This window comes from Mus musculus, chromosome 1, assembly GCF_000001635.26.
Source record: "Mus musculus strain C57BL/6J chromosome 1, GRCm38.p6 C57BL/6J".
Taxonomy (NCBI): domain Eukaryota; kingdom Metazoa; phylum Chordata; class Mammalia; order Rodentia; family Muridae; genus Mus; species Mus musculus.
The window spans coordinates 137,349,391-137,421,479 of NC_000067.6; the positions used below are offsets into that span (position 1 = coordinate 137,349,391).

General features: G+C 40.0%; 1 long non-coding RNA gene and 1 pseudogene across 1 annotated transcript, besides 1 other annotated feature; one reads left to right on the plus strand and one right to left on the minus strand.

Annotated features, from left to right (window-relative positions):
- Window positions 1–4,162: 4,162 nt before the first annotated feature.
- Gm34244 lies at window positions 4,163–8,542 on the plus strand. The gene is made up of 3 exons (XR_387445.3): window positions 4,163–4,227; window positions 6,685–6,777; window positions 7,166–8,542. It is a non-coding gene; the product is annotated as a predicted gene, 34244 (long non-coding RNA).
- Window positions 8,543–17,760: 9,218 nt separating this feature from the next.
- Window positions 17,761–17,864, minus strand: Gm23534 (annotated as a pseudogene).
- Window positions 28,763–30,092: an enhancer, noted in NCBI's record as "VISTA enhancer mm1732". NCBI's record gives its function as "enhancer in: forebrain[4/4]" and the evidence as "EXISTENCE:transgenic organism evidence [ECO:0001131][PMID:17130149]".

Consider the following 72,089-nt stretch of genomic DNA (forward strand, 5'->3'; position numbering starts at 1 on the left):
CAGTGTTGCCTCACTTTGAGTTTTCTTTATTGTTTCTACTTCCCTTTTTAGGTCTAGTATGGTTTTGTTCATTTCCATCACCTGTTTGTATGTTTTTTCCTCTTTTTCTGTAAGGACTTCTACCTGTTTGATTGTGTTTTCCTGTTTTTCTTTAAGGACTTGTAACTCTTTAGCAGTGTTCTCCTGTATTTCTTTAAGTGATTTATTAAAGTCCTTCTTGATGTCCTCTACCATCATCATGAGATATGCTTTTAAATCTAGGTCTAGGTTTTCGGGTGTGTTGGGGTGCCCTGGACTGGGCGAAGTGGGAGTGCTGGGTTCTGATGATGGTGAGTGGTCTTGGTTCCTGTTAGTAGGATTCCTACGTTTACCTTTCGCCATCTGGTAATCTCTGGAGTTAGTAGTTATAGTTGACTCTGTTTAGAGATTGTTCTTCTGGTGATTCTGTTACCGTCTCTCAGCAGACCTGGGAGACAGATTCTCTCCTCTGAGTTTCAGTGCTCAGAGCACTCTCTGCTGGCAAGCTCTCTTACAGGGAAGGTGCGCAGATATCTTGTTTTTGGACCTCCTCCTAGTCGAAGAAGAAGGCCCAAAACAGGGCCTCTCTCAGAAGCTGTGTTGCTTTGGCAGTTCCCAGAAGCTGTCAGCTTCTGTGGTGCAGACTCTCACCTGTGCAGACTAAAATCCTAAGTTCCAGGGAGTCCTGGAACCAAGATGGTGACTGCTGCTCCTGAGGCTGAGGCCGTCTCCCGAGCCAGGCGGACACCTGTCCTCTGGTCCGGATGGTGGCCGGTTGTCTGCGGCCCGCCCAGGCTGCTGCCTCAGCGGCTCTGTGCTTCCACCTGTCCCAGAAGCTGTCCGGTTCTCTGGCACACCCTCTAACCTGTTCAGACTAATTTCCTAAGTTCTGCTGAGTCCCGGAACCAAGATGGCGACCGCTGCTGCTGTGGCTTAGGCCGCCTCCCAAGCCAGGCGGACACCTGTCCTCTGGTCCGGATGGTGGCCGGTTGTCTGCGGCCCGCCCAGGCTGCTGCCTAAGCGGCTCTGTGCTTCCGCCCGTCCCAGAAGCTGTCCGGTTCTCTGGCGCACCCTCTAACCTGTTCAGACTAATTTCCTAGGTCCCGCGGAGTCCCGGAACCCAGATGGCGACCACTGCTGCTGAGGCTGAGGCCGCCTCCCAACGTCTTTTTTTTTTTTTTTAAGATTTCTTACAGTTTTTGTTACAGGGTAACACTTTGCTCTCAGAATGAATGGGAAATAGTTCTTACTCTTTAGATTTCTAAGAGGGTTTGTGTAAGATTGCATTGTTCCATCCTTAAATATTTTGTAGGTTTTGTCTCCATATCTCAACACCTTCTGTTGTGAATTAAATTTTTTAGATACTTCATCCATTTTAAATTAGGTTTTCATTTTTATAGTTCTTTCTATATTTGAGACAAAATTCTATTGTTAGATGTTCTGGTTATTATTACATTAATGGTTTGGGTTTTTTTTTTTTGCCATCCTTCATGCTTTTTGAAAAGGTAAAGATTTTAAGTTTGGATGATTTCCAAACTTATTGATCTCTTCTCTTACACATCATGATTTTCATGCTAAGAGCTCTCCTTGAAGTCAAGGGCAACCCATTTTTACTCATTTTCTTACAAACTATTTCTATCATGTAGTTTTACATGAATATCTGTAATAAATTTGTAGTTAATTATAGTATAGGCCATTAGTAAGGGTGGATGATCAATTTTTAGTGTGTATTCCTAGTTGGTTCTAGATCGTTTATCAGAAAGCTCTCACATCTTCTTGGTTTGCCTTTAAGCTTTTGACAAAATTAGTTGGCTAGATTTGTGTGGCTTCTGTATTGTTTGGATTCCATATTCTACTCCAAAGGTGAAGCTGTTTATTTTATCAAAGTTACACTGTCTTGAATAATGTAGATTTGTAAAAGTCAAGTGGCTTTTATGGAGGATTGTGTTATATCTCCCAAAGAGATATGAATGAGACCATATTACCAAAGAAACACGTTTTAAGTTTTCTCACATTGTGGGTCTGCTTAAGACACAATCATTCATATTTTTATTCTTCCCTTTTTATTTTATGGTTTTGTCTCTGGGTGTAGAATTCTAGATTGACAATTATTTTTCTTCAATATCTTAAAAATATTACTTGCCTGCTTTGTGTAGCTGTTTCTGATGTGAAACCTGCAATCATCTACCCTTTAATTCTTAAATAATTATCCTTTTTCTTTTCTGGCTACTTTAAGGCTTTCTCTTTCATCATATGGCAATTTAGGAAATTCGATTTAAACTGACTTTGCTCTACTTGCTTTACATAGTTATGTTTGTGTTTGCTTGGGTTGGTTTATCTTTGTAATAACTGGGTTTAAAAACTTCAACAAATATAGATAATATACTTCCTCAGAATATACTTCTAAACATAACATGGGAAAAGAAGAAATTTATTTGAAAATGGGCTATGCTTTTAAGCAAATTTAAGTTAAAACACATAATATCCAAATTAATAGGACCCATTAAAGAAGTCCTAAGTGAGAAATTATACTATTTAATGCCCTCTGGAAAAGAAAATGGCTCAAATTAGTGTCCCAAGATTTTATTTTTAAAAATTAAAAATACACACAAATTATTCACAAAGTAAACAAAGTGAAGGATATGATAAATTATCCAACTAGAAAGCGATGAGGTTTTCATTGAATAAAGATAACTGGATATCTTAAAAATAGTTTTTATTTATTCACTGAAAATGTCATAATAGGTATTTTAATTGTATTCACTCCTCTCCCCCAATTCCCAGATTCCTTCCCACCTCTCTACCACCCAGCTTCATGACCCTAAAATAACAGTGGAGTCCAATGGAGACCAGTTTCTGTTGGTCATGCACACATAGTTAGTAATAGAATTAATTAAATGACTAAAATTAAAAAAATAAACATATCACTGGTTCTAGTTTGAAGGACTGTTAATGTTTGAGAATCTTATCATGAAAATTAATTTTGATTTACACCAGTAATATTTGGAGCTTAGATATTAATCAAACCCATCTAAAGAGGTTTGTACATGAATTATTTTCCATATTAAGCAATGTGTCGTTGTTGAGCATTTTCAGTGTTGCATCCAGTCTTTAGTTGGTTCCCTCCTGGTAATCAGGGTGGAACAACTCCTGCTTCTACTCTGTGGGCCGAGCTCACAGTATTTTATAAGAGGGGTTGCCAAACTATGGCCCAGAGGTCAAATCTGTTTGCCTAACTATTTTATTTATAGCCTGAAAGCTAAGAATAATTTAATCTTTTTTATGGCTGTACTTCAAATGTTTATATAAGTACATACACATCTTCACTAACACTTCTGTGCTTGTAAAGCTAAAACATGTTTATTATTTTATTCCTTAAAAAGTGTGCTATGTTCTGGTTTACAGTTACACACAGTTCTAGAAAGGTCCAGTGTGGTGCATGCGATGGAGGTTTTGTGGAACGCCTTTCACCCCCTCTCCTCTAATGTTGCATTCCAATGCAGCACCAGTTTAACAACAGGACCATCTCTTGCTAGGGCCTGCCTACTTTCCATTCACCATCAGAGAAAGAAATGCATCTTTGCATTTCTTTCTGTAAGTAGTGAATAATCTAGGTTCGAATACAACCATCATGCATTGAGTTCTCTATAGAAGGTTCTGAGGCAGTGTGGGCTGCAAGCGATTTGTGAGGATCTACACTCTTAAGTAGAAGGAAATCAAAGTTCCTTCAGCAGAGAAAGACGTGAACTGTGTAACAAAGCTTCAAGCATATGATGTGGAATTCTGAAGTGGTGCCCATTAGTGTTATTATGCTTTGGGCCAAAGAGGCAGAGCCCTATACTTTCAAGTAATTTGTGCAAAATGTATGGTTTACTGTGGGAAGACTGTGATGTCGAATGGGTAGTTTCTGTTGGTCATTGGCCCTCAAAGGCTATCATTCCAGGGTTTGCCAAAGCAATAGGCAAAACCATGGTGGTGCAGGGAAGTTTGACACAGGCAGGCGATTCTGAATATCTCTATGGTGCTACAGCCCAGACGATTGGTACAGTTAAAGGCAAGGAGCTTGAAACCAAGATTATTATTTGTTTCTTACTGAGCGATTTCTACACACTCTGTATTTCATTTGCATTTTCTCATCTATTCCCAAGATTTCCAAGGAATTATTACTGGCAAGCCACGTGACAGAAACCAGTGTGAGGAGTACTCAAGGTCAGACATTTCCTATACGAAAATCCAGGATTTAACTTTTTTACATTTAAGTCCTATTATGCAGTGAAAATACATTTATTAACTTAGTAGAAAGTGTGGGTTTTCACACTGGCCCAGTAATTCAATATGGAAAAATCTGGAACTGGATTCAGGTACTGACTGGAAGGAGACTACTACAGAATCCCAGGGGAGAAATGCTAGCCGGTCTGTGCTGTGCCAAGGCCTTGAAGGTGAGGCTGGAGAAAATGTAGAAAGCCAAACAATTAGGTAGTTAAGAAGAGATGATGGAAAGAAGAGGTTCCGGTGAGTGCCGCATAACTGGACACATTTGTGAGTGGTCAGGTTGCTAAGAGCAACTACACTGTTACAAAGGATTATTAGTGTATATGTGTATCTTCTCCATCTGAGTGTGGGCAGCCAGGATTGATTACTTCTTGATCTTGGCATGGAGCACTGTTATTTGTTTAGATCAATTAGAAAATTGGAATGGACTTTACTAATAGTAATCTAATTATCACTATGATAACATGAACTTATTAGATAAATCAATATTATTAAAGAATAATGAGCTTCTTATAGCATATAAAAATTATAGGGAATTAGCCTAATTTTCATTTTGAAAGAATATCATTTCTCTTTATTGATATTCCAATATTTGTCTTTCCTCCTAGAATATCCAACTTAAATTTATTTGAAAAGTAAAGACCATTTTAGGAAGAAATTATTTTCAAAGTTAGGACACACAACCTGAATTTGTCTGGTGGGAATTCCCCTTGAGGTATCAACTAGGCCATGGACTAAGTTAACGTGGGAGGAAGATTTTGACACATTTATGCAGCAGAGTCTTAATTTAATAGGCTTTCAGGACCTATCCCTGTCAGTGCTTTCTAAATAAAACAACTTTTAACTAGATTCTTTTAAAATTTCAGTTGCTAAAAACCCTCAAGCTCCATCTGTCATAAAAAATTATGCCCTTTAGAGAGATGTTAATATGTTTGTATTAGCCAAGTACCCAACTCTCTAATGTGATTTAATTAGAATAGACAGTCCTTGACTGACCATGGCTTGATTTATTCATTTTTAATTTTACCTTTGTGCAAATGAGATCCACTTAGTAGAAATTGTACTTCAGATTTTGAATTTTGATCTTTGCAGAGCTGTGGGTATGTGTCTCTCAGTATTGAGCAACACCAGTCAGCTACTCAATGTTCCTCATCAATGTAGGATATTATTGAGGTCTCATCTTATTTTAAGTCTAGTGTCATCTGAGCATTCAACAAACACTTATACTTATTATAATGAGGAATTTAAAATGATCAGAAAACATTGTTCATTCTTTTTTTGCTCAGTCTCATGCATGGAAATTAAAATAATTTTGAGTGAGAAACTAAGTAAGATCCCATTCAGTTGGAGTAAAATCCAATTTGAATCTCACTTCTGTGTTAGAATGGTCTAAGTGTTTGCACTGTCTTTTACTCAAATTTATATGCTGAGGTCTACTCCCCCATTTGCTGGTATGAGGGAGTGTAAATTTAGAAAAATAACAGCAGGCTCCTTATGAAAGGAATTAGTGCCTTTAAAGGATAGGTATAAGGGATTTTTCTGTCTCTTAGGAATACATAGGTCCTCCCAGACACAGACTATGCCAATGACTTACTCCTGGACTTTCCAGAACTGTGAGAAATAAACCTGCTTACAAGTCAACAAGGCATTTTTCTATAGCAGCCTAAGTAGAGTGAGATATTTGCTGTTGGATACTATAAGGTCAGATACATAGCTTTCATGAGCCTCAATTTCTTGTTCATAAAAAGGAGATAATATTATTGCATAATATATAATTAAATAAGATAATATTAATTGTATTATTTATAATTAATTACAAATAAGATACTACTATAATTAATAATTATTAATAATGTAATCACAGAATTACTTCCAGTATGTATTTGGTATGCCAACAGTGCCTAGCAATGGGAAATTTTGTAGTTGTTGTTATTATTATTGCTAGTTATCACCATCAATCTCAAGTCAGCCTCTAGGCTTAGGGTCACATATGCCCTGAAGGTGTTTTTTGTTTTTTTTTTTTTAACAATTATTTCTCAGCTCTGTCTACTACTGGATGTGAATCATATTCTAATTCTAGTCTAGGTGTAGTTGTAGTAGTAAATCCAATGTGTTGACCAAGGGGTAATAGGAATATATCCATGTTAACTTCAGACAATCTAAAATCTACCCCGACTTGCTCAGGATTTCCCCAAAGAAGTAAGAGAGAAGTCTTGTGGTGTAAATGTCTTTTGTGTTTTTACTTGCTGAAACCTCATGGAAACTGGCCTGGTGGGGATTGCTGGAATCAGGATGCCTTCCATTAGCACAGAGAGGTGAAGTTGATTGCAATTAGCTGTAATTAGCCACTGATCTTTTAGGACAACCAGAAAATCTGTTCTTTCTTCCCTGAAGACACTACAAGGGTGCTTGGATAGGACAGAACTTTTTCAGCAGCTAATCTTGGATCACGGAGTCCTTCAAAGGCAGCTGTTTCACTGCGGTCAGGTCTGTATCTATTTTTGGCATATTTATTAAGATGTCTTATTGTCTCATGGGGGAGGAAAGGAACAAAGCATGAAGGAATTTTGCCAGTGATCATCATACTGCACTGTGTGTAAAACAATGAAGCTAATTGAACTGAATGGCTTTGAGCCCTGGACGGCACAAAGTGACAAGGTTTGCTTGACAGCTAGTGAGCGATTATTTCCCATCCCACTGATTAATTTGGTCAATTAGTGGCAAATAGGAATGTCACAAGTGGAAAGGGTAATGGGAGTCATAAATGTAAGAGTAAAATTGAGGGCAGCCTTGTCACATAAAGGGTCAGCTGTGGCTAGCTCAGGCACTGATGGGGCCTTCAAGCTAATTCCCCATTCTGCGTTTTCTTCCCTAGAGACTGAATCTTAAGTCAACCAGACCTTTTGATGAAATCCAAATGGACTTCTGGGCACATTTTCTAAGGAAACTACAGGAAGAAAGTTAGTGTGGCATTTGAAACATCCATTTCTAATTGAAACATTGAATCATATCATGCAAGTCAGACAAACTCAATTCTGAACACCACAAATATGGAGCATGCACACCGACAATGCTCAACTGAGAAGTGCTCATTCAAACGCTGGTCCAAGCTCTTTACACTTGATTCATGTGACTGCTGCAGGAAATTGCTTCAAAGCGGTTGGTTTAAGACAACAGAAACTGATGATTTCATTGCCAGGTGGCACTGAACTTAAATCAGTGCTTAAGTAGGATTGGGTCCTTCTGCAGACTCTGAGCAAGAGAATGTCCCATATCCCTCTCTGGGTTTCTGTTGGTGGCCCTCAACCCTTGGCACTCATTGGTTTGTTGGTGCCTCACACTAACTGCATTCATCTTCTCCTGGTGTCTAGTTTGTGGGTCTTCTCTCCTCTTTTCCATTTGGAAGACCATTTGCATTGCATTGGGTGCCCATCTGAGCCCAGAATGAGCTTGTCTGGGTACCACTCTTCAAAGAAGATCAAAATCATGGTATCTGTATGGCAGATAGTTTAATTATTAGTTTTTAAACATTTATTGGATTTATTCTGGGATAATTTCACGAGTATAAAGTGTGTTCTGATTACTTGAATCCCCCACTCTTTCTTGACTTCCATCCTAATCCCCCCACAATTCAATTCCCTTTCAAAGATTTTTTTTCCAGACCAATTGAATCTAAGCAAGTTCTGTATGACCATGGGTGTGGAACTATCCATTAGAGGTCAGTGAATCATTAGTTGGTGTACAACTAAAGATAATGACTGCTACATCAGAATTTATCAGTATCAAATACATCAGCAGAGAGAGTTAGGGCCCCAGGGGCTCCTCCACAATCTGCAACAGACTATTACTAGGCCCAGACTTGTATAAGCCCATTGCAGAGTTGTTGTGAAGTCATGATTGAGTTGGGTGTGCCATGCACAGAAGATGGAATTTTATACATCTTTGTTTCCTATCTTCTGGTTTAAGAAATATTTTGATTAATTCTTTGAGAATTTGCACAACCTGTTTTGACCATATTTATTCCCTGACTCAACTCTTCCAAGATCCTTCCTTTCCCTCCCTTATTTCCTTTTCCTCCCTTATTCATCCAACTTTGTGTGTTCTTCCTTTCTCTCTCCTCTCTATAGCCATTATATACCCATATATATCTACATCTATCTATCTATCTATCTATCTATCTATCTATCTATCTATCTATCTATCTATATATGTGGGTATATATATATATATATACACACACACACATACCCATACACATGCACACACACACACATAATATATATACTAGACATTAAGTCCAATTTGTGCTGCCCATATATTCTTAGATGTACAGTCATCCCCTGGAGCATGATCAACTTACCAGTGGCAATACTGTTGAAGAATATTGATTCTCCCTCTCCCAGAAACTACCAGATTCAAGTGCTCCTTAGCTAGGAGTGAGAATTTGTGCCCACCTTCCTTCTCCATGCTGGGATTTGGTCGGGCTTGAGCTTGCACAGGCTTTGTGCATGCTATTGATATTGCCATAAGTTTATATGTAGAACTGCCCTGCTCTGTCTGGAAGATTGTGTTTCTTTGTGATCATTTACCACCCTTGATTTTATAGTTTGCTCTCTCTTCCAGAAGCTTGCTCCCTTATAGAACCCAAGACTACCAGCCCAGGTATGGCACCACCCACAATGGGCCCTCCCCCTTGATTGCCAATTAAGAAAAAGCCTTATAGCTGGATCTCATGGAGGCATTTCCTCACTTGAAGCTCCTTTCTCTGTAATAACTCCATCCTGTGTCAAGTTGACACCCAAAACCAGCCAGTACAATCCCTGAGACTTGGGAAGGATTGTGTTATAAATGCCCCATTTAGAGGTGAGAATTCTGCAATCTGTTATTTTCTATACCTTGAGTAGTTGTGGGTCTTGTGTTAACCACCATCTACTGCAAATAGAAGCTTCTCTAAGGGTCAAGGTACATATTATTCTATGGCTATAATGATATCTCATGAAGAGTCAGTTTAATACTTCATATCTCTGGCAGAATAATAGTATTTGATTCTCCTCTATGGTCTATGGCCTGTTTATCTACCAGTTCTTGGCTTGCAATCTTGTCAAGTATGGGTTTCATTCCATGGAAAGGACTTAAATCTGACCAGAATGGTTGCTCATTTCCATGTTAGTTAGAGTATTACTGTACAAGTCGGTATGCCTTGCCAGGCCAGTTGTTGTTATAACTCCCAGGGTTCATAATTGGATAAGTATCATCAATGATTTTTCTCCCTCAGACAGTGAGCATGACACCTTTCAGCACTACGAAAGCTAGCTGGCAGGGATGCAGCTTCCAGGTCAGTACCAGCTTTACATCTCCATGCTATGTTACTTAAATATGTGGTGTCTTCAGCAATAGGGATTTACTGTCATATTCTAGAGGGTAGCCAAGAGTAATGGCAGTAGCTTGTAATGTTCGCACATTTAGAGACCTCACTGGCTGAAGAAACTTTACCTTTCTCAATATTTTATTTAATAGCCTATGGTATTTACTGGGGTGATTTTCATCCTGATATAGATGAAAATATTTTACCATATATACCTTTAACATGTGCATGTGTGTATATGTACACACACATACAAACACACACACACACACCCACACACACAAAGAGACATTTCTACAGTAGTAGATAGTTTTCTATATGGCTTTTAAGACAGATCTTTAGTGTTCTTTATCCCTCCTGATTTCTTTCTTCTACCCTGTCCTCATCCTAGCTTCCAGCCCAATTCAATGCCATTCTTTTATTTCCCCTTTAAGCCTGTATAGTAACACATTCTATCTCCCCTCCCTTGAAAGACCTGCCCTATCCTCAGATGCTCAGTAATTTCCTGACCTCTATGGGTATTCCAAATGAAACACAATGGTTTCAAAGCTAGCATCCACAACTGAGAGAAGGCATGTGGTGTCTGTCTTTCTGAGACTGGGCTACCTCTCCCTGAATGATTAGTTCAGCTCCATCTGTTTATGGATATATTTTATAAGTGGATTTTTTTCCTTAGTAAATTGAATAACTTCCCTGTCTGTAAATATATCACATCCTCATTACCCACTGACCAGCTGATGCATGTCTTGACTGTACTCATTGCTTGACTATTTTAAATAAAGCATCGATAAACATGGATGATCAGGTATCTCTATAGTGGAGTCCTTTGGGTGTCTTCCCATGAGTGGAGTAGCTGAATGGTGCAATACATCTATTTCTAGTTTTTTGATTCATCTTCTTACTGATTCCCACAGCAGTGGTACCTGTCTGCTATCCCACCTGGCTTTAAGTCCTGGCTTTCCCCCCACCCCCAGCGTTTATCATTATTTTATTAATGTCCGTGTTTGAATGGCTTGCTGTGTCTTCCACTTTGGACTCTCAAATAAATCTTTCAAGAAGCATTGCGTATATCTTTCCTTCTCCCATATCTTCTCGCACTTGTGGGGACAGAGGTATATTTTCCCCACTTAGCACTAGATTTATGCTTACATTATATGGACTGTGAGGCTGGATTAATACTTTATGAGTGACCAGTTCTCTGAAGATGTGACTTGAGATACTGTACTGCAGGAACTATACACTGTAAGGTTTTAGATATATCTACAACCGTTTTTGCTCATTGAACACCATGGGGGGGAGGGGAAGGTGGATTATGTTTTTCTCATGTCTAACTGGTGACTAAGAGATCTAGTCAATACTTGAGTAGGTGAAGGTATAAATACACAAGCAGATGAAGAGATGGGTTGGTATTGAGAATTATTTTGAGACATTTAGATACTACATTAGTGACTATCTTGATATGTGGTTCTTTTTATTCAATGACAAAACTTATTCAATATTTTAACATAGAACTAATCCAGTATCCTAATGTAAGTCATATGTTAGAATCATAACTAAATGGTTGAGAAAATATTTATGAAGGGCCAACTCATGGCATCTCGTCAGAAGTGATAAGTTTTTACCTTCAGAGAATCTGAAGATCAATATCTTTCTGAACATCTCTCAAAAGAAAGAAAGAAAAAAAAGCCCTGCTTCTGGGAAGAATGTTGTTTAAGCCCTTCAGTGTTTTCTGACTCAGCAGCATGACACAGTTTGTATATTACATCAGTGTGCCTTACTGTCAACTTCCAAGATTTCTGCTCTGTCCTTGAGCACTGTTGTAGATGGAACGAAGCCCAGCCTGGAAGTGTGGACTGAGGTGACGCACTCTGTATTTGGTGATAAATGCAAGGGCACTGAAGACATGCCTCGGGTTGACATGCAATACCTAATTCAGGGTTTCATTATCATTAAAATAAAACAGGCAGGAGGTAGTGAATAGGAAAAGGAAAAGTGATTCGTGCACAGATGGTGTCCTAGGCTTTCATAGGCCCTGCTTCATGCAGCAAGGCCAGCTTCGACTGCAGCATCCTTCATGGCTGCACACACTGACTGACATTTCACTATGATGGATGCGTGGCCAGTGCGAGAGACTGTACCCTTTTCCGTCTATTTGGCTGAAGCAAATAGTCGGATTTCCATTTTTATGTTCCATACTTTATTAAGAGTATCTCTGCAGATGCCCATTTACAGAGGAAATTAGCTGAATAGGAAAGAAATCGGTTTTCACTCATGCGAAGCAATGAAATCATAATCTCGGAAATCTAAGACACATGGCCTACATTGCTCTCATCAAGAAGCTAACGGCCTTCTGAAATATGACGTGGTGCATGCGCTGTTCTCAGAGTCCTCCAATTACATACCTGGAAATACTTATGACTGAAATTATGCTATGTATTAAAGGCAGATGAAGTTCCCCCTATCGTGTAATGCACATTTTAAAACATTTGTATTCTAAAACATTTAAAAAGATTTCTTTGTTTTTATCTTATGATTGTTTGCCTGCTTGTAAGTGCACCACATGTAAGCAGTACCCTCAGAGGTCAGAAGAGGGCGTCACATCCCCCCAGAGCTGTGTTTACATAATGTTGTAAGCCACTATGTGGATTCTGGAAACTGAATCCTGGTTCTTTCAAAGGTAGATAGTGTTCTTAACCACTGATCCATCTTTCCATCCATTAAACATTAATTCTCTTAAAAAATAATTTTGCTTTTTACCCTTCTTTCTCTTTCTTCTGTATGAAAATAACTGTAAGGATATCTGAGTAAGCCATAAGGAATTATATTACTAACAATTTATTCAAAAAAACCTATAATACATATAATTCTGTGTTTAAATATACATGTAGAGTTTAAATGATTTTTTTTCCAATCTGGGTTGACAGTGCTTCCTTCAAAAGCCAAAGATGGCCTAACAAAAACTCCAATATAAGAAACCCTTTCCCTAGTTGTTGGTCGGGGCTGTTCAAGAGACTTCTAGAACATTTACAGGCTGTTGCTTGTATTGGGATTGAAAAAAAAACATAGAAATGTCAAGGGAATGTGTTTTTATTTTAATCCCAGGTGTGGAATATGGGGCTGCTTCAGGTTATGATTTTGCTAACTGCAGATAGTTTTTGCAAGTGTGTGATGTTTGGAATTCTGGGGACACATGAGATGGTATATAAATGCTAGAGCCCTGAGAGGGATGCATGGCTGCTGTTCCTCCTCCTGCTGCTGCTGGTGGTTGCTGGTTGCTGGTTGCTGGTTGCTGGTTGCTGGTTGCTGGTTGCTGGTTGCTGGTTGCTGGTTGCTGGTTGCTGGTTGCTGGTTGCTGGTTGCTGGTTGCTGGTTGCTGGTTGCTGCTATCCTGGCAAAGATGATCAAGATTGCCCAAAGGAATTTAATCAGCAGGAAGTAGTCAAATGATATCAAAGCCCTGTTTCCCCTCTAGCCTTCTTTCTCTCCTGCCTAGTATTGGAGGGTTGGGAGGGATAAGGCTGGAGAAGGATAGTAGAAATAGGAACCCACAAAGTAGCCAAAAGCATAACTACAATTGCTTCTGTCCATGGTTCCTCCCCAGAGGTGGAAGGTGAGCCCCTGTTGCTGAAGACATCATGCACTTTAGACGCCTGGCCCAGAGGCCAGTGAACTGGAATTGATCTGAATGCCTCCTTCCTGAGGACAGCTTTCATGGTGTGGGAGAACACTATGTACACACCCAAAGGAGGGAAGCAACCAATCCTCTTACCTAGCCACGAACGAAACAGCACATGAACCACAATAATGCCCAGCATGGCACGGTAAGCTCAAGGGTACAGTAGTCATACCTGGGAGGTAACCACTCCTCCTTAATTAATTAGGCTTAAAACCCACTCAGCAAGAGGGAAACACTATCTTGTACTTGAAACCCAGCCAGCATCGCAGCAAAAGCAAACTCAGATCTTGGAAGAGAACATTCAACTGCGACTTTATACTAAGCCAGCATAACTTCTAACTATATCCTAAACATCTGGCTCTATACCCATAGAGAAAAAATATCTCTTTGCAACAATTGATGGAGATCAATGAAGAAAGTTATAATTATTCAAAATATAAAGAACAATCCTGTGGTGACCAGCCCCAACTGATACAACTCCTGCACCGGAGACTTAGGGAGCCAAAGAGGGAGTGGAGGGATTGTGAGCATTTATTCCTAATTAACAGTTTTGTATGTTCTAAAAACAAGATTTAAAACACTGGATAACATACATAAAAGGCAAATGAATCACAAGATGGCTGTTGTTCATGTGTCAGGTCCATGATCTCCAGGCAAAGTATTTGCTTTGTCTTCGGGTGTCATCCCTAAGACTGTAGTGACAACTCATTACCCACCCTAGCTCTCCCTGGCACTGTCCTATGTTATATTCATATACCTCATGGAATGCTCACAGAAGACCTATAGAATATTGTCTTTTATGGATTATTATTTTAGTACTTAAGAAATGGAGGCCACAGCAAGAGCAGTAACTTACCCAACATCAGACAGCTGGTCACAGCACAGAAGTGTGAACTGGAGTACTCTGGCCTTAGGGTTGGTATTTCTAAGGACTATCCTAAACTTCTTCCAGCAAGCTAGTGACTATGTTTTCACTGTTGAGTAAGGAAGAGAAGTGGTATCTGGAGACTAGCAGACCATTTTGTATGAAATTTCTTTTCTTGCCCAGAATCTGTGGGAGGTGTTCATTCACACACCAAGCCAGGATGCATCTGTTTATAAAAGCCTTTTGTGGAACACGTTCTTGAAATTCTCATGAATCAGCACAACTCAAAGGACAAAAAGTGAACTGAGTAGCTGATCCTGTCTCTGTAGACCAGACTGACCTCTAACTCAGAGATACTCCTGCCTCTGCCTCCTGAGTGCTGGGATTAAAGGCACTCATTTATTCACCACCATCACCACCACCCCAATTTCCATCTCTTAATGCTTTGGGGATGATTTGATCACAACAGCTATTATCTAGGGACACAAATTCTGTATCTTATAGAAAGTGTGTGATATCTGGAAGCTTTGACATGGCAGCAGCACCTGCACAGGCACAGATGGTGCAATGGCAGCATGCATTTGACTATGGACAGAGCGGGATTTGGTCTGGCACTGGAAGAATTATGCAGCTGTCTACTGGTGATGACACTCCGGTGTTGGATGAAAATGTGGTTACTGGGAAAACATTAAAATGGCAGATAAGAAACTCTCCCCCAGGGGCTGGAGAGATGGCTTGGCAGTTAAGAGCACTGCCTGCCCTTCCAGAAGTCTTGAGTTCAATTCCCAGCAACCGCATGGTGGCTCACAACCATCTGTAATGGGATCTGATGTCCTCTTCTGGTGTGGCTGAAGACAGCAACAGTGTACTCATATACAAAAAAAAAGTACATCTTAAAAAACAAAACAAAACAAAAAACTATCCCCTAGTAACAATTTCACAAGGAGTAGTGATTCAGAGGATAAGTTTGTGGTATTTGGATTCCAAGAACAGAGCTTGAATCTGCAATCCATCATTCTATTGTCTTTTGACCTTGGGACAACATTTCCTGTCTTGCCTAAAAATTGTGTCTAGTAGTAGCTTATCTTAAAGGAATGCTGGTGATTAGTGTATATTTTGTGTCCTTTAGGCATAATTGTTACTGTCATGAAGAAATTATCAGCTATGTACTATTTATGAGTATCTAGTTCTTCCTGGTCTAGTTTCCAACTTCACACTCACTGTTTTTTTTTTTTTTTTAATTGCTACAGCTAAAAGTTTAAGGTGCTATTTTCTTGATTTTTAATATTCTAATCAGAGATATGGTTTTAACAAACAACATATGCCCATGCAGAAGACAGAATGAGATGAAGCTACCAGGGAAAGGATAATAGAAACAAGCCTCTGAGGTATTAGAATGTAATAATCATGGTAGGTATTCGCAGCCACAGGAGCCTGTGAGATTCTGCTGTGCTTTGGTACTTATTACTCAGCTCCTATAGATTGCTACTGTAACATTCTAGTCATACAAAAAGGGGGGCTTTGTGGGCTAGCCTTGGCTAGTTATTTTATCTCCCCCTCTAGGCGGATTCATCAACATTTAAAGGAAAATGCTTTGTCTCGGAAGAGAGAAAATGGAAATCTCAGGGCCATTGTGGCTTCACTGACCTCCATGAAGAAGAAGAAGAGCAATGGTAACAGGAGAGCATGGGTCAAGCTCACAGAGAGAGAGAGCTGGCTGAAGTAATGCAGGGAGTCCTGGCAGGTAGCCGGGTGCTGTTTGTGTAGCAGGCTCTTCCCAAGGCTGGGTTTTCCTCTAATTGTCTGCATTCAACAAGGTAATGTAGGTTCACCTAACAATGGAGTGCCAGCATTTGAGTAACAAGGCAGCATTTGAGGCTTTTAGGATTCAACATATTTAAAAATCCTTGCCTCCTGCAGTTTATTATCATCACTCTTTAATGGATATGTATTTTTGAAGGATATGTCAGGGGCAAATATGGTGGGTCTGGATGACGAGGGGCTGTGCATCTACTGTGAAATTTTGTGTGTGTGTGTGTGTGTGTGTATGTGTGTGTGTGTGTGTGTGTGTGTGTGTTTGAGGAGCCACTATTGGGTTCTGGGCACCATACTGAAATGATCTGACTTATATATTTAAGGAAGTTGTTGGAAAATCAAGGAGGTGGATAGTCATTGATGTGGAAAAGCTAGTGTTGACACTATTTTTTATCCAGGAGTTGGACATAGGTGAGAGAAGTGATTAGGTCATGGATCTGAATCAGGGTCAACAGAATTTCCAGAGACACTGGCTGGCACTTTTTGTGAAAGAGAAAAATCCTGGATGGCCTTAAGTGTTTTGCTCTGAACAACTAGAAAATGGGGTTTCTATTAGACAAGATGGGGAATGGCTCAGGTAAACAGGAGTTCAGAGCGGCATATCTGGAGTTAAAGTGGGTCTGTAGTATCTGAGATAATTAGGAACTGAGTCGGGAGCTGAAGAGATCTACAACATACATAAACTTGGATTTAATAGCAAAGCTGTTTAGTGATTTGAGAGTGGATGAGCTTTCCAAAGGAAGAGATGACATGAAACTGTCCTTTGGGCTGTCCTCCATGCAGGGGCCACACGCTGAAGCGAAGTCTACTGAGAAGTGAGGTGTGACATGGGGCGGGGCACCATCTGGTATCTGGAGAGGCAAGTGAAGAACAATGAGACTCTCCTCTCTAATGTCGTGTGTCTATAGGGTTTATAATCTGTGACTCTAAATTGGAAGCCTGCATGTCTCCCCACCTTAATCCTAGTGCTTGATACCAAACCTAGGCCCTTGTACATACTCCATCCTTACATAATTAATATAATTAATCATTATAATAATGCATAATGTAATTAATAAATATAATGATGTAAGAATATTTACCATCCATATATCTACCATTCATTAAGCAGCTATCATATTGTGAGTTCTGGCCATGTGGTAGCTCTAGTCCTGCCAGTGTGTGGGAGTGACAATCATCCTCAGAAATGAAGAAGCAGCAATAACAAGCTGGTAGAGAAACAGTTTGTGGTCACATGGCAGCTAGTGAAAAGTTAGGTCTAGATTCTCATACAAGAGGGTGTTTCATGGTTTTTAATTTTAAAATTTATTATGATTTTTATGTGTGTTTGTATATGTGTGTTGTGTGTGTGTGTGAGAGAGAGAGAGAGAGAGAGGGGGGGGAAGAGGAAAGGGGGAGGGGAAGAGGGAGAGGGAGAGGGAGGGGAAGAGAGAGAGGGAGGGGAGAGAGGGGGAGAGGGGGAGAGGGGGAGAGGGAGGGGGAGAGGGAGAGGGAGGGGAAGGGGGAGCGGGAGAGGGAGAGGGGGAGAGAAGAGAGAGAGAGAGGGAGAGGGAGAGGGAGAGGGAGAGGGAGAGGGAGAGGGAGAGGGAGAGGACCTATGCCAAGTGGGTTGCCTGTCAGGGACTCACTCCCACTTGGGACCCCTGGCCCCAGATAGGGTTCTCCTAGTCTCTGCCCTGGGAGCCCTTCCTGGATTTCGAGGTACTAGACTGGTGGTCATCTCAGGATCACTTTTTTTTTTTTTCAGGGAATGTTAGGTTACTAAACATTCAGATGTTCACATGTCAGAACACTGAGCATAGAACCTACCACTGCACAAATGACACAGCAGCCACACATACAAAGACATTAGGGGCAGATGAAATAGTTCTTAAAGAAGTTACTGTCACCCACATTTTATGTCACCTACACTTTATATATGAGGAAAATAGGAGGGGAACAAAAACACAGTCACCTGCTTGACAATATACAGAGAGTGAGAGACTTGGAACATGCAACCCCAAATGGGTTGTCTCCATTAAATCCCTCCCTCAGGGACTCAGGGAACTCTGCAGAAGAGGAGGGAGAGAGAATGTAAGAGCCAGAAGGAGTGGAGGATACCAAGGAAACCAGGCCTTCTAAACCCAGCAGGGCCATTGCAAGTGTGAGCTCACAGAGACTGTGACAGCATGCACAGGGCCTGCACAGGTCTAAGCCCGATGGGGTCTCAGCACTGACAGGGGAAGTGGACACATGCCCCCATTCCTAACCCATAAGCTATCTCCAATCATTATCCTCTGGCAAAGGAAAATTAGTTTTCTCCAATGAGTCTTGCTGGGTATACAAACCATACTTAATGGCAGACCCCACTCCCAGAGGTAGACAGCCAACACAAAAAGAACTCAAGAGTAGTTTTGGAAGTGTTTTTGTTTCATGATACTTTGTCTGGACATATGTTTACATCACAAGTCTTTTCCTTACATATGTTGTTCTGATTTTGTGGTTTTAGGGGTTTTCTGTGTGTGCAAATGTGTGTGACTCTGCTTTGGAAACTTCATTTTTGTTTATATTGCTCTATTCTAGTTTGTTTTTATTTTATCTTGTTTTATTTATTATTTAGATGCCTGTGTGTTTTCCAGTGGGTGTGTGTGTGTGGATTTGGGTATGGGAAGGGATGGGCAGGATCCGTGGGGAGTTGGGAGAGTGAAAACTATAATATATATTATATCATATATATGATATACTATATCAGAATATATTATATGGAAAATATCTATTTTCAATAAAAAGGGGGAAAGTGCACATAGCTTCATGGTGATAAGAGATGGCTGGATTGAATCCACATTGACATTCTGCCATACTTTTTTGTAGCAATAAACAGGTTATTATTTTTAAATGATTCATTTTATTTTTATTTTATGTATATATGTAGGGTTTTTTTTTTGCATGAATATCTGTGTACTGCCATGGAGGGAGGACAGAAAAGGGATTCGGATCATGTGAAACTTGAGTTATGGATGGTTGTGATCTTCTATATGGGTGCTGGGAATTGAACCCACATCCTCTAAAAGAGCAGCCAGTGCTCTGAACCATATCTTCAGCACCCCTCCCCAGAGAATTATTGTGAAGGCATATAATTGAACATAATTTACAAAACATTTTTTTATAACTAACCACCATGCACCTAGCAAGTTGCAAGCTAAGTAAAAGCAATGATATTCTAAGCAAAGGTGTTTTTCAGTGAACTTTAGTTGAAAGGATAAATTGGACAATTTAGACTTTAATATTATTCCCATTTTTCTTTAGAATGGAAATGCACAGTGATGCCAAGTTTAACTTTTGTGTGCCATAGGTGGTGATATAAAAATGTTAACTTTGTTAACACCAATGGTTTTAAATTCAACCTTTACTTGAGGACAACAAAACTCTGGTTTGGAAGTCTTCATTATGCTAATCCCCAGAGGTCCTTAATTGCAGTGGCTGTGCCACCTGCCTGCTGGAAAAGCTTCCTGTCGGTGCTAAGTGTTTACTTCGCGGTATGGAATGCCATCTGACTGGAAGTCCAGGCCTAGCATGCTGGATGTACGGAAACCCGGGAGGATATTGGCTCGATACCTACAAATGGTATTGCCAGGTCATACAACAGGGATTTGGGATAAAGTGCATATGCAAAATAGTTCTCTAAGGTGTTTTCCTTCCCCCAGGAGAAAATGAAAGTGGTCATATTCATGCACATGGTTGGTCTTGTCGTCTAGACTTTGGTCTTCTGATCCGTATGAAATAACTTCCATCTTGTTGTGGAAGTGTTTCCCACTTTGATATGTTATTATTGACTCTGAATATCTTACTTATGAAGTGTTCACTGCTGGGTTTACCTGCCTATTTTCTGTAGGATTTTGAAGTTATTCTTTTTTTTATTAGATATTTTCTTCACTTACATATCAAATGCTATCCTGAAAGTCCCCTATACCCTCTCCTTGCCCTGCTTCCCAACCCACACACTCCCACCTCCTGCTCTAGCATTCCCCTGTACTAGGGCCTATAATCTTCATAAGACCAAGGGCCTCTCCTCCCAATGATGGTTGACTAGGCCATCTTCTGCTACATATGCAGCTAGAGACATGAGCTCTGGGGGTACTGGTTAGTTCATATTGTTGTTCCTCCTACAGGATTGCAGACCCTAAGACCCAGCTCCTTGGGTACTTTCTCTAGCTCCTCCATTGGGGGCCCTGTGTTCCATCCAATAGATGACTGTGAGCATCCACTTCTGTATTTGCCAGGCACTGGCCTAGCCTTACGTGAGACAGCTATATCTGGGTCCTGTCAGCAAAATCTTGCTGGCATATGCGATGGTGTCTGGGTTTAGTGGTTGAAGTTATTCTTTACTTAGAATTATTTATGTATCTTGGAAAGGGCTTTCTTTGCCAGATAATACACTGACAATATTGTTCCCCCACAATCTGTGGCTCATGGATTAGTAAAAACCATACGATATGTCTATATACATACATACATACATACATACATAATACACATACACACACATATATATATCCCCAGCTTAATTTTGTTATTGGTGTTATTAATATATTTGGGTTAGCATATATAATAATAGGTTTCATTTGGCATTTTAATGCATATATATCATTACAACTTTGTTCTCATTCATCCCCTGTTTCCCTTCCCCACTTCTTTCCCCCAAGGCCCTTGCTGGCCTCTGGCTTATTCCCTTCTTTCTCAAGCGATAGCCCCTTTTGCTTTCTTGTAGCATGTATTCCATCTTCTCACTTTTCCCCTTCCGTAAAGACCTCCTCCTTCTCTCTCATGAAAACTTTTTTTAGTTTTAAAAACTACCAACCCTCCCCCCACTTAAATCTATGCATAAGAGAGGAAAGTTGATTATTCTGAGTCTCATTTCACTTAACATGATGATTCTGGTTCCATCAGTTTTCCTGAAAATTCAACAGTGTACACTGGCCCTCCCCATATAGGTATTCTATCTTTGCTTACACCACTCCTTAGTCCATGTTCTGCTACAAAAAAACGAGCAGCATGATGTCATTGTGGGCCTGAGCCCCCGTGTGCTTGGGATCGAGCAGAATGATGTCATTGTGGGCCTGGGACCCCGTGTGCTTGGGATCGAGCAGCATGATGTCATTGTGGGCCTGGGCCCCTGTGTGCTTGGGATCGAGCAGCATGATGTCATTGTGGGCCTGGGCCCCCGTGTGCTTGGGATGCACATTGTCTCTCTGTGTAGCCTGTCCATCCGCACCCTTGCTCACTCCACAGCTATCTAGGTGACTGATGACTGTCCCAGAATGGGTGCTTGTGCTTGGGTGACTCTTATGTAGTGGTCTGCATCCCACTAACATAACAAAGACCATCCCTACCTCATAGAGCCTTTAGCATTGGCATCATTTCATCACACAAACAGAGTGGCAGCATCCTTTCTTTAGCTTTGCTTACCCCATCGCTATCTAGGTGATGGATGACTACTGCAGGATGGGAGCTTGTGTTTGGACCACTCTTACACAGTCCACATTACACTAGACTATCACTACGTCACAGAGCCTTTAGCACTCACCTCATTTCATCATACACTCAGCACTGCATCATCTCGTGTCACCACCAGAGGATGAGGGCAGTATGGTGAGATAACTTGAGATTTTACCTACACTACTTTTTAAAAATATCATACTGTCACTAATTATCTAATGTTCGATAATGTTTATCTATTGCTGTGATCATAATATCTCTATCATAGACATGCAGGAAAATATAATGTTATATATATGGTTTGATCTATTTCAGATTCAGTTTGGGAATTTCAAGAACGTATCTTGCTAGATAGGATGGGACCATTGTGCATGGCCCCAGGGACCCTCAGAAGTGTTACTGAAAATACTCAAGTGTTATAATGACAAGAATGTATTTGTTTATCTGATTATCAGTTGCATGTTGATGGTATGAGACATTATAAAAAGCAAGAGTAGTTTTTAGTAAACCAGAAAAATATGCCCTTGCATTCATGGTAAGATATCGATCTAAAATAGGTGACCGAGTAAAACTGAGTATTTTAATCCAAAAGAGGAGTCATGTCTTTTAAAAAACAATTCATTCTCTTCCCCAGTTTTTAACCTAAAACGATTTCTCAGATGAAAAGCTCTCTTATGTTTTTTCAGCCCCCCCCCCTTTTTTTAAAATGGGAAAACAATGTGTATTCAATACATTTTGACTGTTTCTTTGAGCTGCTTTTGAAAAATTAAGTGTTGTATATCACCCCTGGATTGTACTATCGATTTCACAAACTATAAATAGCAAGTCTGCCTGCTGGAAAGAATTTCACTCTTACTTATGTTTCATAATCATTAGTTAACTGTGTCAAAACACCTTTAAAAGTATTTGCAAGGGGGAAATTGGCTGGGTGGGTGAAAGAAGTTTACATCTTTAAGGATATTCACACCTAATAAAGCCGCACCACTTAATGGCAGACATGTATGGAGGGATTATATTCCTTCCCTCAAGATCCTTTAAAATTATACAGATCACACACATGAAGGTTATCCATCTCCCTCTTAGTTTTTAATATTACAAGGATGAACTAGATGTAAAAAAATTTTTGGTAGATATATAATAGTTTTAAATCCACATTAATGAACTTGAAGAAACAGAAGAGAATCCCAGCTTTTATGTATTAGAAGGCTTTTTAATGTCCATGACTTCTAGCAAATCAGAAAGATCATGATCAAAGAGAGAAATTCTTTATTGTTAATTGAAGCATCAGAATATAAGCACAGAAAGACATAATCATTAAAATAATATAAAACTGTGTTAGCTATTGGACTCTATATCTGTCACTGGGAAGATGGAGACAAAAGGATCCTGAATTAGAAGCTAGCCTAGGCTACAGAGTAAGTTCAAGGCTAGCCCAAGTTAACATTGCAAAATCCTGTCTCAAAACCCTAAGCTCAGTGGTAAAGAGTTTGCCTAGTGTGCTTGAAGTCTTGGGTTCAGTCTGCACCACTGAAAACAGTAATGTGATACCCTGGTGGGCTGAACAGCTGGTCTCTAATCCATACATTGTAGGTACTTTTCCGCTCAAGCAAGACAGGAGAGCAGTAGTCTGGAGAAAGCATTAAGAGCAGAGTAAACAAGAGGGAAAATTACAAAGTTAATTCATTTTGCTGCAAAATGAGTCTCCTCTTTGTGCTCGAGCCCGCTTTACTCCTTGGTCTAAGCTGGCCTGGAACACACTACACAGTAAAGGTGGGTCTTGAACTCATAACAGCCCGTATGGCCGACTCTCCAAAGTGTGGGACTTAACAGGAATGACTCACCTTGCAGCATTCTTTATCTTTACAGTACTGGGAATTGAACCCAGGGCCTCAGGCGTCTAGACGGGCTTCCCAGTACTGAGCTGTGTCTAGTTCAATTGGTTTGGTTTTATTCCTTTCAGGCTCTGTTATACCACTGATTTTTCTAAAGAAAATGGAAATGGTAGAAATGCTCAAGAAGGGCTCTTCTCAATTAGCTCCTCCCTGCATCCAATTTCAGGATAGTTCCATGAATCAGTACTGAGTGGGAATTGAGTAAAAGAACCACATAGCAGTGATTGTTCAAGCCATGCACACAATGATATCACCCCGCAGCAGGACTTTAAAGCAAGCACAGGCCCAATGGCTGCCCTTGGCTCAGGAAAGTTTCTACTTGCCATTGGCCTTAAGGGTTTCCAGAGACAAAATACACTCAATAAATAGTAAAGAATAAAAGCCCCACCGGACTTACTAAAATTCAATTAATATGCTCATTGCATAAGATGTTCATACTATAGTTTAAAACTCTACCATCCAATATGAGGAGCAGTGGCCAGATGTAGTTCTTTAAATTTAATTAAGTTGAAGTCAAATTTAATCAAATAAGTATGAGTTAAAGGTGATTACACGGAAACTTCAGTTCCTTAGGCCCACACGCCATATTTCAGTTGACTAGCAATCATGTGTGGCTGGTGAGTGCCGTGTAGGAGAGCAATCTACTACCCAGAAAGTTTTATTGACAGCTCTGCCATGGGGTATAAAACTTAACTGACTTTAAAGATCCACAGAAAGCCATATTCCCTTTAATATTCTAACACCCTACATAACAAATGTATTCTGTAGACTTTCTGCTTTAAGAGAACACGGGCTTTCTTTTTTGCTTAAGTTTAAAACAGAAACACACGTTTTCATCTGCACAAGATATGATACCTCAGCAACTTGTGAGTGAAAGCAAATGTAGCCAGGAGGGGCGCCCCTATTATTTTTTCCCAGAACTATCAACTTTCACATGGTGTTAAAAATTGTCTCGGTTGGCTGAATCCAGACTATTCCCTTGTGCACATCTGCTCTCCTTGCCTGGGATGCGAAGGACTCTTGTGATCAGAATTTCAGGTGGTCTTAGGTCATTTTCCAGAATGTATGGGGGACCAGCGGATAGATCACACCAAGGCAGTAACTGCCCATCCAGCCCAGCGTGCTGCCCCCCACTGGAGCACAGACGGAGGGATCAAAGGACAGCATACATTCCTCACAACACATTTAATTGTGCAATCCTATACGAGAGAACTGTTTTCTCTGACCCAGACTGGTAATCAGCTTACGCCTGAGAGCATGGGGAAGGAAGGGGTCATTAATTATACAGTGAGCCAGGGTTTTATCCAGATCACTTTGGTATGGAAAACAGAATGCTAAATGCCCTGAACTGGTGTGTTTCCATAAAAGTGGAACATGCGAGGCTTTATACCGTTCCTTATTTTGAGAAGAAAGAGTGAGCCCCTAATTAGAAATATTGTTGGCAGGCTATAGAGAGAAAGAGAAAGCAGGTGGGAATGGAACTGTATTATACTAGGCTCGTGTAGAAAGTATGAGTGCGCCTGTACTACACGACTCTTCTTTTCTTTTCTTTACAAAGTATGTAGGTGTAGGGGAAGACAGAGGCCTTCTTTTCTCTCTCTCTCTCTCTCTCTTTCTCTCTCTCCCTTCCCTTCCCTTCCCTTCCCTTCCCTTCCCTTCCCTTCCCTTCCCTTCCCTTCCCTTCCCTTCCCTTCCCTTCCCTTCCCTTCCCTTCCCTCCCTCTCTCTCCTCCCTCTCTCTCCTCCCTCTCTCTCTCTCTCTCTCTCTCTCTTTCTTTCTTTCTTTGTCTTGTTTTGTTTTTCTCTCTCTTTCTTTCTTTGTCTTGTTTTGTTTTAAAGCTGTCACAGTGAACAATGGAGTTTCAACCTTCTTTACCCCCAAGCAAACTGAGAACCTTCCCATAAGAATCAGGGGAGGGGGAGAAGCAGGAGGGGAATGCCTTCCAGTGTCTTGTCCTGAACTCCTGCAAACTTGGAATGAGTGGCCGCTTGCCACAAAGGAGACAGGGAAGGACTCTGACCTCACAAGGGGCAGCCCCAATTGTGGCGGATGCCAACAAGGTCATAGAGTCTGGGGACAGGCTGGCTCAGGCTGGTGGAGCAGGAGAGATGATGACACTGCATTTGTCAGTTTCCATCTGTCCACGCAGCTGTCCTGTGGCCTGTCCTGTCTTGGTGGAAGTGGCCTTACTTAGGGGTCAGGGCCTTGTTCTGAAGCTTAATGCATTAAACACTGCATATCCTTAGGTGGAAAATTGGTCCGTATATTTCTTCTTCCATAAAACAAGGCTAATAAAATCCATCCTGACACACTGCTCTGAGGAAAAGATAAGATTGTTTTGCAGAAGCCCTGGTACGGTGTACACCCTGGATCACTGTTAGCGCCTAAGGTTGTCGTGAGCCAGTGGCCATCTTTCCATGATAGTTCCCAGGTTCTGAGTGTCACCTACACCCAAATAAAACCTGCCTATCATGACCTACTTTCTTAGACCTCTGCCTTCACCTCTGTGAGATGACAAATGGCTGGGACAAAAAGTGTTCCCCCACCCCCACCCCAGGGCTTCCATTTTATTCTCTCTGAGGACAAATATACTGCTTTCACATACATTCTTTCTTCCCGTGATTTCCTGATTTGGCATCAGAATCAAGAGGCAATTAGAAGAGAACTCCAAGGTAGAAGAAAGGAGGAGTTTGCAGAGAGGTAAGAGCAGTGGGCCGGAGTTAGCATAAAGGAAAGGAGTGTCTGTGGATGCAAGCAAGAGCTGAGAGAGGAAGCAGACATTCAAACCAGGAAGGGATGAGGGGCTTGACATCTAAGACTATTGGACAAGAATGCCGTGTGTGTGTGTGTGTGTGTGTGTGTGTGTGTGTGTGTGTGTGTGTGTTATCCCAGAAATTTCTTCACTGGGGTTTGCAACTGAACACGCTCTGGCTAACTCCCATGCACAAATGTGTTTGTGAAGGCTGTCCTTGCTGGCTGGTGCTCTCCTACCTCACCTGTGTTTGCAATTTGCATTGAGATAAACTATCTCGCTATCTAATGCACCATAAGATTTGCAGTGTTTCGTATCAGAAGGAAGATACTCCATAGTTATCAAACCATGAGACCAGTCTGTACATCCTGTGTGTGTGTGTGGCATGAGCTGGGGCTAAGGCCTCTTCACTGTGGAAAGTTGTGCCAGGAGACAGAGAGCTAGAGGGGAAAGCAAGCTGCTTTCTGACTGCCTCAAGGGCTGCACCCTGTGAGAGTGTAGCTGCATCCTGTGAGAGTGTAGCTGAGAATATAGTTTTCCACTGGCCCAGGGTCTTTTGTTCAGCTGCAGGGTATCATGCTCAGAGCCCGGCATGTGGAGCTGTGCCCTTCATGAGATCATTCTGTGGCTCCTTTCAATGACTTAGATTTACAGGGAGCTCAGAGGATCACGCTAATACATTTAAAGTGTCCCAAGCACTGAGGACACTGGTGGCCTCCCTCCCTTCATGGAGTCAAAAATAAACACGATGCCAGATCACACAGGAAGTAGCACAATCCAGGGGCTTGGTTTATTTTTACTTTTTATTTATTAAAAACTATTAATTGCTTGGCTACTCACAACTGAAATATCAAATGGATAACTTAGAAAAAGTTTTGGGGACCCTGGGCGGTTGTTGCTCTAAGAATGTGCTTAGTCTGGTCACTACTGAACTCATAGCAGGGTAATTGACAAGGGCAAGAGAAAACAGGTGGCCGAAGAAGGCAAATGTGTGTGAGAAAGTGACCTCAGTAGGTGAAGGCTAGGTGGAAGTCATTAGGATTCTAAAACTCCACCAGATAACCTGGACCATGTGTACTTTGGCATATCTGGTAGCACCAAGACATTTTGATTTATGCCAGTCTTTAAGCTGATCTCTGATAAGAGCAGTGTTTGGAAGTTATCTGGCATGATTACTGACACATGAAGAGAGTTTTAAGTTGTGCACGCTTTTTACACACACCAGAGTTCAGAAGTTGCTACCATAATCTGCCTGAAAGCAGTGAAGTCTTTGCTATTATTACTCGACATGCACTATTACTCGGCATGGACTCGACAGCACGACTTACATACCCTCCGCACGGAATAAGATCCCTTCATTCACACCAGTTGAGGGGTGGAACAGGAGAGTCCTGTAAAAGCAAACGAGGGAACTTCCTTCCCGGTTAACAGGGGCTTTTTGGAGATAGGATTTCTTGACTCAGAAGATCAAAGCCTACAACCTTGGTTTTATTACTTGACTTTTTGTAGGGGGTAAGGGAGAGGCCTCATTGGCACCATAAAGAACACATCATAAAAACGATTTCTTTTCATTGAGTACTTATTCTTTATGGGTCAGGGATATCTGTAGCCCCCTTCTGTAAAATCTGCCAAGAAATACTTTTTATTTTTCCCTGACTGTCAGAAGCACCGCTGAATCCTCCCTAGACTGAATTGTCAGGATGATTTTTTCCTTTTATATGACCAACACTTAACATAGTGATTATACCACGTAATAGATGCTCAGTAAATTCTCTGGACCGATCCATACAGTGAATAAATGAATGGATGAATGAATGAATGATGTGGGATGAACGTACTTCACTGATTCAAGTTTTCTAAATTTGGCTAAGCTGGGAGAACTAGAAATACTCCTGGAATTTTAACTCCTAAGTTGCTACCTGTCAACAATCACTTGCACCCCAAAGGTTGCATCTTCTGAAGGGCTTTAGACAATGTGTCAAAAAGCCCTTGGAAGGTCACTTTATAGATCTGTCCTACCTATAAGTGGAGTGTAGAAGAAACAGAAAGCATTTGGTAATTTCTTGGAAGCTTTCTTTATGAGGCAAGGTTTTCAATGGCAGCAACTAAGAGGCTGAGCTCCTAGCCACATTTTTCTTTTTTCCTAAAAGTGTTTTGGAGGAAAAAAGGAGGAGGAGGAGGGTGGGGGCACTGGGATGGGGAGAAAGGGGGAGGGGAAGGGGAAGGGTGAGGAGAATGAGGGGGAAGGAGAAGGAAGAGAAGAGTAGAGGAAGAAGAGGAAGAAGGAGGAGGAGGAAGAGGAGAAGAAGGAGGAGGAGGAGAAGAAGAAGAAAAAGAAGGAGAAGGAGAAGGAGAAGGAGAAGGAGAAGGAGAAGAAGAAGAAGAAGAAGAAGAAGAAGAAGAAGAAGAAGAAGAAGAAGAAGAAGAAGAAGAGAAAGAAAGAAAGAAAGAAAGAAAGAAAGAAAGGAAGAAAGGAAGGAAGGAAGGAAGGAAGAAAGAAAGAAAGAAAGAAAGAAAGAAAGAAAGAAAGAAAGAAAGAAAGAAAGGAAGGAAGGAAGGAAGGAAGGAAGGAAGGAAGGAAGAAAGGAAGGAAGAAAGAAGAAGAAAGAAATGCAGATATGTACCAGGTCTCATGATTCTGGCCACCACAGCTCTGCAGCTATCATTAGCTCTGTTAAGCTGCTCCACAGTTCTGCAATTCCACAATGCACAAATGTTGCCCATTTTCTTCATAGCGCCAGATCTGGTAAAAGGCATCCCAGTGCCACTTTGGGCAGATCTGTAGCTTCCAACTGGCAATCAGCAGAGTTCTTTAGGGAAAGAGAGTTGCAGTTTCTACCTCACACCTTGGTACATTAATAACATTAATTTCACTCAGCCTTTGTAATCAGAGAGTCCCACCTACAGACATTTATTTGAAGATGTCTGGGGGCCCACACAAGAAGGAGCATAGTAATAATACTTCTTCTAAAGAAGACTGCTCCACGGAGAAGGTAGAGATTGAAGAGCAATAATTACACCTGAAATGTTAATAACTGGATGGCTTTTCTGAATCCTTACAAGTATTTACATTTAAAAAGATAAAATTGCTTGAAAAATTAGATGAAGAATAAGAGCAGTTTCAGTGAAAAAAAACGGGCAATTTTCTTTTTTGTTGTTGCTGTTGCTGGCTGGTTCCCTCAGCAACTGGAGTCTTTGTAAGCCTGGAAACTGAAGGGACCCATTATTATGCAAAGCACCCTGGGACAAATGGCCTTGTAAGTCCTCAGATGGGAGGGGATTTCTTAAAAAAAAAAAAAGGATGCAGAAGAAGGAAGGGGGAAAGGATGCAAGAGTGAAGCCTTCGGTGTTTGGGCTTTTCATTGTGAGCCCTTGCTGCACTGCAGAAATTATTCTGCAGCGGAGTATCCACTGCGTGAAGAGAAAGAAAAGACATAGTCATAGTAATAAACCCTGAATCTCAGGCTAGGGTAATGGATTAGAACATTTAACAATTTTAGACATATTTATCTTTACAAAGATCACATAGTAAATATCAGCCACAGAGTTTAGGAGAGTAGAGAGAAAAACGTCAAACTAGTGTATTAAATTACGAGTGAATGATTTTGTTCTCTCTCTCTCTCTCTCTCTCTCTCTCTCTCTCTCTCTCTCTCTCTCTCTCTCTCTCTCTCTCTCTCTCTTTCCCCCACACCCCAAGGAGAGGTTCCTGGAGAATCACCACTCCCTCTTGCTCTTTTTCCCCTGAACCCTTTGCCAGAGCCCAGCTGCTCTTGCCCCAGTGCATTGTCCCTTGTCCCTTGCCTCAGTTGGACTGATGTGAGCCAGGCTAAGAGGGAAGTGAGGTGTTTTATGGGTATGCAAGTCTCCAATTCCATTAGGAGAACATTTCAAAGTGTCCGATGATATTACTCCACTGGTATCTGTAGCAGTGATCTTGGAGAACAGAACAAAATGGCCACCAGAAAGTAGAGAAAGGCAAACAAACAATTAACTGTCAAGAGTTCTAGACATGAATGGGAATAGAATAATAAAGTCCTGTGGACCTACCACTTGATTGGCACTTCTCAGTTCTTTCACTTTGTGTTTCCTGCTGCTCAAGGCACATCCAATTTCGGTCTGACGTTTTGAAGCAGGTGCCAGATATCATCTTGCTTCATCTCCCCAAGTTTAGGTATATCTTTATAAGAATTTTATTTATTAATATAAAAAAAATCAATTAAATCCCAATCAAGAATAATTTCTCCGTGTGTCAAATAGCCAAGACTCATGTAAGTCAGTTTTTCATAAATGACATTTTTGGATTTATTTTATATTTTACTTAAATCAGTATTTAAGTGGGCCCATTTAAAGCAACAGATTTTTAGAATTTCTTTTTTTTTAATTTTTTTATTAGGTATTTTCTTCATTTACATTTCCAATACTATCCCAAAAGTCCCCCATACCCCCCCCCCCACTCCCCTACCCACACCCACTCCCACTTCTTGGCCCTGGCGTTCCCCTGTACTGGGGCATATAAAGTTTGCATGACCAATGGGCCTTCCTTTCCACTGATAGCTGACTAGGCCATCTTCTGATACATATGCAGCTAGAGACATGAGCTCCAGGGGTACTGGTTAGTTCATTTTGTTGTTCCACCTATAGGGTTGCAGATCACTTTAGCTCCTTGGATACTTTCTCTAGCTCCTCCATTGGGGGCCCTGTGATCCATCCAATAGCTGCCTGTGAGCATCCACTTCTGTGTTTGCTAGGCCCTGGCATAGTCTCACAAGAGACAGCTATATCAGGGTCCTTTCAGCAAATTCTTGCTAGTGTATGCAATGGTGTCTGCGTTTGGCAGCTGTTTATGGGATGGATCCCCGGATATGGTAGTCTCTAGATGGTTCATTCTTTTATCTCAGCTCCAAACTTTTTCTCTGTAACTCCTTCCATGGGTGTTTTGTTCCCAGTTCTAAGAAGGGGCAAAGTGTCCACACTTTGGTCTTGGTTCTTCTTGAGTTTCATGTGCTTTGTATCTTGTATCTTGGATATTCTAAGTTTCTGGGCTAATATCCAGTGAATATTAGCCCAGAAACTTAGAATAGAATTTCTTTTATATTTTGTTTCTTTTCTACTTTTCTTTTTCTTTCATTCTCTTTTATTTTCTGCTTCTTCTTCTTGTTGAAAAGAAAGCTCTGTCATTTCATGTGTTTGAGCAGTTTTTCCTTCCTTCTATGTAGTATATATTTGGATTTTGTTTGTGTATCAGTAGTTAGGCCAAGAGTTTTGATCAGATTTATGCTTGATTTGGTTTTTCCAAGACCAACTTACAGATAGGCTATTCTACTAGAAGGCAAAACATATCTGATTGTCTCTCTCTTGGTGATATTACCAGACATAGCTACTCAATGGTTACAGCAAGTAATTTACTGGGAGAGTAAAATGGTTATTTTTCTTTTTAAAACATTAATTACATTTCTCCCTTCTTTTTCTTTCCTCCATACTCTTCCATAAAAGCTTCCCCTCTCTCCTTCAAATTCATGGCCCTTTATTCTCCAATAACTATTATTGCAAACACAGATTTGTAAGTATATGCATATATTCCTATATGTAACTTGTTCAGTAAAATGATAATGTTTTAATTCTGTCTATCCTTCCTCATCCAAATTCCCTTTGACCTTAGAGTAAGCAATAGTACATTAGTATGAGAAAGGCAGGATAAAGGTTTGATTTTACTCACTCCTTTTCAATGAACAATATATACACTAGGGTTACACATGCTACATATTATATATACAGTTGCATTATGCATATATTAGCTTCAGAGAATGACTCATTAGGCTGTTGCTTTGTTTATATTGTAATACTTTCATGGAAACAAACATGCTAATATGTTTCAGTACACTGCAGTTATTATCGTTATTGATGAGCAAATTAAATAAATTTTGCTAGTGAAAGCCACTTCACTTTGTCTCCTGAGGACTTTTGAAACTAATTGAACACTTTTGGATTGATTTAAGGTTATCTTGACACGCAGAACATTTCTTACAGTGCCTCAGCCATTCAAACACTGGGATTAAAGACAACTGCAGTCATGCTTAGCTCCATCTCAATCATTTGTTTATTTACTCATAATAGAATGTTTTTTAGAAACAGTTTTAGGAAAGGAAAGGAAAGGAAAGGAAAGGAAAGGAAAGGAAAGGAAAGGAAAGGAAAGGAAAGGAAAGGAGAACCGATACATAGAGAGCTCGCTTCCTGAATAAAGTTTCTTCTTTTAGTAATACCAAGCATCAATGTCACACTTGTTATAATTGATATTGTTATGTTATGATAAATATCCATAGATTTTTTTCCTTGTTTAGATTTTTGGGTTTTAATAACTAAGCAGTGTCCACGCTCCCTCAGTGTGACAGCATAGAGAGTAGTCAGTGCTCTCAACGGTCCTGTGCTCACCTCTTCTTTCACCATCCTGTCTGCCAGACCCATGGAAACCACTTATCTATCTTAAAAATTATGTTTTCAATAGAAATAGAATTACTTCACTTCTCTTTCCTCTATCCTCTCTCTCTTGCCTCCCCTCCATCAAAACTTTCCTATGTTCCCCGACTCCAACATTGATAGCCTCCTCTTCTCTGATTAATACTACATATATATGTATATGCACACACCTATACATGCATATATACATATATATGATATGTAATATATGGTACATACATATGTGTGTATCTACGCATGAATATATAATAATTGCTGAATCTGCTTTTGCTGTTGCTGTGTATGTGAGAATCCACTCATCATTTTTATTTTATACTTGGGAGTCTACATACAAATTTCCCACAAGGCTTTGTTCCTGTAATAGTGTTCCTGCTGCATATTCTCATGGCCTGGTAGCTCAATTCATTTTACTGGTGAATAATGGCTGTCACATAGATGTGGTACAGTTTACATGTCCATTCTCCTGAAGAACCTCTTCCTTGAATCCAGTGTGTGGCAATTATGAGTAAAGCCGGTAAAAACGCTCGTGCCCAGGGCTTCTTTGTGGATCTTTATTAGACTCAAAAGGGTAAATTCCTAGGAATGCTATTGCTGTCCTGTCTACCACTGTAGCTTTACTGAGAAATGATCCAATGCTTAAAGCATAGTGTGGCCATCAGGAGTGAGTGAGTGTTCCTGGTGTCCCTTATTGTCACCAGCACTGTGAGATGTTTATTGTTGTCCTTGTTTGTTTTCATCCTTCTAAAAGGTTTACAGTTAGTGCCTCACTGTTGCTGTGCTTTGACAGCCTCAATATCATCTGTCTTGAGCAGTTTTTCTTATCCATATGTAACAGTGGTATATCTTTTTTGAAGTATCTATTCAGATTTTTTAAATGTAATTTAAAATCTGCTTGCTTTTGTATTGTTGAGTTTTAAATGATTTTGTATATTTGAGATATAAGTTATTTAAAACATGCATGTTTTACAAGTATTTTCACATAATGTCTTTATCTTTTTATTCTTCTAAGAATGCACTAGACACAACAGATGTTTTCAGTTTTAATAAATAACAAATCACCAAACTCATTGGATTGACCAATGTCATCCAGATTGTTTTCTTACATTACATTTTAGACTTCTCTTATGATATTTAGTAAACGTAGTAAGGGATATCATTGCCTAGTTTTAAGAACTAGGAGGGAGGCATTGCACCCTTATTAAGCATGATGTTATGTTACAAACCTTCTTTGTGATGATTTAAAAAATGATTTGAGAACTTGATAAATACTTGTAATGTGTTTGAATCAAACCCAACCCCATGACATTCCTCTCATCTGATTTCTTTGTTCCCCCACAATGCTTTACTCTCAATTTCATTTGCTGTTTTAACAAGTACATGGGTCTACTCAGTGTCGACTACATGTGCATGTGGGGATGGGATGGGGGTGGGGTGGGGGTGTAGGGACATCTCCTGGAGCATGGATAACTTCTTAGGGACCACATTTCTAAAGAAAACTGACTTCCTACTTCTTCAAGTGACCATCAGCTGCCAGTAGCTCCTTGGCTAGGCATGGGCCTCATGTGCTCCCCAACTCAGGATGGAATTTTGTTGACTCAATCTTACACAGGTCCTGTGCACGCAGCCATAGCTGCTACGAGCTTACATGTGCGAGAGCCCTGTAATGTGCAGCAAACGCTGTTTCATTGCATACCTTTTACTACCTCTGAATCTTATAATTTCTTGGTTCCCCCTCAGAACTTGATGGTTAAATCCTAGAGCTGAAACCCCACATACTTTGGTTATAGGGCATGGAAGACTCAGGCTCAAGCTGACCTGGAAGCGTCATCCCGATTGGCTGGCTTTCATAGGTGGGAGTGTTCTATGAATACTCTCAGGGGGAAAAGGGATCAACAGTCGTACACAGTTGTGAGCCCTGTGAGTTACAATAGTGACTGGCATGGCAAGACATGTCCGTAGGGGCAATGGTAGAGTGAATGTTCTAGGAGTAACCAACTACTTTATCCTCTCATTTAAAGCCCATTCCACTAGATACAAGGCATGCTAGTTCTGAACTTTTAACTGGGAGAAAAGCCTGTGGCTACTTGTCCTAATACATTTATACACTTAATAATACCATTCTGCTAAATGGATATAATAATAAGCTGTGTCCAAGTTCTCATCTTTATATACACAGTTTAGTGTATCTCTTGAACCTCATCAGAGAAGTCACTGTTTGAAGTAGACAATGATTAATACAGACATCTACAACTTCAGAGAATAAAAGGGTGTGGAATGCTCAGTTATAAACGGGACATCTCCGCTCAGTTATAAATGGGACATCTCTCTGTATCACACATCTTCCACACAGGGCAGTTTACTTTAGGGAAAGAGGGTAGATTTTCTTTTGAAAGCTGAGGAAGTTTCCTTCTCTATCTGAACTAATTGTGTGTGTGTGTGTGTGTGTATTCAGTTGTAGAGGCCATAGGACAACCTCTGTTGTCATTCTTCAGCCATTATCCACTTTTTGTTAATTTAAAAAAAATTTTAATTTTTAATTATGTATGTAGGCATGCATGCATCCATCTATCCATCCAACCAATCGTCCAACCATCTAGCCATCCATCCATCCATCCATCCATCCATCCATCCATCCATCCATCCATCCATGTGTTCTGGTGGGTGGCAGTATGTGTGCTTAAGTTAAAGGGCCCATAGATGCCAGAAGAGAATCCCTTTGAGCTGCATAATTACAGTAATTACACTTGTAACTAGGTGTTTATCATCTGCATGACACAGGTGCTGGGAACTGAGCTCTGGTCCTCTGAACAGGAGGATCTCAACCATTCTCAACCAGGGAGCCATCTCTCTAGCCCCTGAATTTTTTTCTTTCTAGAGAGGCAGCTTTCTCCCTGGTTTAGAACTTGTCAAGCATGCTACTCTGCCTTGGCATTAAGCCCTAGAGATCAGCACTTTCCTGCCTCTTTAATGCATGGCTTACTATCACTGACTACTGTGACTCCCCCCCCCCCCTTTGACTTTATTATCTTTCATTTAACTTGTTCTTCTCCTATCTAGGGCCATTGGCATGCTTTGCAACTAGATAGCTCTAGTCCTACCTTTCTTTCTTTTTCTTAAAAAAATTGTTTTTGTTTAATTTTTGAAATTGTACTCTTTCCTCATTCCCCTTTTTCCTTCCAAATCCTCCCATATAGTCCTCCCCACTTTTCTTCAAATTCGTGACCTCTTTTTTATAAACTATAATTGTATTCATAAATGTACTTGTATATACATGTATTCCTGAATATAACCTATTGAGTCCATATAATGTTACTTGTCTGTATGTTTTCAGGGCTGATTGTTTGGGACTGGACAAACAATTGCTGTGCTCTTCACTAGAGAGGGCTTCCCCTCCTGCCCCTAGCTTTACTCAGTTGCCTGTAGAGTTTTGTGAAGAGCTGAGGCCTCATGTCATCCCTGACCCCCTAAACTTTTATTTGTGGGTTCTGAGGATCAGACCCAGTTCCTCCTGCCTGTGAGGTATGCACTTGACTGAGAGCGCTACCTCCCCAGCCCCAGGTGACAGTTTTTTATAATAAATAGGTGTTGGATATTGTCAAGTTCTTTCTTGCATATCACCACATTCATTTTCTTCTTCAGTTTGCTGTTATGATGGATGGCATTGATTTTTCAGCTAGCTTTGTACACTTGAAATGAAATTTTCTATTATACTCTATAATTCCTTTTAATTGTTGTTCACTTAGATGCAATGCTTTATGGTGAATTCCTTTGTCAATTTTCATGAAAGGTGTTGGCCTGTTGCTTCCTTTTTGTATCTTTGTCTGGATTTGTTATTTGGCAATGCTGGCTGCATATACTAAGGTAAGGACCAGCCATAACTACTCTCACTGTAGTTCAGAAGTGCCCTTCTTCTGTTGTTTCCTTTTTCTTAGGTCATAAAGTTTGCAGCTATAGGAGAATACTTCTAGAAAACATGCATCTAGGAAATATACAGAAAGAGAAAATTCTTTTTCTCCACTCTACCAGCACCCGACTAATACAGATGCAGATGCTCACAGCAAGCATTGGACTGAGCATGGGGACCCAATGGAGAGGTTAGGGAAAGGGCTGAAGGAGCTGAAGGGGATCGCCATCCCATAGGAAGAACAACAATACTAACTAACCAGACCCCCCCAGAGCTCCCAGTGACTAAACCACCAACCAAAGAGTACACATGGAGGGACCCATGGCTCCAACCGCATATGTAGCAGAGGATGGCTTTATCTGGCAACAATGGGAGCAGAGACCCTTGGTTCTGTGGAAGCTCCATGCCTCACTGTAAGAGAAATGCTAGGGTGGTGAGGTGGCAATAGGGGTGGGTAAGTGGGGGAACACCCTCATAGAAGTAAAGGGAAGGGGAGGGTGGGATAGGGGATTTGCAGAGGGGAAACCAGGGAAGAAAACAACATTTGAAGTGTAAATAAATAAAATAACCAATAAAAAAACCCCCAGAAAATAAGAAAAAAAAAGATATAATCTTTGGAAAAGGTTCCGATGGCCCAGACTTAGTTTTCTGCACACTCTAGAACAGTCACTAAGACAAAGGAATTAAATGTTTGATTAGAGTCTGATTGATGGTCCTGTTTTGAGGCTGTGTGGGCATCTCCACCTGGGAACGTAACTGGAGAGAGCAGAGAGATTTGGAGTAATTCCTAATGTTCCTAATGCAAGTGTGAGCTTTTAAATAAACAATTAAAATGGTGAATTGCATACTAAGAATGAAATTGTACAGAGCTGGTTGGATGTTAATTTTAATGGGGAATGAGAATGTATAGAGCTTAGCTTCATTCAGATCTAAATGCTATCAATTGCCATGGAGGTTAAAAGATTTTTGTAGCTGGGCAGTAGTCACATGCTTCTGTAATCCCAGCTCTTGGCAGAGGACTGAACTCTGAGTGAGTTCAAGGCCAGTCTGGTCTACAGAGCTAGTTTCAGGACAGCCAGGACTACAAAGTGAGACCCTGTCTTGAAAAACTAAACAACAATAATGAAAGGTTTTTGTAAGTTGAGGAAGTCATGCTCTTCAGGGGAATATAACACGTTTGCTTGGAAACGTTCGTTGTTATTTAGTACAAGTGGATGTTTATTTATTGAGGAAACACCTTTAAAATATAGGTCGATGAGTTTTGCCAAATGTAATTCACATTTAAGTGTAACTTCACACAGTTTTTGCTAGGATTCCCTTAGTGTCTTGTTTTATTACATTCCAGTGAAAAGAGCTAACTTCTTTTGTGACTTGCATCAACTTAAATTAGTTTTGCTGAAAAGAATCCCTGGGGAAATATGTGTTGTTGACAAGGACTCCAGTACCTCGAGGGGTTCCACGGAAGTGTCAAAGCCTTCCCCAAGTGAGGCTCATAGGGATGACAATGCTTTCCTCAGGTCTGAGTGCACATGTTGATAGTGTGTGAAGAAAATACTCACCATAGCATTTTATCCCACGAAGACTGCTTCTCTACAGGACTAGTTATGGAGACTGGGTAAACTTGCCTCCTGTTCAGCTCTAGGCAAAACCCCTGCCTCTCTGATCAATTGTGTATACTAAACACGCTAAGTTTCTGGAGATCTAAGGGTTCTTCATCAGAGAGGCTAGCCCAACAGAGCCCAGCTTTTCTGTGTCTCTGTGTGTGCCTTCTTCATTCGCATATGACAGCAGGTGCCTGGAGCCCTGCAGAGTGAGACACTTTAGCCATTCTTGGTCTTCACATAAGTGAAGTCAAATGCTTTGTGTTCAGTCCCTTAACATAATGCTTTTTGGATTTCTTTTGTTGTCTGTCTCAGTCTTTCATTCATTTCGACCGTGAAGAAGTACAGTATTGTAGCCTCTGCCTGTCCATCTTTCTACAGCTGGATCACCAAGTTGTTTCCATTTTGGGCTTTTCAAACATTTCTACAAGTTTTTCTGTGAACGTTTCCAGAAGAGAGATCACTGGAGATTGTGAGTTTTTAATTTTATAAATAGGTTCTTGTGTGTTTTCAAAGCGATTGCCTTCCCACTCAAAATATATGAAATTTGAGTCGGTCCACAAATTCCAATATTGTTTTCTATTTATTTACAATTTTCTTTATTATTCTGGAGATCAAACCAAAGTTTTGTGCATGCCAGGCAAATCTTAGGAGATAGGATATGTGTGAACATGCCCAGTGCTAATAGTTATTGCCAGTTGTTTTAAATTTAGCTATTCTAATGAGTGTGAAGTTTCCCTCAATGTGGTTTTAATTTGTGTTCCTTGCAACCAGCACTGTAACAGCTATCAGACACTTAGCAGCCTAGCAGCCTCTCTTTGAAACCGTTTCTAGATCCTTTGACTTCTCATAAGCATTTATTTTTAGAATTAACTCCGTTGGAGGCATTTATATTGTGTGTGAGTTATATTTTTCTGATGATAAATTCCTCAGGGTTTCATTAATTGAAACATGCCTTTGATTTACATTTCTTATTGAAACTTCTTGAGACCCTTCTGGATTATAGTGCGTGTCGTGATACCTGGCTTTACTTCTATTTTTAGAAGATTTTCAGTTGAATATAGACCATTCTCTGTGCAATGAACGTTTGGGTTCCTCTGAAATTCATGTGCTGAAATCTAACTCCCAGTATGGAAGGGATGAAGAGAGTATTTGGGGGTAAGGGACTTTAGGAGTACCCAGCTCATGACCGTGGAGCCCTTGTGAGATCAGCAGCCATCTGAGGTAAGGAGGGAGAACTATTTACCCTCTTCCTTCCATGTATGAATTCAAGGAGTCTGCAATATGGAGGAGACTTCATCAGGACTCAAGCATGTCAGCATCTTAACCCTTAACCTTCAGGTCCCAGAAACAAATTGGTCAGGTCATCTGGCCTGTGGTGTTTGTTCCCTCCCTTTCTCATCCTCTCTCCCGTCAGTCTTCCTCTTTCTATCATTCTCCTTCATTCCTGGAAGCTGGTGTCCCATTGACTTCTAGCTGAAATTTTGTCTAACGAGATCTCAGAAGTCCTTTTATCATCATTTATTTGAGGGCAATCACCACCTTTATTTAATATTCTCTCACGGTATACTGTTTTTATGTTATTTTTAAAAACTTCATTGTAGTATGCCTAGATGAAACTGTTCTGATTTTAATTGTTTGGAGTTTATTATATTTCTTGAATCTGTGGTTTTATTTTTAAACTAAATTTGGGAAACTTCTGACTAATTTTCTTCAAGTCCGTTGATCCATCCCCATGGCTCTGTCTTCTCTTGTGGTTGCTTATACTAGATAGCTTGACATTTCACATATTATCCGTGTTCTTAGGGTCTTTTTAAACTTTTAATTTGAATTTCTTTGTTCAAATATTCAAATGTCCTCATGATTTCTTCTAATAACCAATCACATTCAAAGACCATTTATTGACAATTAGATTTTAAACGTAGGATTTTGCCAGTTTTATCATTTGTGGCTCTCTTATTTCTCTTTTCATTATATATATATATATATATACATATATATATACATATATATGTGTGTGTGTAATATTCATGAAATATATATTGATTTATAAATAAATATATTTATATACTATATATTTCTGGAAATTGGTTACATTTAATATTAGTTTGTGTGGCTGTGAGAAACCACCTCAATGCAGAAAAAGTTTATTTGTTTCAAATTTCCAAGGGTTCCAGTTCATCACAGTGGGGAAATCATGCTGGAATGGCTAGGCAAGACTGTTTAATGAATGATTCTTGTCCCATGATGGACCAGGAAACAGAGAATGACATAGGAACCAGGGTGGAGCTATATATCCCCTTCCAAGACCCATTCTTTGTGACCAAGATCTACTAGCCAGGGTCCACTTTTAAATGTTACTCAGATTTCCATAAACAACCTTCTACCGGGGAACAGTGTCAAACATGAGCCTAGGGGGGAACTCCAGAGTAAAAATGCATCCCCCATGTTTATAATATAATTGCTAATTTTGTTAATTGAATTATCTATTGACTTTTTTTGTAGTTGTATTTTTTCTTGACTTTGTGTCACATCAACTTGAAGCTTATATGTTTTAGGTAATTGCATATAAAATGAAGGGAAGATTAATACACATTTATTTCATAAGCACATGTGAGTCTCTTCTTCTGTTGGGGGTCCAGGGTAAAGCCGGGGCATGCTGTAAGCTCCTAAATGTATAAACATGAGTTCCAATTGCACTAGGCTTAGCAGCTGACTTCATACCTTCAGAACAGCATCCGTCTATTTCTGAACAAGATAGTGCCTGAGTTGTATGTCAGTTTTTAATATTTCTCTTTCTATTCATTTCTAGTTTTAACCTAGGAAGTTCTCTACAACCCAAGGGTAGATAACAAGATCAAACAGGGTAAGACAAGCCTGGGGAGAGGAAGATAATGGTTGGGCTATTGTGTTGGATTGAACAGCAACAATAATAAGACATTGAACTAAGAGGTTGAAGAGCACAGTGGAGATGACTCACACTCTGGAGCCAGACTTCCTGCATTCATATGCACAGGTAGCATTGTGTGAGGGTATCATCACCTCTTTGTGCTTTGAGGATAAGAGTAGGGGTGCTTCTTATAGACTTATTCGGAGAATAGCATGAGGTAATATCCCTTTTGTTCCCAAACAGGGTTTCCCTGTGTAGTCTTAGTTGTAATTTACTCTGTAGATCAGGATGGCTTCAAACTCACAGAGATTCACTTGCCTCTGCCTCTAGAGTGCTGGAACTAAAGGTGTATGCCACTGCCACCTGGCTTGGTAATATTATTCAAAGTGTTCAGAACAATTCCTACCATACTGAATTTGTTAAGTCGATTTAAAAATAGTGAGCCAAGAGGTGTAAAGTCAGTTGGGAGGGAAATTTAGGAATTGACAGTGTTGACTTTTCAGATGTTGCTGTGACTTTAAATTTTCTGGCTTACTGTGCAGGCTATAGTGTCACAATGCAGAAAGGAAAACAGGGTATTTGTGGTGTAGAAGAAATAAATTGTGTCAGTAAGTGTACTATTTGGATCTTTTTGTTCCCACTGAATTCAGTTCTATAAAACCAGGATTGGAGTAACTTGATGTAAAAATCATTGACATAACAGGAGCCACAGGAGCCGGGTAGCAGTAAACCCCATGTGAGCAGTGTCTTGGCTTGGTCTGAGTTAACAGAAAGGTGATGTTTATGCTGCACTCAGCAGGAGTGGGAACACATTCCAAGGTGCAGTGTTAAATGATGGGCCCCATGTGAAGTCGGGTATGTATGCTGTGGACTATAGCCAGGGAAATGTGACAAAGGTGGTGAAGAAACGATTCCAGTCAGATGTATGTTGAAGACTGAAGAAGTCTTGAAAGCATTTCATCTATAGTTCATTACATACAGTGCTTAGTGTGTACCATTTGTATAGCATACTACGCCTTGTGTTGTAGTCTAGATTACTGCCTTTGTGTGTGTCTCTTGTAGTGTACTATTGAGCCCCTCCTATCTGTTTGGAATTGTATTAGCCATTTTTACACACACTGTATTGTTCAATCCCCACAGTAATTATGTGGCAAGAATCATAAATAATCATGGGATGGATTTTTGTCTAAGTGTCCAAATGTAAGACATATGACATGTCAGGACTAAGGTTGGCAAAGCCACCTGAAAGTGATAGGTTATATGGGCTTCATAAGGTATGAATCTATAGAGACATGGCTGCAATAAAAATAAAGTTGGGTCATTTCAGAGGCACAGGGAAAGGAAGGGGTGTGTAGAGCTAGCAGCATTACCTTCAGTTAATTCTGCAGGATCTAACAAAGTGATCATTGGGTGCTCTGATGGGTTAGCCTGCTACCTTAGCCTGATGCTATTAAATTCCTAGTTCTCTCATGCTATATGTATGTTATTTACATTCTTATAATAGAACCTTCTAATATCTTATAAACTTATACATGAAAAAGCACTAATAATATACTTGTTATTCTTATTTCTTTTTTTTGCTTGACAATAGTTTTTTTTTTTTCCTAGAAATTCAAGAAAGTGGTTTCTAATTCATTTGTGGCTTTCCCTCTAGTTCAATGGTAGGAGAGTTGATGCATAGTGTATGGTTACTATATATTTCTCTGTGTGAAGGAATTCCTCACTGTGAATCGGTGAGTTAGCATTCTGATGTCTGGCCTGCCTTGTATATGTTTCAGCATTTATGAATCAGGCTGTCATTGTCTGATTCTCTTTTAATACTGCAGGAACTTAAGACTAATGATAGGCTAACATGTGTCTTTAGAATGAGTGCTTCCTTTGTTGGCCGAACATCTACCACCACATATCTATATATCATCTGTCTGTCTGTCTGTCTGTCTATCCACCCATCTATCTATCATCTATCTTAACTATTTATTTATATTTTTATCTACCAATCATCTCTCTCTGTGAAATGTGACCAACTAATTAAAAGATGTTATAGATAAAATGTGCACTGTGGCATGAATGCTTCTGTACACACACACACACACACACACACACACACCCACAGAGGAAAGGAGTAGCAAAACACCCAATGTTGACTTGTGGCTTCCACCTGCATGTGTATACATATGCTCCTGCATACACACATGCACACATTCATAGGAACACATACATATTTCACTACAGAGATAAATGACTCTCAAATTATTCTAAACATAGAAGTCTTCTTCTTCTTCTTCTTCTTCTTCTTCTTCTTCTTCTTCTTCTTCTTCTTCTTCTTCTTCTTCTTCTTCTTCTTCTTCTTCTCCTTCTCCTCCTTCTCCTCCTTCTCCTTCTCCTTCTCCTTCTCCTTCTCCTTCTCCTCCTTCTCCTCCTTCTCCTCCTTCTTCTCCTTCTCCTCCTTCTCCTCCTTCTCCTCCTTCTCCTCCTTCTCCTCCTTCTCCTCCTTCTCCTTCTCCTTCTCCTTCTTCTCCTTCTCCTTCTCCTCCTTCTCCTCTTTCTCCTCCTTCTTCTCCTTCTTCTCCTTCTCCTTCTTCTCCTCTTCTCCTTCTTCTCCTTCTTCTCCTTCTTCTCCTTCTCCTCCTCCTCCTCCTCCTTCTTCTTCTTCTCCTCCTCCTCCTTCTTCTCCTCCTCCTCCTTCTTCTCCTCATCCTCCTCTTCCTCTCCCTCCTTCTTCTTCTCCTTCTTCACCTCCTCTCTTTCACCTCCTCTCCCTCTTCCTCTCCCCTTCTTCCTCTTCCTCCTCCTTCCCTCTTTCTCCTCCTCCTTCTATACACTGGTATACTTTACTAGAGATTTTTGGAATTATGATAAATTCCACAAGAAAGTTACCCAGAAGCCCTTGAGATATTTGGGTGCTTATATAATATGAAAGATAATAAAATAATCAAATGCTAATTTATAAGGGTGATTTTTTTGATATTAAAATATTTATTTCAAAATCCATGAATTAAATATTTTCAATTCTTGAGATAGAATTATACAGTTGTGTAAATACTATACTCATATATTTGTTATATATATATTTCCTTTTACCCTTTTATTGAAAATAGCTTATTTTCCTGTGTCACAGCACTCCTTATCCAAATATCACCAGGAAAGAGCAGGTCTCCCAGGATTCCTGACAAGCCTGTGAGCACAGGTAAGACCACCACTTCTGCTCAAACCCTGGCCCAAGAGGGATCCACCCTGAGCCATCAGGACACAGGAACCAAGGAACAGCCAGGGACAGGATCCTTCAAGTTCTGTCTGCACTCTGGAGCTGGCCCTGTGCCACAATTGTCCATACCCAAATTTCTCCTGGAGAGAACTGGTCTCCCAGGAGTTCTGACACACAAGCTTGCAGAAGGGACAAGCCACAGTCATAGACAGCAAGACCAGCTAACACCAGAGATAACTAGATGATGAGAAGCAAGGGCAAGAACATAAGCAACAGAAACCAAGGCTATTTGGCATCATCAGAACCCAGTTCTTTCGTCTTCAGGGTTTATATTCCTGCATAAAACCACATGACAGAGAAGTAGGTTAGGTGGGAAATGGTTTATTCAGCTTACATTTCCACATTGCTGTTCATCACCAAAGGAAGTCAGAACTGGAACTCAAGCAGGTCAGGAAGCAGGAGCTGATGCAGAAGCCATGGAGGGATGTTTCTTACTGGCTTGCTTCCCCTGGCTTGCTCAGCTTGCTTTCTTATAAAATCCAAGACTACCAGCCCAGAGATGGAACCACCCACAATGGGCCCTCCACCCTTGATCACTAATTGAGAAAATGCCTTAAAGCAGTAGTATCTCATGGATGCACTTCCTCAAGAGAAGCTACTTTCTCTGTGATAACTCCAGCTTGTGTCAAGTTGACATACAAAACCAGCCAGTACAGCTCCCAACACATGTACACATAGACATACGTATACAATCTTTGGGCCTGGAGGGGGGATAGCTCAACGAATAAAGTTCTTGCTGTACAAGCACAGGGACCTGCATTTGGATTTCTAGAATGCAAGTACTGCAATTCCACCTCTAGCAGACAGAGAGAAAGCAGGGTTGCCCAGAGCACCAGTCTGTTCTACCTCCTCTGGTGGAGGTGACAGGTTTTTATAATTCTCACTATCAGAGATGCCTCAGCTGTAGGAACCATAGTTGCTTTCTGTAGACAATAGGCTGTCCTATCTCTGGTCACTTTTGTGTTCTTCGTAACCAGTTCTCTGTGTTGAGGATAGGTATTAGCTCTGATTCTGTTGATTTCTGGCATCTATCACAATGCAGTGACTACTAATCTTGATTGCTAATTATTTGAGATTAAGAAACACCAGAGAAACAATCTTCTAAGCATACTTGTGAGTTAGTTTCTAGATTGAGTTAACTGAAGTGTGATGCCCCATGCTAAATGTGGGCAGTACCATTGCATAGACTGTGGTCTCAGACCGATTGAAAACAAGCAAGGCATTTGGACACCAACATTCATTGCTCCTTGCTTCTCAGTTGTGGCTACACTGTGATCAGCTGCCTTAAGCTCTTGCTGACAGATTATACCCTAGAACCCAGAGCCAAAGCAAGACCTTTCTGTTCTTAACATGCTTCCATCAGGTATCTTGTCAACAACTGAAACAGCAAACAATACAATAGCACTGCTGAGTTAATACAAAAAGCAAGCCATAACAAATTCTGTGATGACTTGGAATTACCAACAAATAGGGATGGATAGATAGGGGTCTCTGAGATAGAAACTATGTTAGAAATTATGAAATGAAAAGGAGGAAATTTCTGATTTTTACGATGGGATAGACCATCATGTAAAGAGCTATCAATTTCCCGTCAATAGAATTATTTAGGCTCAAGCCAACTGATTTGTTTTTGGTCAAGGTTTCAGGAGAAGGAAATGGCTCTAATGGTTTAAAGATTAAATAAGTGATATTTTCATGAAACATTTCCTCCCTCTGCTCCGATGCGTATCACTAGTATCACCTTGTAAAGTAGCAGCAGTGCATAGCATAGAGTTTGCTAGCCACAGTGTGTGTGCATAGCATAGAGCTTTGCTAGCCACAGTGTGTGTGCATAGCATAGAGCTTTGCTAGCCACAGTGTGTGTGTGCATAGTATAGAGTTTGCTAGCCACAGTGTGTGTGCATAGTATAGAGTTTGCTAGCCACAGTGTGTGTGCATAGTATAGAGTTTGCTAGCCACAGTGTGTGTGCATAGCATAGAGCTTTGCTAGCCACAGTGTGTGTGCATAGCATAGAGCTTTGCTAGCCACAGTGTGTGTGCATAGCATAGAGCTTTGCTAGCCACAGTGTGTGTGCATAGCATAGATAGAGGTTTGTTAGCCACAATGGGTGTGCACACAGGTTTACCACTTGAGGAATGTCTTGAATTCATCTTTACTCAGTGACCTAGAAAGAAAGCAATTACTTATCATAAATACAAGGTGCTGTGTTTGTGAGACTCAGGGAGTGGTGTTAGAAGAGAGACACCAAGGAGAAATCTCAATCCTTTGATCCACAGATGGATTTGGATTTGAAAATTTTTAAATGTCACTTTCTCAAATATTATTCCTTCTTTCTGCTATAAAATACATTTTAAGATCAAGCCATTTGGTCTTAAAATCCAAGAATAGCCAAGTTGTTTTTTAGAATGTTTTCTTTTCTAAAATATTAAATAGCATACTGTATGTTTGTGTGCTTTTAAAATGCTGGGGGTTAGAATCATTCCTGATTTTTGATCTTCCTCTTGCCTTAGGTTCAACAGTGCTCTAGGTTAGGTTTTGTGTCTGATGGTTTTATGCGTGCAGAAACAAAGGAAGGAACAAATATTTCTGCTAAAAGCAGAAGTTATGGGAACATTCTTTGGCACTGATGTCTTCAGAAGTATAAATTTGCAGACTCTAAAAACAGTGTGGCATTTAAGTAGAAAATGCATACAAGCTTTTAGTGGTCATTAAAACTAGTAACAGAAAACATAGAGTTTTGGAATTGAACTCCAGGAGTTAATATGCACTTGAACTAGAAAAGATACCAGGAAATGTTGGTTTAGGTCCAAAAGACATCTTGTAGCTTAATAAGTATCCCCCTTGCTTCAAATGTTTCCTCCTAAATTTAAACTCAACTACATAAAATTGTATTTGTGTTTGCCCCTTGATATGAAACATGTACAAACACCCACCCCTATTTCTCACACTTTTCCATATGCTTTAGGATTCCTAGACCCCAATCTTAGGAAAGAAACAAGAAGTCTCAAGTTTAATTTCCACTGGAGGCTTACATTCAAAATCCCTGCTTCTTTCCTCTGTCATACAGACTAAGAAAATTCATGTGACAGGGCTTATTCTTCATGGTGCCTCTCCCTGCCTCTCCTGAGCATGATAGACAAGTAACAGGAGGAAAAGCAGCCTCAGTGTATTAGACTTGACTAAAGCCAGGCTGGTATTGTGCAGGGAACAGGGTTAAACCAGAAAGAATGCACAGGCTAAGCTGTCACTGTCACTCTTCTGCCTGTCCCCCTCCCCAAGGCACTATTTCTGGATCATTGATGAAATAGTCTATGTTGCAAAGTATGTGTGGAAACACATGAGTTACATTTCCCTTTTTGTTTTTTATCTAAAGATAACCCCTTTTTGAGATTATAACTATGTATATTACTCAGGCTGGCTTTGAGCTCATGGTTTCCCCCTCAGCCTCCCAAGTGCTAAGATTGCAGGTATGCACTTCTATGCTTGTCTGTCTAACTAACTAACTAACTAACTAACTAACTAACTGTATGCACGGATGTATGTATGTATGTATGTATGTATGTATTCCATTTCCTTTAATTTTATAATGACTCTTAAACCTTTAAAAGGTTTTAAAAGTATGTATTGAGCTTTTCCTTAAATTTCAAGATATAATAGTGAAAGTGTTAGTAGTCTTTTTTCACTTCTGTATTAAAACACCTGATGCAGGGTAACTAATAATAAAAAAGACCTACTAACGTCACAGTTACGGATGTTCAAGCTATAGTACCATAACCATCTCAACTCTGAGCAGGATCTCATGGCAGAGATTAGCACTGTGATGAGAATGCATGAAGAAGACACAGCCACAGAATAGGAGGCCAGGAAGGATGCTCTTCCACTCTCCCTTCTGAGAACATCCCCCTAACTGAAGGATTTCCCAGTGGCTACCTTCTTAAACAGCCTTACCTTTAATACTGTCACATTGAAAATCAGACTTTCAGCACATGAATCATTGGGTACATTCTCAAACTGTTACAAACCAGAGCTGTACGATAGAGGTAGGATGCAGGCTGATTTTCTTTTTCCTTGAGTGGTTGAGATATAGTAGTTGGGGTTTTACTATACTCAAGTGGAGAGCTGTATAAAGTCAAGGACTCAACCACATGTCTCTCTGCCCAAAGAGGAGTTCAAGGGGAGAGACTAACAAGTTTAGGACCATGCATTAGGAACATATTTGTCCTATATAATAATAATAATAATAATAATAATAATAGAGTCCATTCTAAAAGGAGAGGGGTTCAAAATGTATCAAAGAGACAGATCACACAGGACAATGTAGGTTATGGTAGCTAATTTGCATCATATGCTGAGTTAAATTAGAAGCCACTGGAAGGCTGGAACGTTCTGAAATGAGGTTATTTGACCTACATTTAAAGACATCACAAGATAAAAGCAAGGAGATTGTTAGATCCTGATGAGCAGAGCCAGTCCATGGTTTTAGAGCTTTATTGTAGAAAAGCAGAGAGAGAGAGAGAGAGAGAGAGAGAGAGAGAGAGAGAGAGAGAGAGAGAGAGAGAGAGAGAGAAGCAAAGAAGCAGAGGGCAACCATGGAAAGGGGGAAGAGAAGAAAGAGAGAAGGGGGAGCAAGAGGGCAAGTGAGAGACAAGAGCTTAAGAGAGAAAGAAAGGGCCAAGCAGCCCCTTTTATTGCCAGGTAACTGTGGGGCGGGGCATACCAAGCTGTAGCCAGGTAACTGTGGGGGTGGAGTCTAGCCAGACTACCAAGAGCTTCAGACATTGCCTATATGACTGATAGCCACAGGATTATGGAGCTGAGTGCTCATGGTGTCAGGAGCCTAATGTCTGGTAACATAGCCCATGGTTCTGTCCTTTGTAGAACTTTCAACTGGATCACTGGAATAAGCCTCGATCAACCAGAACACAGACTGCCTTTCATAGTCCAACAGGAGATGAGTTGGGAGACCATGAAATGTAAACAAGTGAAAGTGTGGTGTTCTAAGTCAAAGAATTAGTGCAATTTTGGGAATGATATACATAACTGGGGAATGAGTTCTGGGTCCCCTGCGTGCCAGGCAATCTCTCAACTACTGGGATGCACTCTCTCTATGGCCTTCCTCTTATCTTATGTTTTATTTTGAGATGGCATCTCACTCAGTCACCCATACCAGACTCAAACTTACTCTGTAACACATGCTTATACTTACAAGCCTCCAGTCTCAGTGTCTTCAGTGGCTAGGATTAGAAGCCTGTGCCACCATGCTAGGCTAAATTGTAATATATTTTGAGAGTCAATAGCAACACCTGACACTGAATAATAGAAATGAGACTATGCCGAAGAATTTTTGATAGAGAAACCAGAAGCACCCAGATACTCTTTCCTAGGATCAGAGGAGGCAACATAGATGGGTAAGAGGGGTAAGAGATTTGCTATGGGGGGAGATGGGCTGCATACCCTTTCTATATTCTGCCTGTAGGAAAATCTTAGCACGCAGCCACTACCACCCCTGATTTGCAAGACTCACACCATGGTGAATGTAATTTGGGTCTTGTGCCCGCTGTCGGCACACAGCAGCTTTCCTGAATGTAGCATCAGCTGGAACACGAGCACAGCCATTGTGCAGAGAAGCACTGCATAGTCTTCATCTGGCAATCATCAATCTCCAGGACATGGAAGTGGCTGTTGAGTGTGCATGGCAGCTAATTCCAGCAGGAATTTCAAAGGCAGTAAGTCAAGAGAGGATCATTCTATTTCCTCGGCTTCAAGTTAATGACAGTGATCTGAGTCTTCATGATTGTGATTGTCTAAAGAAAATGAGTGAATGATAAAGGATGATGCTAGGAACAGGAGGCAGGGTGACTTGTGCCTGTATCATAGCCTCCTGTTACCAGGGCAGAAGCAATTAGCTTACAAAAACAAATGGTGGCAAATGAGTTGGTGCATGCTTGGAAGACTGAAGCAGGAGGATCGCAGGTTTGGGGCTGCTCTCAGTCATGCATCCAGTGTAAAATCAATCTAGGATAAATCAAAACAGAATAAAAACCAAAACAATAAACAAACAGGTTTCAACCTGAATCTAGGAAGCTTTTGGATTTGAGTTTCTGAACAGCTCTGGAGTTAATCACTCCCTAACTGACCCAAAGATCTACTGCCACTGGTTCACTAACTAAGGATCCTACTATGAACCAATGATGTCACCTTGGGGATCAAAGCTTTGGCACATGGTCCCTTGAGGGAAGTTCATCAACTGATTTGTCCCTCATACAATGCATTGTGGATTTGTTCCATCTCTAATAACATTCATTCCCCATTGATCCAATATTACTCTAAGGTCCAGGTTTAAAGTCTCCTCTGAGATTCCTGGCAAACCCAACTGTGGTCCCTATTTAAAAAAAATTAAGGCTACATATTTATAAAACATAATAATGGAGAAGACAAGGACGAGGCACTCATATTCAAAAAGGGAAGGGTAACTCAAGTCAGTCACAGTGACTTGCACAGTTGCATGAGTCTGTGTATCTGTCATCCTGGGATCAGTATGGCAGCTCCCAATGGCTGCCACAACCCTAGCCCTGTGGACTTACTGATTACAGCCATCATGGGCCACTGTCTGACCAGACCTTTCCCTGCTGAGTTCTTCCTGTTACTGGCACGTCTACCTTCCTCGTTCTTCATTTCAGCTTCCATTGTACGCCCCTAGTTCCACTGAAGAGTCCCTCACGCTCCTTTGAAAGCTTGGTTGAAGCATCTATGACACCCTAATTCTCACCTTCTGCATGTCAAACAAGAACAAGGACCATGTTGGTCACACTATGGCCTGTGCCTGCAGGAACTGTGCCTAGGCTGTTTGACCACAGCTGCAGTAGTGGGATTCTTAGTCCGTGGACAATGGGGAGATGGGTCTTGAGCCTGTTCTGAATGTTCACCTGTTTGAAGTACTTGATTTTGGCAAGTCTTTAAAGCAAATTTGAAATTCTGAACCTTTGGCCTATGATAGCCATGGCCTTGCTGATTTCAGAGATGGCTCTCACATCTTTCCTGGTGTTCTGGTATAAAGCATCTAGCTTCTTAAGTAGCACTAATGACTTTACATTCCATGGCTGACACTTCATGCATGCTTGTAGAAAATCTTGGAGTTGACTCAAGACATGGCAAGACCAAGTTCTCAGACCAAAGGTGATTTATTTGCCTGAGAGGGATAAAGGGGAGGGAATAAGAGACAAAGACAGGAGAGAGAGGATGAGGGAGAAGGAGAAGGGAACAAGGGAAAGGGGGCAGGGGTATTTGTCCTGGAGGTGGGGACAAAGGTCTACCTCTGGATAGAGAGATGGCAAGTCCGTTATAGGTAAATGGCAGTTTATAAAGGTAAAGGGGAAAAACCCTGTGTTAAAGGTGAGGTGTTTAATTATAATCGGGCATGTTAGCTAACTATGTGAGCCAAAGGGTGGTTTTGATTGCTGTTTAATTATAATCGGACATGTTAGCTAACTATGTGAGCCAAAGGGTGGTTTTGATTGCTGGACTGTAATACTTTGATAGCTGAGCCTTGGTAGTAAGCATTAGGAGGAGGAAGTGGCCAAATCTAGCTTTAGGAATGTAGTTTAACAATTTTTAGTAAGGCAAAGAAAATGGGGGAGAAGGGCAAGGCCTGTTAGAGCCATGTTTGCCATGGTCAATGGCTGCCGTCTTTTCAGTTTTTTTTCTAGCTACTGCCAAAATTTCTAGGTGTATGTGTGTGTGTGTGTGTGTGTGTGTTTTGTGTACTTGTGGGTGTATGTGTATGGGTATATGTGTATCAGAATATGGGTGTATGTTTGCTTGTGCCTCAAGAATTCTGAAGTTATGGTTCATGTTTTCCTGGATAACTGCATGTTAACTGAGGCAGAGTCTATTATTGAATCTGGAGCTCACTAATCCAGGCTAGTCTAGGTAGTTAGCATCCAGAGGATCCCTGTGCCACCCCTCAAAGCCAGGACTACAGGACCACACCTGCCCACAAACTGCCAAAACTTTACATCACTCTATTTTGCCTATTGCTAACTCTAACAGTAATCCTTATCCTTGCCCTAAAACTGACCCTAAAAAGCAAATTTTGATTCCAAACTTTGCTTTAAATTTGGCTAAAATCAGACAGTCATGCTCACAACAGGCTGAGTACTTCACTGCCCTGAAGTCCACATTGTCCATCCTTGAAGTCTCTGTGCCCATCATCATTAAGCTCATTCTCTCTGAAAGGGTGAGGGCAGAGAAAAAATGTGAGTGATTTCCTTCCCACAGAGTGACATGATAGCTGTTATCACAGTTCCCCGTAGAGTCTCAGGTCATGTGACACATCACCTGTGCAGGCCTTGCTGTCCATGTCACCATTTACTGTTCTGGTCTCCTGAAACCTCAACAAGACGGTTAGGCTTTCTGTAGCCTATTCGTACAGATTCTCCCATGCTCCTCTTATAATCCTTTATTAAGGACCTATTAGTGCCGTTATTGGCACTTCTCATTTCCACTTCTAAGCACAAATTTTTGTTAGCTCTCTATTACTAAAACTAAACAACCGTAGCCCTTAACTTATAGATAAAAAAGGTGTGGCTCAAGTTCAAGGTCAAGTAAGAGCATGACTTGATGAACGTGGGTTTGATAAATCACGATGAGGGAAGACTACTTAAATTCGTGATTCAGGGACGGAAAGGAAGAACAGGAAGGGACAAGGGTGCCATCATTTCCCCAGTGCCTGAAGGTCTTACCCCTACAGTGTCTACTGCTTCCCAGAAACATCACCCTGGGATCAAGTTATTGATTAATACCTGGAGAGTATGGGGACATTAAGCACACCAGCTATAGCAGGGCTTGAGGGTCACACTCCACCCATCTCCTAATACCACCCCTTTCCAGCTTTGCATTTCATAGAAAAGAAAGTTTTACTGCCTTTTAGGGATGAGGCTTGGTTCAATATCTTCCTTATGAGATATTGATCCAATCTTATATAATTTTCTAGTTCTTGTACTACTGGATCCATGATTACTTTAGCATCCCCCTCATTCTGGTTATTAACATAAGTAAAATAAAGGACATGTTTATCAGTACAGAAAATAAGGACAATATTGGCAAATTTATAGGTAATATCCCATAAAGAACACGCATGGTCAATACATAAAAAGTTTCCTATTTGCAGTTAAAGAAGTTAGGAGACAGAGAGATGAGTGGACACAGGTCAAGGCAGTCAGTATATTGCTATCTGATTTAGGAAAATGACCATTGGGCTGAGTAATTTGCTGCATTCTGCTGTAGCAGCAGACTGAGTTCTCAACACTCATGAACCAAGACCTAGTGCTAAACATCTGCTTCAGATAAACAGACAAGGACAATCAGGACTCCTCGAATAGACAACGCTCCTCCTTTACTTTATTCTTACTGCAGGTCATAGATCTGAGAAATGCTGGGTCTACAGGGCACCCCATCACGGAGGAAAGGGAAGACATGCAGGGGAAAAGCATCTTGGGAGGCACGAGGGCAGTGTTTCCGAGCTGCAGGTGATGCTGCAGAATTCCTGTAACTCAGTGAGCATCTCTGCTCCTGCCCCTCAGTGAGCATCTGTGTTCTGGTACCAAGGTGAGCATCTCTGCTGTCATTTTAGGATCTGGGAATCCTTTATCAGTACTGAGTGTCAGAAAACTGAGGTTGTGCTGAAAGCAAAATAAAAAGCAGGGATTCATTGTGTGTTTGTGTGTGTGTGTGTGTGTGTGTGTGTGTGTGTATGTGTTGTACATAGCCAACAGAAGAATAGCATGGCATATAGCTACTGAACTATTTTCTATTATATTTTGGTATCATTTTGAATGTTAACATTTAAATTTTATTCATATATACAGTCTTTTGAATGAAAGCGGTTTGATATCTGTGGAGCAAATGAATGAAATTCATATATGTGGAATAAAAAATCATACATAGTTCAGAACGGATATTAAAATGGATACATCTCCTCTTTTAATATTTATCATTAAACCACTCATGTCAGTAAGAGAAATGACAGCAGCCACACCAGCATTAACTTAGTCAGTTTTAATGCTACTTATGAAAAACCACAAAGTGATCCTCTGGGTGAAGGTTTTTAAATATTCTTTCTTCTTTCTTTTTTTTATTAATCATTTTATTTGTTTACATTTCAATGTTATCTCCCTTCCCGGTCTCCCTTCCATGAACTCCCATCCTTATGCCCCCCTTTTGCCTCTAAGAGGGTGCTCCCCCCAACTCCTGCCTCACCCCTCTAACATTCCCCTTCTCTGGGGCCTCAATCCTCCACAGGACCAATGGCCTTCCCTTTCACTAATTCCAGATGAGGCAGCCCTCTGCTACCTATGTAGCAGAAGTCATGGACCAGTCTTTGGTCGGTGATTTAGTCCCTGGGAGCTCTGAGGGGTCTGGCTAATTGATACTGTTGTTCTTTCTATAGGGATGAAATCCCTTTCAGCTGCTCTGTCCTTTCCCTAACTCTTCCCTCGAGGTGCCTGGGCTCAGTCCAATGGTTGGCTGTGAGTGTCTGCATCTGTCTTAGGTACAGGCAGAGCCTTTCAGAGGAGAGCCATATCAGGCTCCTGTCTGCAAGCACCCAGCCATTGGACTGAAGTCAGGGATCCCTATGGCTGAATTAAGAGAAGGATTGAAGAAGTTGAAGGAGAGGGTGTCCCTGTAGGAAGACTAGCAGACTCAACTAACTCGAACCTTCAGTAGCTCCCAGAGACTGAACCACCAACCAGGTAGTAAACACAGGCTGGTCCAAATCCCGACCCCCAACACCCCCTGCAAATAGTATAGCAGAGGACTGCCTGGTCTGGCCTCAGAGGGAGAAGATGCCTCTAATCCTCAAGAGAGTTGAGGCCCCAGGGAAGGAGGAGGCCTGGTGGGGGGAGCACTCTCTTAGAGGTAACTGGGAGGAGGATGGGATGAAGAACTGTAGGAGGGAGGACTGGGAGTGGGGCAATGGCTTGAATATAAATAAATGAAATCATTTTTAAAAATCAGATAAAGATAAGTAAAATGTGTTCCAACCTCCTCGCCCCAATAATAATTCCTATCTGCATCTTAATAACTTAAAACTCCAGTTAGTGTAGCTCTCCCCCTTTGTTAAAGAAGTGGCTCTTTACAGCAAATGGAGACCATAAAGAAAAAATGACAACTGATCACAATTCACAGAACCCCTGATCATGGCTACCCAGCCCCAGTGGGGACATGGACAATATATGCCCCGTACCTAATGCTCAGGAAACGTTGCTGAAGAGAGGCAGACAGATTGTAAGAGCCAGAGGAACAGGATGTCTGCTATGAGAACACACAGGGAAGTGACACCCATGGTACCTGAACAATATGGCTGTCTAAAGAAGACCTGAACAATGCTAGCGTGGAAAGAGGATTTTTTACAGAGCCCCTGACCTAGACAAAAGACTCCACACAGCTAAGGAGGACAATCAAATTCCCCAGAGATTAATGGTTATCTACTACCAAGTAAGGAGTACTAAAGTGACTCATTCACAATATATTACAAAATCATATATATATATATATATATATATATATATATATATATATATATATACATATACATATATTACATATAATATATAAATATATAAATTTAAATATATTATTAAAATTATGTATATAATCACTATATATAATCATTATATATATGCACACACATATATATACACACACACACACACACATATATATATATATATATATATATATACATACACATACATAATTTTCAAAAGAGAGGCAGTACATTTAAGAGGAAGCAATGGCAAGGGTTGGAGGGCGGCAGGTGAAGGGTAGAAATAATATAATTGCGCTTGACTTTAAAACGTTTTCAGTTGTAAAATATAGAACTCCCCCCCCCCTTTAAGTCTGAAACAGCAGATCAGAAAGTTGTTATAAAACCTGAGACCCTAGGTCTACCCTAGATCTAATAGCCTCTGTCTTTCTAATAAGTAGACCTAGGTAAGTCGAATGAAGAACTCAAAAATCAAGATTTTGAGTTGGAGGACAGGTTCACTTCGAGATAGAAAACAAAAGTGTGAAGGGGGTACAGTGAGGGTTGCGGAGCCGGGGAGGTGGATTGAGTCGCACTTGCTCGGCTGAGCGCTACCCGTCTCCTCAGAGGAGAGGCATCTCGTTACTTTTGCTCAGAAACCTCATAAGCCTTGGCTGAATTTTATTTTCTAACTGTGAATCGCTAACTTTGCCCTCATTTGTCGTTTTCTAAACTCAACCTATTGTGTTTTTGAAAGATGCACCTTTTCCAGTCTCTGGAAAGTGCCTTCCACCCACATTTCCTTAAAGACAGTTAGTTGCTCCTGGACCCTGTCAGGTGACCTGCATGTCAGTAACAGAGATTCGGAGATTCGTTTAATCTCCCATCTTGAGCTTTCATTCTCTGTTAATGACTAACTTCCTTAAAAGGTTTGCAAGTTCAGACAAATCCAGTTTGGCCTCTTCCCCTTGCCATTTAGTTCAAATTAGGAATGCTGTGATGTTTCATTCTGGACTGTTTTCTTTTGGTCTTGTGGATTATCGGATAGGGTTCTGAATGGCCTCGTCCCAAAGGGCTTACTATGAAAGACTTTCTCTGTAAATTGCAGCTTCCTATCAGTCTATCCCTATTATAGCTAACAGCCTGGCAGGGAAGTATTTTCACAGCCATTGGCTACACAATAAGTGACCTAACCTATGGCCCTTGTTGGGTGGAAACAATCCAGTCTGATAACATCAGCATTGATATAATTAAAGGAGTAAAGGAGCCCCATTATAAGAAAACACATGATGCCTTTGAAATGTCTAACTTCTAATATTTCTAGAAATCCAAGCTCCCGAAATTTCTTCCAAACTGAAGAAAATAAAACTCCTTTTTGGCTGAGGCTTTTGTGATTTTTACAGCAAACTTCTAGATGTCTAAAAATGAGCTTCTACATAGATTGGCTGGTGCAGTTTCCCTCTGACGTGCTCTAGCAGCTGGGAGAGACTCCTCCAGGATCCTGAAGTCTGGTGAGTAGCTCCTCCCTGATCCTGAAGACAGGGAGAATGGGTTTACAACTCAAGGAGGAAATGAGCCTTTTCCCATTGATTTGTACTTGGACTGGCATCCCTAACTTCACTTCTGAACATTTAAGTAACTCCACCTTACCAATTTTGGCAGTTCAGACAAAAAATGTTCGGGAGATTATGAATTTTTGACATCGGGAGATTAAACAAAATCCCGATGAAAAAGAAAATGCATTGTTATTGTAAGAACCAAAAGTTAGCCTGTAAGCCCCATCTTCCCAAGAGCTAGGTAAGTTCCTAGAATGCTGGGAGTTGTAGTCTTTGGAAAATAACAAAGCTACATGGGAAAACATTGTGACTGTATGGTTCCCCCCACCCTTTGTTTTAATTTTAAATTATTTGTTTATTTACATTCCAAATGTTGCTTCCCTTCCAGGTCCCCCTCCCAGAGTTCTTCCTCCCATCCTCTGAGAAGGTGCTCCCCCAACCACCCACACCATCAACACATCCACCTTCTCATGCCAACTCACCTCCCAATCCCCAGCATCCCCCTTCCTTGGGACACCAAGTCTCCACAGGATTTGGTACATCCTCTCTCATTGGGGCCAGACAAGGCAGTTCTCTGCTTCATCTGTGCTGGAGGCCATGGACCAGCCCACGTATGCTCTTTGGTAGTCTCTGGGAGCTCTGAGGGGTCCAGGCTAGTTGATACTGTTGGTCTTCCTATGGGGTTGCCATCCCCCCCTACTCCTTCAGTACTTTCCCTAACTCTTCCATAGAGGTCCTGACCACAGTCCAATAGTTGGCTATGAGTATCTGCATCTATCTTGTCAGCTGCTGGTAGAACCTCTCAGAGGACAGCCATGCTAGGCTCCTGCCTGCAAGTACCACATGGCATCACTAATAGTGTCAGATCTTGGTGCTCCCCCATCACTGGTAAGATGGATCCCAAGTTGGGCAGGTCATTGGACTGTCTTTCCTTCACTCTCTTCTCCACTTTCATCCTTGCATTTCCTTTAGACAAGAACACTCTTGGGTCAGACATTTTGACTGTGGGTTGGTAACCCTATCCATCCACTTGAGGCCCTGTCTATCTACTGGAGGTGGACTCTTTGGTTCCCTTTTCCCATTGTTGTGCATTTTGGCTAAGGTCATCTCCATTGAGTCCTGAAAGTCTCTCACATCCCACATCTCTAGTATTTTCTAGAGGGTCCCCCCACCTCCACTTCCCCAAGGCTGCATATTTCCATTCATTAAACTTTTTAGAGTCTGTGGGTTGTATACTTGGTATTCTGTACTTTTTGGCTAATATCAACTTAACAGTGAGTAAATACCATGCATATTCTTTGGGTGTGGGTCACCTTACTCAGGATGATATTTTCTAGTTCCATCCATTTGCCTGAAAAGTTCATGATGTCCTTGTTTTTAATAGTTGAATAGTATTCCATTGTGTAAATGACCCACATTTTCTGTATCCATTCTTTGGTTTAGGGACATCTGGATTGTTTCCAGCTTCTGGCTATTCCAAATAAGGCTGTTATGAACATAGTGGAGTGCCCTTCTGATATGGTAGATCATCTTTTGGGTATATGCCCAGGAGTGGTATAGCTGGGTCCTCAGGTAGTACTATATCCAATTTTCTGAGGAACCATCAAATTGATTTCCAGAGTGGTTATACCAGTTTGCAATCCTAACAGCAGTGGAGGAATGCTCCTCTTTCTCCACATCCTTGCCAGCACGTGCTATCATTTGAGTTTTTGATCTTCATCATTCTGATTTGTATAAAGTGGAATCTCAGGGTCTTATTGATGTATTTCCCTGATGACTAAGGACTTTTAAATTTTCTTTAAGTGCTTCTTGGCCATTCAAGATTCTTTGGTTTTAAATTCTCTGTTTAGCTCTGTATCCCATTTTTCAATTGGGTTATTTGGTTTATTGGAGGTTATCTTCTTGAATTCTTTATGTATTTTGGAGTATTTTCCAATCTGTGGATGCATTTTTGTCTTACAGAAGTTTTCCAGTTTCATGAGGTCCCATTTATCAATTGTTGATCTTATACCCTGACCCATTGGTGTTCTGTTCAGGAAATTTCCCCCAGTGCCAATGAGTTTGAGTCTCTTTTCCACTTGTCTGCTATTAGATTCGTTGTATCTGGTTTTATGTGGAGGTCCTTAATCCACATGGACTTCAGTTTTGTGCAAGGTGATAAATACAAATCTATTTTCATTCTACATACAGACTACCAGCTAGATCAGCACCATTTATTTAAGATACTTTCTTTTTTCTACTGTATATTTTCTACTGTATGTTTTGGCTTCTTTGTCAAAGATCAAGTGTCCATAGGTTCATTTCTGGGTCTTCAATTCTATTCCACTAATCTACCCATCTGTCGCCGTACCATGTGGCCTTTATCACTGAGGTCTTCTTTGATTTCTTTCTTGAGAGAATTGAAGTTCTTGCCATACAGATCTTTCACTTGTTTGGTTACAGTTACCACAAGATATTTTATATTATTTGCGACTATTGTAAAGGGTGTTTTTTCCTTAATTTCTTTCTCAGCCCATTTATCATTTGTATACAGGAAGGCTATGGATTTGTTTGAGTTAATTTTATATTCAGCTACTTTGCTGAACTTGTTTATCAGCTGTAGAAGTTCTCTGGTAGAATTTCTTTGGGGGTGCGTGTGTTTATTATCATAGCAGCTGCAAATAGTGATACCTGACTTCTTCCCTTCCAGTTTGTATCCCCTTGATCTCCTTTTGTTGACTTACTGCTCTAGCTAGAACTTCAAGTAGGATATTAAGTAGATAGGGAGAGAATTGTCCCTGACTTTAGTGGAAATGCTTTAAGTTTTTCTGCATTTAGTCTGATGTTGGCTATTGGCTTGCTATGTATTGCTTTAATTATGCCTTGGTATATACATAACCTGTGTCCATGATTTCTCTAATACCTAACATGAAGGGGTGTTGGATTTATCAAATGTTTTTCAGCATCCAAAGAGATAGTCATGTGATTTTTTTCTTTCAGTTTGTTATTATGTGTATTATGTTGATTGATTTTTGTATATGGAACTATCTCTGCATCCCTGGGATCAAGTCAATTTGATATTGATGGATGATGTCTTTGATGTGTTCCTTAATTCAGTTTACAAGTATTTTATTGACTATTTTTGTATCAATGTTCATAGGAGAAATTGGTCTGAAGTTCTCCTTGCTTGTTTAGTCTTTGTGTGATTTAGGTATCAAGGTGACTGTGGCCTCATAGAATGAGTTTGGCAACAGTCCTTCTGTTTCTATTTTGTAGAATAGTTTGAGGGAGTATTGGTATAAGCTCTTCTTTGGAATTCTGGTAGAATTCTGCACTAAAACCATCTAGCTCTGTTTTTTGTTTGTTTGTTTGTTTGTTTTTTGGTTGGGAGGTTTTTAATGATGGCTCCAATATTTTTAGGGGTTATAGGACTGTTTAGAAATTTCCTGATTTTGATTTAACTTTGGTATGTGGTATCTGTCTAGAAAATCATCCATTTCATGTAGGTTTTCCAGTTTCATTGAGAATAGGTTTTTGTAGTATGATCTGATAATGTTGAATTTCCTCACTCTCTTTTGTTATGTGTCCCTTTTCATTCCTGATTTTGTTATTTTGGATACTGTCTCTGAGTCCTGTAGTTAGTTTGGCTAAGGGTTTCTCAATCTTGTTAATTTTTTCAAAGAACAGCTCTTGGGTTTGTTGATTTTTTTTGTATCCTTCTCTTTGTTTCTAATTGATTGACTCTAGCCCTGAGTGATTATTTCCTGACATCTACTCCTCTGGGGTGTGTTTGCTTATTTTTGTTCTTGAGTTTTCAGTTGTACTGTTAAGTTTTCTAGTGTAGGATCTCTCCAATTTCTTTGTGAAGGTGTTTAGTGCTATGCATTTTCCTCTTAGCCCTGCTTTTATTGTGTCCCATAAGCTTGGGTATGTTGTGCCTTAATTTTCCTTGAATTCTAGAAGACCTTTAATTTCTTTCTTTAATTTTTCCCTGATCAAGTTATCATTGAGAGTTGTTCAGTTTCCATGAGTATGTGGGCTTTCTGTTGTTTTTGTTGTTATTAAAATCCAGCCTTAGTCCATGGCGAGCTTATAGACTCCATGGGATTATTTCAATCTTCTTGTATCTATTGAGGCTTGTATTGTGTCTGATTATATGGTCAATTTCAGAGAAGGTACGAAAGGGGCTGAGAAGAAGGTATATTCTTTTGTTTTTGGGTGAAATGTTCTGTAGATATCTGTTAAATCTATTTGGTTCATAACTTCTTAGTTTCACTATGTCTCTGTTTAGTTTCTGTTTCAGTGGCCTGTTCATTGGTGAGAGTGGGGTGTTGAAGTCTCCTACTCGTATTGTGTGAAGTTTGCTGTGTGTTTTGAGCTTTAGTAAAGTTTCTTTTATGAATGTGAGTGCCCTTGCATTTGGGGTATAGATGTTCAGGATTGAGACTTAATCTTGATGGATTTTCCTTTGATGAGTATGAAGTGTCTTTCTCTACCACTTTTGATACTTCCTGGTTGAAAGTATATTTTATTGGATATTAGAATGGCTATTCCAGCTTGTTTCTAGGGACTCCTTGCTTAGAAAACCTTTTACAGCCTTTTACTCTGAGATAGTGGCTGTCTTTGTCACTGAGGTATGTTTCTTATATGCAGCAAAATGATGGATCCTGTTTCTGTATCCAGTCTGTTAGTCTGTCTTTTTATTGGGGAACTGAGTCCATTGATGTTGAGAGTCATTAAAGACAGAATATTGTGAGTTCCTTTTATTTTTGTTGCTGGAGGTGGTATTATGTATGTATTTCTTTTCTTTTGGGTTCATTACGAGGTGTTTAATTTCTCATTATTTCTGGATGTAGCTACCCTCTTTGTATTGGAGTTTTCCTTCCAGCATCACAAGGGCTGAATTAGTAGAAAGCTATTGTTTAAATTTGGTTTTGTGATGGATTATCTTGGTTTCTCCATCTACAGTGATTTACATTTTTGCTTGGTATAGTAGCCTGGGCTGGTGTTTGTGCTCTCTTAGGGCCTGGATGACATCTGTCTAGGGTCTTATAGCATTTAGAGTATCTGTTGAAAAGTCTGGTGTGATTCTGATAGGTCTGCCTTTCTATATTACTTTGCCTTTTCTCCTTACAGTTTTTAATGTTTTTTCTTTGTTCTGTGCACTTAGTGTTTTGATTATTATGTGACAAGATTTTCTTTTCTTTTCTTTTCTTTTCTTTTCTTTTCTTTTCTTTTCTTTTCTTTTCTTTTTGTTTCTTTTCCTTTCCTTTCCTTTCCTTTCCTTTCCTTTCCTTTCCTTTCCTTTCCTTTCCTTTCCTTTCCTTTCCTTCCCTTCCCTTCCCTTCCCTTCCCTTCCCTTCCCTTCCCTTCCCTTCCCTTCCCTTCCCTTCCCTTCCCTTCCCTTCCCTTCCCTTCCCTTCCCTTCCCTTCACTTCCCTTTGGCTATTCCAAATAAGGCTGCTATGAACATAGTGGAGTGCCCTTCTGATATGGTAGATCATCTTTTGGGTATATGCCCAGGAGTGGTATAGCTGGGTCCTCAGGTAGTACTATATCCAATTTTCTGAGGAACCATCAAATTGATTTTCAGAGTGGTTATACCAGTTTGCAATCCTAACAGCAGTGGAGGAATGCTCCTCTTTCTCCACATCCTTGCCAGCACGTGCTGTCATTTGAGTTTTTGATCTTCACCGTTCTGATTTGTATAAGGTGGAATCTCAGGGTCTTTCTGATGTATTTCCCTGATGACTAAGGACTATTAAATTTTCTTTAAGTGCTTCTTGGCCATTCAAGATTCTTTGGTTTTAAATTCTCTGTTTTGCTCTGTATCCCATTTTTCAATTGGGTTATTTGGTTTATTGGAGGTTATCTTCTTGAATTCTTTATGTATTTTGGAATATTTTCCAATCTGTGGATGCCTTTTGTCTTACAGAAGTTTTCCAGTTTCATGAGGTCCCATTTATCAATTGTTGATCTTATAGCCTGACCCACTGGGGTTCTGTTCAGGAAATTTCCCCCAGTGCCAATGAGTTTGAGTCTCTTTCCCACTTGTCTGCTATTAGATTCGTTGTATCTGGTTTTATGTGGAGGTCCTTGATCCACATGGACTTCAGTTTTGTGCAAGGTGATAAATACAAATCTATTTTCATTCTACATACAGACTACCAGCTAGATCAGCACCATTTATTAAAGATACTTTCTTTTTTCTACTGTATGTTTTTGGCTTCTTTGTCAAAGATCAAGTAAGTGTCCATAGGTATGTGGGTTCATTTCTGGGTCTTCAATTCTATTCCACTAATCTACCCATCTGTCTCCGTACCATGTGGCCTTTATCACTGAGGTCTTCTTTGATTTCTTTCTTGAGAGAATTGAAGTTCTTGCCATACAGATCTTTCACTTGTTTGGTTACAGTTACCACAAGATATTTTATATTATTTGCGACTATTGTAAAGGGTGTTTTTTCCTTAATTTCTTTCTCAGCCCATTTATCATTTGTATACAGGAAGGCTATGGATTTGTTTGAGTTAATTTTATATTCAGCTACTTTGCTGAACTTGTTTATCAGCTGTAGAAGTTCTCTGGTAGAATTTTTTGGGGGATGCGTGTGTTTATTATCATAGCATCTGCAAATATTGATACCTGACTTCTTCCCTTCCAGTTTGTATCCCCTTGATCTCCTTTTGTTGACTTACTGCTCTAGCTAGAACTTCAAGTAGGATATTAAGTAGATAGGGAGAGAATTGTCCCTGACTTTAGTGGAAATGCTTTAAGTTTTTCTGCATTTAGTCTGATGTTGGCTATTGGCTTGCTATGTATTGCTTTAATTATGCCTTGGTATATACATACCCTGTGTCCATGATTTCTCTAATACCTAACATGAAGGGGTGTTGGATTTATCAAATGTTTTTCAGCATCCAAAGAGATAGTCATGTGGTTTTTTTCTTTCAGTTTGTTATTATGTGTATTATGTTGATTGATTTTTGTATATGGAACTATCTCTGCATCCCTGGGATCAAGTCAATTTGATATTGATGGATGATGTCTTTGATGTATTCCTTAATTCAGTTTACAAGTATTTTATTGACTATTTTTGTATCAATGTTCATAGGAGAAATTGGTCTGAAGTTCTCCTTGCTTGTTGAGTCTTTGTGTGATTTAGGTATCAAGGTGACGGTGGCCTCATAGAATGAGTTTGGCAACAGTCCTTCTGTTTCTATTTTGTAGAATAGTTTGAGGGAGTATTGGTATAAGCTCTTCTTTGGAATTCTGGTAGAATTCTGCACTAAAACCATCTAGCTCTGTTTTTTGTTTGTTTGTTTGTTTGTTTTTTGTTTTGTTTGTTTTGTTTTGTTTTGTTTTGTTTTTTTGGTTGGGAGGTTTTTAATGATGGCTCCAATATTTTTAGGGGTTATAGGACTGTTTAGAAATTTCCTGATTTTGATTTAACTTTGGTATGTGGTATCTGTCTAGAAAATCATCCATTTCGTGTAGGTTTTCCAGTTTCATTGAGAATAGGTTTTTGTAGTATGATCTGATAATGTTGAATTTCCTCACTCTTTTTTGTTATGTGTCCCTTTTCATTCCTGATTTTGTTATTTTGGATACTGTCTCTGAGTCCTGTAGTTAGTTTGGCTAAGGGTTTCTCAATCTTGTTAATTTTTTTCAAAGAACAGCTCTTGGTTTTGTTGATTTTTTTGTATCCTTCTCTTTGTTTCTAATTGATTGACTCTAGCCCTGAGTTTGGTTATTTCCTGACATCTACACCTCTGAGGTGTGTTTGCTTCTTTTTGTTCTTGAGTTTTCAGTTGTACTGTTAAGTTTTCTAGTATAGGATCTCTCCAATTTCTTTGTGAAGGTGTTTAATGCTATGCATTTTCCTCTTAGCCCTGCTTTTATTGTGTCCCATAAGCTTGGGTATGTTGTGCCTTAATTTTCCTTGAATTCTAGAAGACCTTTAATTTCTTTCTTTAATTTTTCCCTGATCAAGTTATCATTGAGAGTTGTTCAGTTTCCATGAGTATGTGGGCTTTCTGTTGTTTTTGTTGTTATTAAAATCCAGCCTTAGTCCATGGCGAGCTTATAGACTCCATGGGATTATTTCAATCTTCTTGTATCTATTGAGGCTTGTATTGTGTCTGATTATATGGTCAATTTCAGAGAAGGTACGAAAGGGGCTGAGAAGAAGGTATATTCTTTTGTTTTTGGGTGAAATGTTCTGTAGATATCTGTTAAATCTATTTGGTTCATAACTTCTGTTGGTTTCACTATGTCTCTGTTTAGTTTCTGTTTCAGTGGCCTGTTCATTGGTGAGAGTGGGGTGTTGAAGTCTCCTACTCGTATTGTGTGAAGTTTGCTGTGTGTTTTGAGCTTTAGTAAAGTTTCTTTTATGAATGTGAGTGCCCTTGCATTTGGGGTATAGATGTTCAGGATTGAGACTTAATCTTGATGGATTTTCCTTTGATGAGTATGAAGTGTCTTTCTCTACCACTTTTGATACTTCCTGGTTGAAAGTATATTTTATTGGATATTAGAATGGCTATTCCAGCTTGTTTCTAGGGACTCCTTGCTTAGAAAACCTTTTACAGCCTTTTACTCTGAGATAGTGGCTGTCTTTGTCACTGAGGTATGTTTCTTATATGCAGCAAAATGATGGATCCTGTTTCTGTATCCAGTCTGTTAGTCTATGTCTTTTTATTGGGGAACTGAGTCCATTGATGTTGAGAGTCATTAAAGACAGAATATTGTGAGTTCCTTTTATTTTTGTTGCTGGAGGTGGTATTATGTATGTATTTCTTTTCTTTTGGGTTCATTACGAGGTGTTTAATTTCTCATTATTTCTGGATGTAGCTACCCTCTTTGTATTGGAGTTTTCCTTCCAGCATCACAAGGGCTGAATTAGTAGAAAGCTATTTTTTTATATTTGGTTTTGTGATGGATTATCTTGGTTTCTCATCTACAGTGATTTAAATTTTTGCTTGGTATAGTAGCCTGGGCTGGTGTTTGTGTTCTTTTAGGGTCTGGATGACATCTGTCTAGGATCTTATAGCATTTAGGGTATCTGTTGAAAAGTCTGGTGTGATTCTGATAGGTCTGCTTTCCTATATTACTTTGCCTTTTCTCCTTACAGTTTTTAATATTCTTTCTTTGTTCTGTGCACTTAGTGTTTTGATTATTATGTGACAAGAAGATTTCCTTTCCTTTCCTTTCCTTTCCTTTCCTTTCCTTTCCTTTCCTTTCCTTTCCTTTCCTTTCTTCCCTTCCCTTCCCTTCCCTTCCCTTCCCTTCCCTTCCCTTCCCTCCCCTCCCCTCCCCTTCCCTTCCCCTCCCCTCCCCTCCCCTCCCCTCCCCTCCCCTCCCCTCCCCTCCCCTCCCCTCCCCTCCCCTCCTTTCTTTTCTTTTCTTTTCTTTTCTTTTCTTTTCTTTTCTTTTCTTTTCTTATCTAATGTATTTGGTGTCTTGTAAGTTTCACATTTATGGCCATCTGTTTCTTAAGGTTGGGGAAGTTTTCTTCTATGGTTTTGTTGAAGATGTTTTCTGGTCCTTTGTACTGGGAATCTTTACCCTTTTCTATTCCTATTATTCTTAGGTTTGATCTTTTCATTGTGTCATGAATTTCCTGGATGTTTTGTGTTCAAAGCTTTTTACACTTTATGTTTTCTTTGACTGATAAGTCATTATCTTCTATGGTACCTTCTATGTCTGAGATTCTCTTTTCTATCTCTTGTATTATGTTGGTGATGCTTGCATCTAAAGCTCCTCATCTCTTTCCTAAGTTGTCCATCTCCAGAGTTGCCTTCATTTGTGTTTTCTTTATTGTTTCTATTTCCATTTTTAGGTCTCAGACCATTTTGTTCAATTCCTTCAAGTTCTTGATTGTATTTTTCTGTATTTTTAAAAAGGATTTATTTGTTTCCTCTTTGAGGGCTTTTACCTGTTTGCCTGTTTTTTCTTGTATTTCTTTAAGGGAGTTATTTATACCCTCCTTCAAGGCCTCTATCATCTTCATGAGATGTGGCTGTGGGATGTGGGAGGGTGGTAGCCAGCTGACCTTGCCTAGGTGAAACAGACTAGAGGGAAGATGGAGCACAGCCAAGCAGGTAGGTCCCAAGTCAGCTAGGCTCTGTGGATGTCCCAGCTGACATGGGTATTTGAGCAAGAGTCTCACCTGTGTCCTTGGTTCTGGGGACATCCTTGGAGGGAGGAAGACTGTAGGGTGTGGGAAGGTATTGGGCCCAGTTATCTGGCCTGGGTACAGAAGCAGACCAGAAGCCAGTTAGGAATGATTTAAGTTAATTATTTGTTGTTTGTTTGTTGAGATAGGTTTATGTTATATAGCCCAGGATGCCCAGTCACCCACAGTGGGTCTCCTGTCTCAGCCCCAATAACTAGAATGAACCATTATGTTCAGAAAACAAATTCTTTTTCAGACCATTTAAATCACTACAAAGTAGTGATGTTTTTTTAAACTTCCTGTTTCTTCTTGAAGTGAACGGAACAAATATCCCAACATTTTGCTCATAATCGTTCTTCTAAACTGAGGGCATGAGTGATGGCTGTTTAGCTGTACTCTCCCACTGTTTTGTAGGTACTTGTAATCTTGTTTTTAATTCCCATCCTACTGAAGAAAACTACTTTCTCAAAGGCCAAAGTTCGTGCTATATTCTTGAGTGTTTTATTTACTACTATTTATGTGTATAGAATTAAAGGCATGCATTGCGAGGCCCAGCATGGAAACATTCTTGAAATGTGATTGGCAGGTGCTTATTCTACACTGTTATTTTCAAACTTTCATTTACAGAAGGGTAGGTGCTATGCCTGTGTTTTCATTAATGGACGTCTAGTTTCTTACCATTACTTGATGAATGCTATAGAATCACAGTTGCTAAATATAATTCAGGCCTGACACTTGTGCTGTGATTCTATCTTTGTTGTGTGCTTGTTTTTTATACATGCACATATATTTCTCTGTAGACACATGTATGTGAAGATGCATGTGCTTCTATGTTTGTGCATATGGAGACTAGAAAATAGATATCAGGTATCCCCTCCATTGTTCTCCACTTGAATTATAGGTGTATGCCACCACAACCAGCTTTTCAGGTGGGCACTGGAAATACAAACTCAGGTTCTCATGCTTGTGAGATAATTTAACAAAGAAGTTATTTTCCCAACCCCTACCATAATGCTATTTAATTGACAACCTCATTTTTCCTTGTGTTGACACACTAAACTTTAATTTGTATCCCTTTCTGTTTATCTCTTATAGTATTATAAGATAGAGGGTCCAAATTAGAAAAATTAAGGATGCAAAGGTAGATATTACACCAGACACAAACTAAGTCTGGAGAATCATAGTGACATTAAAATTTTGCATTCTACCAAACCGAAAACAACAACAACAACAACAACAAACAACAACAACAACAACAAAAACAGGACGATTTTTCTTAATATACCAAGACCTACCTAAATTAAACTAAGACAAAACAAGCAATCTTAACAGACCCATAACCCACAGTAAAATACAAGCAGTAATAAAGAATCTCCCAACTAAAAAAAGTACAAGGCCAGGTGCTGATCAAGCCAGCTCAGTTCGTTAACTGGTCTCGAGGGAGGGAGTAAGGATTAAGGAAAAAAGAGACAATTAGACAACACTATAGTATAACCTCAGCAAGTGCTGAGGTCGGTTTAACTTTTTCCAGTCTGCTTTTATATTATTCTAGGTATATCCAAAGAATAGGGTCAATTCTAGGTCATAGACAAAGTAGTCAAGGAAAGAACAAGGCATAAACAAAGTACTTAAGGAACAAACCAGGCATGATCAACGGTCCCATAATTACTGAATTCAGATACTTAACAAGATGATCAAGATACAAAGAACACATTCCTCAGCTCTACTCATCTTGAGTCTTGTCCTTGCCCAAGGTCAAATTCTTGACTGATCTCACTTCTTTGACCTAGCCCACTGTAAATATTCTTGCCAATATCCTTGAAGCGGCATCAAGAGCTCTCCACAAGATCCATTCAGTAGATAATTCTACAAGATTTTTCAAAAAACAAAACAAAACAAAACAAAAAACCCCAAAACAAACAAACAAGCAAAAAACCACAATAAATTCTGTAAAAAAGAAACTAAGGAATGTTTTCAAATTCCTTTCACAAAGCCACTTAATACCACAATTGGAAATGCACACAAAGACTAAATATGAAAGCTAATTATATATCAATTTTCCTTATGAAAATACATGCAAGATTTCTCAATAAAACACTTGGAAACTGCATGAAAGAACACAGTAAAAAGATTATTTACTGTAATCAATTTGGCTTCTTCTGAGAGATGCAGGGATAGTTCAACATATATAAATCAATAAGCATAATCCACCACATAAGCAGACCAAAACACAATAATCACATCATCTTATTAGATATAGAAAAGACCATTGACAAAATCTAATACCCCTTTCATCATAAAAATCCTAGAGAAACTAGGAATATGAGCTTCAAATCTCATCATAATAAAGGCAACATACAGGAAGCCTACACCTAACAGCATTCTAAAGAAAGGGAAACTCAAAGCACTCCTATAAAAATCATGAGAACAAGAGAAGAACGTCCACTCTCACCATACCTATCCAATATAGTGCTTGAAGTCTTAGCTAGACAGTAAGACAACTGAAAGATGCCAAAGGGATACAAATAGGAAAAGAAGTCAAAATATACTTATTTATAGATAATGCAATTTTTATGCATAAAACTCTAAAATCTCCACAAGAAAACCTATAAGGCTGATAAATATGTTTAGCTAAGAAGCAGGATATGAAATGGACACATAAAATTAATAACTTTCCTGTGTACACATGATGAACAAACATTGAGAAAGAAGATGGAGGAATGATGCTTTTCATAACGGCCTTAAATATTTATTTAAGAAGGGACTTTCTGAATTGGACATTGAAAGCACAGACAAGAAGACAAATAATAAATGGACCCCATGAAGCTAAGACATCTTCTGTACAGCAATAGCACTTTTATTCAGCCAAAGCAGCAGCTTATAGAGCAGGAAAACCTTTTTACTAATTATATGTTTGCTAGAAAACTGGTATTTATAATATAGAAAGAATTAAAAAAAAAACTCAAGAAAACAACCTAAGTAAAAAATAAGGTATGGAACTAACCAGAGTGTTCTCAAGATGAAGCACAAATGACTGAGGAACACATTTTCAACAGCTTTAGAGAAATGAAAATTAAAAACGGATTGAGATTTCATCTTACTCTAGTCAAGAATGGTCATGACAAATATAATGAATGATATCACATGCTGGAGAGGATGCAGGGAAAGGGGACCATTACTCACTGATGGTGGGCGTGCAGGCTGATGTAGCTGTTGCAGGCTATTTGATCACAGTCTGAATCCTGAGATTCAATTGTTTACTGGAAAAACCTGTTTCTAGTTTCTGTTTCTATTGCTCAGCCCTAACACACACCTTTAATCCAAGAACTTTCTGCTTATTGTAAACAGGATTAAATCAAGTCAACCATAGGTCAATAGGTAGAGCAAGCAATCAGTATTGACAGAGAGTGGTTATAGGAAACAGAGAGTGAGAGGAAGTCAGGAGGATGGGTAGAGTGATGCACAGGAAGTAGAAGGGAGGGGCATTCATTTTGAAGAGTGGAGAAGAAAAGCTTATTTTTGGGGGTGTTGGCCATGGAGGAAGAACAACAGGGTGCTTTCTCTGCTTCTGAGCTATTAGGCTTTCACCCCAGTATCTGGCTTCCAAGTCTTTACTGGTAAAATAGAACAACTGAGATTTTGTTTAAAAACAGTATGCATCCACTATGGAAATTAGTTGGAGATTCCTCAGAAAGAGGAAAATAAATCTATGACAAGTTCCAGCTAACTACTCTTAGATATATAGCCAAAGAGCTCTCTATCTTACTATAGAGGTGCTTGCTCAATCATGGTCTATTAAAAATAGCTAGAAATTGGAAACAGCATCATGATTAAATAATGAAACTACAGTATATTTAAACACTAGGATGTTATTTAGAAAGTTGTAATTATAAAATTTGCAGGTAAATGATAGCTCTAAAAGGCAGTTGTTCTGAGTGAGGTAACCTAGACCCCCGAAAGACAAATATTTTCTTTTATATGTGGATATTAGCTTTTAAGCTTTAGATGTGTGTGTTTTATGTAGAAGAACAAAAGAAGTTAGGTAGCTAGTAAGGGACTATGGGATGGAAGGAGAGGATATTCAAGGAAGAAGAAATAGAGGATATAGTGTTATGAAGGGAAGTGGAGAAATTAAAACAGGAGAAGTGAACAGGGATGGGGATGGGGATGTGGGATGGGGGATATGGGTTGGGGGATGGGGGTTGGGGGATGGGGGATGGGGAGGTAATTAGTGAGGAGGGAACGTGGGGAAGGATGACTGACAAAAACGGCCCTTTGAAAAGCCACATGGAAACCTACTACTGAAGAAGCTTCCAAAAATATACACACAGTAAAAGAAATTTAAATGGAGTTACCATATAATGGGGAGAGAATGCTCCAACTAGTCATTGTATGCTACCAGATAAAACACCCAGTACAAGGAATTGGTTATGACTTTTTGAGTTATTAGCCAAAGTGTTCATATAGACCCCCAAAAACTATGGGCTAATTGGAATGTTATTGGTTTCTTCTAATAATTTTACAGTAAGGCACTATTGCTGATGATACCACATACTTATGGCATAGACCACACAGAAACTGAGCTGAT